Source organism: Beta vulgaris, chromosome 1 (genome assembly GCF_026745355.1).
Source record: "Beta vulgaris subsp. vulgaris cultivar EL10 chromosome 1, EL10.2, whole genome shotgun sequence".
Classification (NCBI taxonomy): Eukaryota; Viridiplantae; Streptophyta; class Magnoliopsida; order Caryophyllales; family Amaranthaceae; genus Beta; species Beta vulgaris.
This window is the reverse complement of record NC_079202.1, coordinates 1706250-1768003: the sequence shown is the minus strand read 5'-3', so window position 1 is coordinate 1768003 and position 61754 is coordinate 1706250. Positions and strand designations below refer to the sequence as shown.

Genomic DNA, 61754 nt, shown 5'->3' with positions numbered 1-61754 from the left:
AATACGTAGGAGGTTTCTTACAAGACTAACTTTTCTTAGTTTTATTAGAAGTAGTATAAATATTCCCTTTAGGTTAATAATAATTCAAGCTTTTCCCTTTTCATCTATCTCATGATATTATAAACTTAGATTATAGATATTCATGAATGTTTCCTTTGTTCTATATTAATTGTAACATAAGGATTGATATATTTTTTAAGTAACTCATGTGAAGTGGAGAGGCATAAAAATAGATAAAGAAATTGGTTCGATATGTTAGGAAATAAAATGAGATGAATAGTGTATTACCAGATAAGACAATATTGCAATTAATATAAAATTTTCAAATAAAGAAAAATGATCCAATTAATATAGAATGGAGAAGTGTATAAAAAAAAGTATAGCCATCTAAGATCTTATTAGTCTTTTCAAGTAAATATTTATCATATTTTTTGCATAAAAAAATCATACTATATTTTTTATAATATTTATTAATATGTAATTAGAGATTTTACTTGTTATTTTCCACGTGTTACCCCACCTCATACAATAATGTGGTGTCGTTTTGTCTCCAACATAACATTTTCTTAGAAAATGATCAAAAAAATTGCATAAGAGGTCTCAAACCCGTAACCGTTTTCTTTATAATGTCATGATCCTACTACTAAACTATGACTTGTGCTTGTGACAAAATATGAACCCCAAGCTATACATCCAAATTATCCGAGGCATCGCCTGGACACAACAACTAGTTGAGGCCTCTGGTGGGGGTTACAAAAGGGTGGGAGAGCGGTGGAGATTTTATCAACTAGGGTTAATTTGGGTTTATTTGGAGTTACTTAGGATTTAATTAGCATTTAAGGGAGTAATAATTAAAGATAAGTGGGTTAATTACGTTAACTAGGGATTATGACTAACGGTATTAGACTTACGTGTTAGTCATAAAGGATATTCTGATGTGTTTATAAAAACGTCGGAGGTATGGTGAATTTGGAAACTTGCAAGGGTATATGGTGCAAAAAAAATTGTCAAGGGTATATGGTGAAAAAAAGTATATATAATGATGGTGAGAAAATGAAAAATATTAAAATAGATACTTCGTCCGTTCTATTTTAGATGAAACATATGGTCTTGAGTCTTGACACGAGGATTTAGTAGAGGAGAGAGATAGAGAGAAAGAAAAAGAGGGACTCATATGATGAGAAGAGAGATAAACAGAAGTGAATACTAAATAAAGTAACGTTTCATTTATTTTTAAACAACCTAAAATGATAAGTGTTACGTTTATTTTAGAACTATTGCTTATTAATATTTTAATTTTTATCTTTCTCAATAAGGAAAACCTTAAGGAAAACAATATCTCCAACGGAGGAAGTATTTTTATCTAACATCTTGAACCAAAAGAATGCTACTAGTATGAAACCATTGGGTATTAGTATGACATATTGACATTCCCCTCATCTCCAACTCCAAGGAAGTCAAATTAGTACTATGATGAAATTAAGTAATGCGTATAACCTATAGAACTTTCTGTTGAAAAAGATGAAGAGTTTCACTCACTCACTCTTGAGTCTTGAATCTTGTGATAATTGACAATGTCCACATACATCTCTTCTTAAATCATATAGAGTTTACCAGAATACCAATTTTGTTTAAAGTTTAGTCTGCTTTAAATTAATCAACAACTTAGTTGTTCTCAATTTCTCATACTGTCATGGCCAAACAATGTATCTGTGTGAACTGTGGTTTCCGGCATGAAGCTGCAAGTGATAAAAAATCGTCATCTAAACCACCCCACAAAACCAAGGAAAATCCCTTCGCAGCTCGAGGGAGAGAGGAGTTTTCAGAGCTAATGGCGAAGGTTGAGGCGAAGAAGCAAAGGATCTTAAAGCGAAGTGGGACAGACAACGCGTTGATGGTTCGTTTTGTGCACTCGAATGATAATAAGCTAAAGCCGGTCATCATTAAGGCGAAGAGTGATATCGGACTGAAGAATAACACAAGCGCCGCAGCTGCAGCTGCAGCTTCAGTTGCAGCAGTTGCACCCACTTCAGTGCAGGTTTCAGCTGTGGATAAAACACAAGAGAAGCTGAAACTTGACTATTATCTAGTTGCTACTGTGATCTCAGCAATGCTTCTACTAATATTTTTGGAAATATTATGGAATTTGAGTGCAGCAGCCAGCAAGAGATAATAATTCAACACATGCGCCTTCAAATCTGGCAAGGCTAGCAAGAGACAACAACACTTAAAAATGTTAATCTCTACCATTATGTTGTTCTTTCTACCAAGGAAAACCTTGATATACTACTATAAGTCTATAAACTCTGGTTTGCTGTTTTTTTTTTTACATATAGTTTATATATAACTTTCTTATTTGTAGAGATTATATGCTGGAATTTCTTTGTGATTAAGCGTTAACTAGTCTTTGCAACCATTCGATCCCATGAGAATACGATTTGTTTAATAGATTTTCTAAATCATACTCCCTATATTCCTTTTTGTTTTTCCTGTTTAGAATCTTTTTTAGAGACAACAAAATCAAAGTAGAAAAAACACAATTTGAAACAGAAGGAAAATGTAACACCAATCAAACCTACTCCTCTTATCATTACTAGTGCAAATTCATTGTCCAATTTTAGCCATATACATTATACACCAACCAAGGCATAAGCGAGACCCTTCTTCTTCTTTCTTTGGTTAGGTATGAGAAGGCATGGAGATAGATGAAACATATAATACCTCCAATTATTAAACACTAATAGTGGAGATTAGAAATCAGCATGTGATAACCTAGTGATATTGACATCACATCCGATTCCAAAGGTCATGGGATTAATTTTTACCCCTTGTAATAGGAATCTCCAATTTCACCTCCTCCTTACAACTCACGAGGGACTTTAACTTAACTATCTAAAACATAGTCAACTTGGACAAGAAGAGACAGGAATGTTTTGGATGTCCATGATCAAAATGTAGAAATATGGATTGAGTTACAGAGATTCTTCCTTTTTCTTTCGTTAGGTTATCAATATTGAAACAATTGTAATTAGATACATAATTACCTCAATGAAATAAACGTTGATCAAACATACATGAGACTTGAATGTGGCGGGAGAAAAAAAGAAGGGAAAAAAAGGAGAAGAGGTAAGAATATTAGGTAAGAATATTAAACATGAGAATTGAATGAAAAATATGAGATGGTATGGAAGAAAAGTGGACGGAAAAGATCATGTTTTTCAACGGAGAGGAAAAAAGTTAAAAGCACAAAACTTTTCCATTGCATTTCCTAAAAAGAAAAAAGAGTATAGGATAAGACATGTATAGACAGGTTAATTATTTTCAAGTAAATTTTAACTTGGTTGTTACTCCCTCTGTATTTTTTTATCTTTCTCACTTAGAATCTTGACAATATTCACAATTAGAGAGAATCTTTTAGATTTTTCTCAATATATAAGAAAAAATATAGTCATATGGGATCTTGTTTGATTCGTCTCAATGAGTACTTTATTAATATTCAATCATTATAATTTTTATTAATATGTAATGAAAGATATTTAATGTGCAATAAATGCATTGGTAAACGTGCAAAGTCAAAGTAGGAAAGATAAAAAAATACAGAGGGAGTATCTTGTAACTATATTTGACAAAAAATCATTAATCAAATTATTATAAGTAGCTTATAGTAACATGTTTCTTTATATCTAAATCATTTGCTATGTTAAAATTAGAAAACTTTGACTTACGAAGAGCAAATGAAACTAACAAAAAGAAAGGAATTGTGAAGAATTCTTCAGATGTACTCCCCATTTCATAAATATATGCTTGAAAACACTGGAGTGATTAATAAAACCTTCAATGGAGGATCATAGCCTCAGATGACATTAGTATCATCACCAATTTGTACTCTCTGGGTTGCTGAAACTAGTTCCAGTGGGGGATCATACGTACCCTCATCAAATGACCCTAGTAACATAACCTTTGGATCCACGAAAAATACGACACCACAACATTTTAAAACAATCGAACATAACCCTGTGTACTGTCGTGAACTCGTGATGTTGGAGTAAACGTAGTTTCAGGCTTTCAGCCATTACATCATGCACATTGCAAGCACAGACATAGTTTCATAAGACAATCATGTTGATAGACTTGCCGCATCAAAAATAATGCTAGAACCTAATACAAAGTGACTATAAAATATGTCTAAAAACACAGCAAAAAGAAATTCGGAAATGAACTTTCAGAACTCATTAGCCAGTCCAATTATTTTTGTCAGAATCAGCATATCAAGAAACATCAGAAGTATGGTAAGGAGATGACACATTTTTACACTCTTGGCTAAAGTGAGATCTGAGATGTTTAAATAAAAGCAGAACAACCTCATCATCAAAGCAATCTTAAGAGGTGATGTGAACTGTAATTGAGGCTTAGGGTACCCGAAATAGTCCCAGCTACATCGGTCCAGTGTTCACCCTTTTAATCTTCAACCTAAACAATAGCTCCTTTCTCAAATGAATCCTTATTCCTGCATTAAAGGAAACCTTTAATTTCTCAAATAAGAGTATAAGCCATCAAAAGGTGTGGATCCACAAAGTGAGGTGAGAAAAAAGCCCCAACTAGACTCAAGCGACAACATAAATAAAATTGAGCTAAAATAGCCCATTTTGGATGGAAACCTACCAGGTTCACCTAGAAAGAGACAGATAAAACGGTATAGTATTTCAGAGCCCCAAATCATTTAAAATTTCACCTTGGATCTTTTTGAGCGTACATCCTCAGGACTGTAGCGAGACCTGTAGGATGGACGTCCTTCATTTCTGTATTGCCCCGCACCAACTGCTGCGTTTCGGCTCCTCCTCTCTTGCGTGTGACGCCGTGCACTTTGGAAAAATCTGTCCTTATCCCAGGTTACTTCATAGTCCGCCTTCATACGTGATCCTTCCTGCCCATAGCTCCAGGTTATTGCACATTAGAAACGAGGGAGTAACCAAGAAAGCAATTAGTAGATTTCACTATGAAATAGCATCTGCAGAATCCATAAAAAGTAGTCAATGAATTAGCAATTAATCATTTACACCCTTACACTTGATCTATAAATTAAAATTTTTGGCAGAAAGCCAAAAGGGCAAAAATACACTTGAAAACATACCAAAATAGCATTAGATTGCTCTTTACAGAACTTAAAATCAGCATATTGACTGCTCAAACTACTTCTTGCAACAAAATTATCTACATGATGTGCTAATTACACTTATCTCAAAACAAATGCTATGCAGGCAACTGAAAATATGTGTTGAAAATATGAGATATTGGAGATTTAGCAAAATATATCTATTGTGGTTTATTTTCAATATTGAAATTAGACTAGGTGAGTAATATCATCTTTAGGATATTGGTGATGTTATGCTACAGTATTGGCATTGGTATAGGAAACTATCTTTGAGTTCTACTGTTCATCCTTGGTGTGATATTCTGTAGCTTTTATATATTGTTTTGGTTTCTACCTCATGGTGTAATACAGGTAAAAAGAATACACAACTCTTCCTCTTCTCTAAATCACAACAATTATGAAATCGTAAAGGACAAACAGCTCAATGTTAAACAAAAACATTGTGGCGGCCATTTCAGAGGAAAGCCTATCACAGCAAAAGTTATGTCATATTAGTATTTGTGTGATTAAATAGCCCACCTTATATTATACTTCCTTCATTTCGAAATAGTTGCACCATTTGGCATCTGGTCACTATTCATCAATCAACTTTGACAAGCATTCTCTCACCATTATATAAGTAAATATATAGTCAAGTAGGATTTTGTTAAATTCGTCTCAATACGAGGCTTTCAAATATCAATTTTTTGTAATTTTTACTTATACATAATTAAAGATATTAACATTCAAAAAAGTGTCTCGGCAAATGTGAAAAAGTAAATGGTGCAACTATTTTGAAACAGACGAAGTATGTAGTGATAATGTTATTTGGCCTAGACTTCAAATCATCAAAATATACACTTTAAGAGGAAACCTTAGCAAAGGTAGTCTATGGGCTAGTGTAAGACCACTATGTGCCCTTGGGCGGGCATGGTGTGTCCTTGGTCGAGGGCACACCTAGATCTACCTTGGGTGAGTCAAGGTTGAGTGTGGACGACGATGCAACGTCGTGAAGGCATAGCGTGGGCTAAGTCAAGCCAGGGCACGTTGAGTGTGGTGCTGGAAATATCGTAAGAGGATGGCCTATGATGAGGGTTGACTGAGTTGCAAGGTCTAAGGCGTGGCTCATGTGCGCTAGGAGCATGAGGCCTTGCCTTAGAGTGTTGGGCGCATGGCATGGGGTTGCTAGAAGCTTGGTCATGTGTTGTGCACATTGTAATAGACTCCACTGATGGGCCAGCCCAATCTAGACCACCAGTGATATTCACCTATTCTAGTCGCCACGTCAACAGAGGAGCACCTGGGGCTGCTACTGAAAACCGTTACAAGGACAGCCAGATGTCATGAGCAGAGAGGTGTGCAATCATTGGCACAATCACCAAGGAAAGAGCAGAGAACCTTCCTAGAGAGAGAATAGTACTAGCAGTAGTATAAATAGAAGAAGAAGGATTTAAGAAGGATTATTCAGAAAAGTAATCTCTTAATTAATTAAGGAGTGTGGGGTTACTCGAAAACCTCTCAGGTGTAATTTTTCTTTCTCTTTTCAGCAATACAAGAAATCTCTCTCTTCTGCTCTTATCTCTATATTTCTCTTCTGGTTGAATATTCTGCTTGGTATTTCCTCTCCAAGGGGAAAGTAAGTCTGTGGTTGCAGGTTCCATTACAGTGTAATAGATTCGACTGATGGGCCAGCCCAATCTAGACCACCAGTGAGATTCACCTATTCTAGACGCCACGTCAACAGAGGAGCACCTGGGGCTGCTACTGAAAACCGTTACAAGGACAGCCAGATGTCATGAGCAGAGAGGTGTGCAATCATTGGCACAATCACCAAGGAAAGAGCAGAGAACCTTCCTAGAGAGAGAATAGTACTAGCAGTAGTATAAATAGAAGAAGAGGGATTTAAGAAGGATTATTCAGAAAAGTAATCTCTTAATTAATTAAGGAGTGTGGGGTTACTCGAAAACCTCTTAGGTGTAATTTTTCTTTCTCTTTTCAGCAATACAAGAAATCTCTCTCTTCTGCTCTTATCTCTATATTTCTCTTCTGGTTGAATATTCTGCTTGGTATTTCCTCTCCAAGGGGAAAGTAAGTCTGTGGTTGCAGGTTCCATTACAGACATGTGCGTCGGAAATAAAGGGCGCGTGCATGCCACGCCCCCGTGTCAAGGGTAATGCATGAGGAGCGAAGCGACGCGACGGTTATTACTTGCGGTTACTAGTGAGTGGGCGCAACGGTCGCGTACCTAGGCACGCTGCTTGGGCCTTTGTTATTGCATGCTGCTGCCACGTGGCTCGCAGTTACGAAGACAGTTTGCTCAGAGAGAGGGGCTTGTCTCTGTCATCATTGCCCATAAATATAGACCCTTGAGGGTTGTCCAAGGGGTGACACGAATTGTACAAACATCCTATGAAATAAAAGTGTTGTGTTTAATTATATGCTTTGTGTCATCATTGCCTATAAATATAGACCCTTGGGGGCTGTCCAAGGGGTGACACGAATTGTACAAACATCTTATGAAATAAAAGTGTTGTGTTTAATTATATGTCTCTGTCATCATTGCCTATAAATATACACCCTTGGGGGCTGTCCAAGGGGTGACACAAATTGTACAAACATCCTATGAAATAAAAGTGCTGTATTTAATTATATGCTTTGTGTGAATATTATCGTTACGATTTATTATAGGAATATACCGTTAGGCTGGTTAGATCGCGATCTAGTGCTACGACGGCAAAAACGAAAATTTACGCTGTGACAATTTGGTATCACAGCAAGGCTCATGATTATCAATGCCCCGCGAAAAATCGAAGTTCAAGAAAGTTTTAAAGCCTACTGCCCCATACTTGCGTGAAATTCGAAGAAATAGAAAGGAGAAAAGACGATTTTACGATAAAGTTGTCTACAATGTCATTAATTCACTTGAAGGTGCGTTGACATTTCTTAATCCTGATCATACAGGGTATTCTGTCAATTTCTCGGACGAACTTCCTCAAAATCAAGGACGGCACAACTCAGTCCCACCAAACTATCGTTTTTCGGACGTATTTATCAGTTGCAACAAGAAAAAGTCGGAGAACAGAATATTGGAGAACTGAAACTATGTCGGGACGAAATTCAGGCTCGTCTTGATCGTATAGAATCATCTTTGGGTATTGGGGGCACTGGTGAACTTCCAGTTAACACGGCAAGGGATTCAATTCAACTTCTGTCCGATCAGTTGTCAAAAATGAATGGAATGCTTCAGGGGTTGGTTGAGAAAGTTGCGAGACTCACTCCTACTTGTGGTGATGTACACCCTATCGTTGATGAATTAAAGAAGGAAATAGCGGGTCTGAAGGAGGAGATAACTGTTTTGAAGAAGGCTGTTGGGACTTCCGAAAATAAAGGGAGGAACTTTGATCGGACTAAAATTCCAAAAACCGAAGGCTTTTGATGGGAGTCGTGATTCTAAGGCTCTGGAAAATTTCATTTAGGATCTTGAACATTACTTCAAAGTTACGAAGCAAGGGGATGGTCGAAAACTGGACGTTGTCGTGTTGTACCTTAGCGACGATGCCAAGTTATGGTGGAGATCCCGCCAATCTGGCAGTACCGATGATGCCACGGCTGTGAAGTCTTGGGAAGAAATGAAGTCTGATTTACGCAAACAATTTTTGCCGAACAACGGTTCTTGGGTAGCCCGCGGAAAATTGAAGTAATTAAGGCAGACGGGAAACATTAGAGATTATGTGAAGGAATTTATGTCCCTTACTCCTGGATATTAAGGGGATGTCGGAAGAAGATAAACTCCACAATTTTGTATCGGGGTTGAATCCGTGGACTTTGACAGAGTTGCGTAGACAGAAAGTTACTAGTTTGGAGGAAGCGATTGTCTCCGCTGAAGCATCGTTGATTGGAAGTACAATGGGGAAAGCTCTACAAGAATAACAAACATAAGGATGACCGAGACCGGGGGAAAAAAGAGAAAGTTCGATAAGAAGAAGGTTAAACAGACTTATGAGAAATCGTTTGAGAAATCGAACCATGGAAACTTTGAAAAGAAGGATGAAGGGTCTTCGAGTAAGAAGACTCGTTTCAGTGACAGCTGCTTCATTTGTAAAGGGCCACACATAGCAAGAAACTGTCCGAAGCGCACTTTCTGCATTGTTGGGTGACGTTTCCGAAGATGAAGATCGTGAAAGGGAGCAAACTCCTCCTCGTGTGAGTACTATGAAACTATTGAATGCCATTTACTCCGAGAATTCCCCTATTGATGGTTTGATGTACTACAAAATTCGAGTTAATAGCCTAGAAATTATGGCTAAGGTGGATACTGGCGCGACACATAACTTCATCAAAATGAAGACGACAAAAGACATGGGTTTGCAGGCTAGACCCACGACGCATACCATGAAGGCCGTGAATTCGGCCACTTCTAACTCTGCTGGTCTTATCAAGAGTGTCCACATCTCTATGGGATCTTGGAATGGAAGAATTGACTTGTTGGTGGTAGCCATGGACGATTATGACTTGGTTCTTGGCAATAAGTTCTTGAGGAGGGCAAAGGCTTTTGTAGCGCCGAACCTTGGCGGCATCCTGATTAATGATGAAGCGAGCCCCTGTTTCGTCGCCGGTAAGTCCTCTTCCAACCCCTTAACTTCTGATAGGGTGTTGTCCGCTATGCAAGTTAAAAAGGGTATGAGAAAGGGTGAGCCTACGTTTTTGTAAGACCCTTATGTGCCCGTGAGAGGGCATGGTGTGTCCTTGGTCGAGGGCACACCTAAATCTACCTTTGTTGAGTCAAGGTGGAGTGTGGACGACGATGCAACGTCGTGAAGGCATAGCGTCGGTAAGTCCTCTTCCAGCCCCTTAACTTCTGATAGGGTGTTGTCCGCTATGCAAGTTAAAAAGGGTATGAGAAAGGGTGAGCCTACGTTTTTGTAAGACCCTTATGTGCCCGTGAGAGAGCATGGTGTGTCCTTGGTCGAGGGCACACCTAAATCTACCTTTGTTGAGTCAAGGTGGAGTGTGGACGACGATGCAACGTCGTGAAGGCATAGCGTGGGCTAAGTTAACCCAGGGCACGTTGAGTGTGGTCCTGGAAATATCCTAAGAGGATGGCCTATGATGGGGGCTGACTGAGTTGCAAGGTCTAAGGCGTGGCTCATGTGCGTTGGGAGCATGAGGCCTTGCCTTAGAGTGTTGGGCGCATGGCATGGGGTTAGGGGTGAAAGTTATTCGGATAAAATCCAAAATCCAATCCAATCCAATCCGAATTAGTAATTCGGATCGGATTTGAAATGTGTTCGGATTGGATTTGGATTAAGATTTTCGGATCGGATTGGATTGAGGGTAATTGGATCCAAAAATCCAATATAACCAAATACTAATATGTCTTGTATTATGTATCTTGATTGGGCTTAAGTGCTTAACTATTTTTTTTTCTAAAAAGAAGCATAGTCCATAGCTTAGTAGGCGTAGCACTTTCACCCTTCCCTTAGAATCCTAACAAAACTTAATTCCTCATTTCCTAAATCTACTAGGCTACCGTTGTGCTTGATTTATTTCATCGAAAAACTAGAGTTTAAAAAAAATCGGATTTTCGGATCGGATCCAATTTAGAGTATGAAAATTCGGATTGGATTGGATCGGATTCAAACTCTAATTGGTTTGGATTCGGATTAAAAAATTAAAATCCAAATTTTGTTCGGATCGGATTGAATTAGGCCCTAATCCAAACCATACACCGAACTTTCACCCCTACATGGGGTTGCGGAAAATTGGTCATGTGTTTTGCACATGTGCGTCGGAATAAAGGGCGCGTACATGCCACGTTCCCGTGTCAAGGGCAATGCATCAGGAGCGAAGCGACGCAACGGTTATTACTTGCGGTTACTACTGAGTGGGCGCAAGGGTCGCGTATCTAGGCGCGCTGCTTGGGGCTTTGTTATTGCATGTTGTTGCCACGTGGCTAGCAGTTACAAAGACAGTTTGCTCAGAGAAAGGGGTTTGTCTCTGTCATCATTGCCTGTAAATATAGACCATTGGGGGCTGTCCAAGGGGTGACACGAATTGTACAAACATCCTATGAAATAAAAGTGTTGTGTTTAATTATATGCTTTGTGTCATCATTGCCTATAAAAAATACACCCTTGGGGGTTGTCGAAGGGGTGACACGAATTGTACAAACATCCTATGAAATAAAAGTGTTGTGTTTAATTATATGTCTCTTCATCATTGCCTATAAATATACACCCTTGGGGGCTGTCCAAGGGGTGACGAATTGTACAAACATCCTATGAAATAAAAGTGGTGTATTTAATTATATGCTTTGTGTGAATATTATCCTTACGATTTATTATACGAATATTTAGATCGTGATCTAGTGCCATCACGGCAATAACGAAAATTTACGCTGTGACAATTTGGTATCAGAGCAAGGCTCATGATTATCCATGCCCTGCGAAAAATCGAAGTTCAAGAAAGTTTTAAAGCCTACTGCCCCATACTTGCATGAAATTCGAAGAAATAGAAAGGAGAAAAGACGATTTTACGATAAAGTTGTCTAAAGTGTATTAGGTGCGTTGAAATTTCTTAATCCTGATCACACGGGGTATTCTGTCCATTTCTTTGGACGAAATTCCTCAAAATCAAGGACGGCACAACTCAGTCCCGCCAAACTATCGTTTTTCGGACGTATTAATCAGTTACAACAAGAGAATAGTCAGAGAACAGAATCTCGGAGAACCGAAACTATGTCGGGATGAAATTCAAAGGCTCGTCTTGATCGTATAGAATCATCTTTGTGTATTGGGGGCACTGATGAACTTCCCGTTAACATGGCAAGGGATTCAATTCAACTTCTGTCCGATCAGTTGTTAGAAATGAATAGAATGCTTCAGGGGTTGGTTGAGAAAGTTGCGAGACTCACTCGTACTGGTGCTGATGTACTCCTTATCGTTGATTAATTAAAGGAGGAAATCACGAGTATGAAGGAGGAGATAACCGTTTTGAAGAAGGCTATCGGGAGTTCCGAAAATAAAGGGAGGAACTTTGATCGGACTAAAATTCCAAAGTTACGAAGGCTTTTGATGGGAGTCGTGATTCTAAGGCTCTGGAAAATTTCATTTGGGATCTTGAACATTACTTCAAAGTTACGAAGCAAGGGGATGGTCGAAAACTGGACGTTGCCACGTTGTACCTTAGCGGCGATGCCAAGTTATGGTGGAGATCCCGCCAATCTTGTGGTACCCATGGTGCCACGGCTGTGAAGTCTTGGGAAGAAATGAAGTCTGATTTACACAAACAATTTTTGCCCAGCAACGGTTCTTGGGTAGCCCGCGGAAAATTGAAGTAATTAAGGCACACGGGAAACATTAGAGATTATGTGAAGGAATTTATGTCCCTTACTCCTGGATATTAAGGGGATATCGGAAGACGATAAACTCCACAATTTCGTATCGGAGTTGAAACCGTGGACTCTGACAGAGTTGCGTGGACAGAAAGTTACTAGTTTGGAGAGCGATTGTCTCCGTTGAAGCCTCGTTGATTCGAAGTACAATGGGGAAAGTTCTGAAAAGAATAACAAACATAAGGATGACCGAGATTGGGGAAAAAAGAGAAAGTTCGATAAGAAGAAGGTTAAGCAAACTTATCAGAAATCATTTGAGAAATCGAACCATGGAAACTTTGAAAAGAAGGATGAAGGGTCTTCGAGTAAGAAGACTCGTTTCAATGACAGCTACTTCAATTGTAAAGGGCCACACATAGCAAGAAACTGTCCGAAGCGTCACAACTTTCTGCATTGTTGGGTAACGTTTCCGAAGATGAAGATCGTGAAAGGGAGCAAACTCCTGCTCGTGTGAGTACTATGAAACTATTGAATGCCATGAACTATGAGAATTCCCCATGGTTTGATGTACTACAAAGTTCTGAGTTAATGGTCTAGAAATTATAGCTAAGGTGGATACTGGCGCGACACATAACTTCATCAAAATGGAGACGACAAAAGACATGGGTTTGCGGGCTAGACCCACAACGCATACCATGAAGGCCGTGAATTCGGCCGCTTCTAACTGTGCTGGTCTTATCAAGAATGTCCACATCTCTATGGGATCTTGGAATGGAAGAATTGACTTGTTGGCGGTAGCCATGGAAGATTATGACTTGGTTCTTGGCAATAAGTTCTTGAGGAGGGCAAAGGCTTTTGTAGCGCCGAACCTTGGCGGCATCCTGATTAATGATGAAGCGAGTCCCTGTTTCGTCGCCGGTAAGTCCTCTTCCAGCCCCTTAACTTCTGATAGGGTGTTGTGCGCTATGCACGTTAAAAAGGGTATGAGAAAGGGTGAGCCTACCTTTTTGTAAGACCCTTATGTGCCCGTGAGAGAACATGGTGTGTCCTTGGTCGAGGGCACACCTAAATCTACCTTGGTTGAGTCAAGGTGGAGTGTGGACGACGATGCAACGTCGTGAAGGCATAGCGTGGGCTAAAGTCAAGCCAGGGCACGTTGAGTGTGGTCCTGGAAATATCCTAAGAGGATGGCCTATGATGAGGGTTGACTGAGTTGCAAGGTCTAAGGCATGGCTCATGTGCGCTGGGAGCATGAGGCCTTGCCTAAAAGTGTTGGGCGTATGGCATGGGGTTGCTCGAAGATTGGTCATGTGTTGTGCACACGTGCGTCGGAAATAAAGGGCGCGTGCATGCCACGTGCCCATGTCAAGGGTAATGCATTAGGAGCGAAGCGATGCGACGGTTATTACTTGCGGTTACTACTGACTGGGCGCAAGGGCCGCGTATTTAGGTGCGCTACTTGAGGCTTTGTGACTGCATGGTGCTACCACGTGGCTGGCAGTTACGAGGGCAATTTGCTCAGAATAAGGGGCTTGTCTCTGTCATCATTGCCTATAAATATACACCCTTAGGGGATGTCCAGGGGTGACACGAATTGTACAAACATCCTATGAAATAAAAGTGTTGTGTTTAATTATATGCTTTGTGTGAATATTATCGTTACGATTTATTATACGAATATACTGTTAGGCTGGTTAGATCGTGATCTAGCTCCATCACGGCTAAAACGAAAATTTACGCCGTGACAGCTAGTATGGTGCTGCACTCCATCATATTAGTAAGTCCCATAATCCATTAGCCATTTGGAGTCACCCCCTTGGGACCTACCTGAATTATGGTATTTAAATCTGTCCATGTCGTCGTCAGTTTTGTGCTTTGATCTAAAACCATAGTTTATGAATTTGACCCATTAAAAACTCATTGAAGACTCCCTATTGTCTTTATCATGAAAATTAGTTTATCACCACTACTTACTCTCCACTCTTTAGACCTTATCAACCACCTTATAGTGGATCAAAGGGAGGAACCCATGGGGCGTATTATTTAGCCAATTACACATCAGAAAAAAGTTACCAGGAACTAGGAAGGTTTCTCTGAATAGGTAAATTCCAACTCACATCAATAAGGCTAGGAAAGGTTAGGATCATTGTAGGTAAGAATGGAACTCATGCAATATTTCTTATTCAAAAATCAAAAGTCATGAAGATACATCATTTTCAATTGCAAAATCTTCTCCTCTGGAAAGTACCTAGATAGCATGAGAAATGCCCCACACTAGAAGAAAAATGATAATTTGCATCTCCCTATTTGCGTCGGACAAAAGAAAGACTGACGCAAATGTTCATATTATTTGCGTCGAATGTTAACAAAGATCTGACGCAAAAAAGTCATTTGCGTCAGACCGTCTAGAGAACGCGACACAAATGATCCAACAATGTGCGTCGGACTTGCCCAAGTGTGCGATGCATATGGGGATTTAAATAAGCCCAAGATTTTCGATCCGACAATGTGCGTCGCATGCGCCCGTGTGTGCGACGCATATGGGTATTAAAATATGTTTTGGGCCATGATTTGCGTCGCATGGGCCAAGAGACACGACGCAAATCATGGGTTTCCCATAATTTAAGATGCGCTTAGGGTTTTTTTACTCCCAACCTTTTCTTCACCCGTTTCCTCATTTCCCTCATGACCTCCACATCTCTCTCATCTCCCTCATTTCCCTCATAACCTCCAAATCTATCTTTTCCTCATCTCTCGTTTTTTCACCTTTCATCTCTCCTTTTCTCACCTTCATCTCTCCTTTTCTCACCTTCATCTCTCTTTCTCATCTCTCGTTGGCGGTGTCATGTGGCGAATAATGGCGGCGGTTTTCTGGTCTCTTTCGCATATCTCGTTGGCGGTATCCTATGGCGATAAATGCGACGGTTTTCGGCGAAGGGAGAAGAGAGAAAGAAGGTAAATCATGGCCCATAGATTCGACAGAGGAGCAGCGAAGAAGAAATCAGGGCTCAAAATGTACAAAACTCGCTGGTTTGGTATGTTAAACTTAATCTGATTGGTTTTGTTTTTGCTACTTTTTGATGGAATTTTGTAGAATGTTTGAAACTCTTTAAGTTTTGGAATTTTCTGATTCAATTTCTTATCAATTTTAGGGTTTAATTTTGAGTTGAATTTTCAATTGATTTATCTCAAGTTATCAAAAGGATTGAAGATTGAATATCTGAGTCTTTTATCTTGTTTTATTTTTAATTTTGTTATTTATTTTATTTTATTTTTTTATTTATGTTTTTTTTTTCTGTAATTTATTCAAAGAACTCTTTAAGTGTTTGCGGTATTATAAAGATCTTGGATGAACGAAATTTATTTTTCTGTAGAGGCGATAAAGGCAATAAACTCTTATTCTATTTGGATATGGAAATTAGGATGTAGGTCTTGAATGGCAAACAAACTATGTTCTTGAAGATTCGGCTTCTGGAATGAACGAAGTTTATTATTTTTTTAATAAAAAAAAAGTCATCTGCGTCGGATGGTGTTTAAAGTACGACGCATATTGACTTTTTTATTAATATGAAATGGTTAATGTGCGTCGCACACAGCGTATCATGCGACGCATATGGTGTTGTTAGGCTCGGGGCTAAAAGGGCCATTTGCGTCGGACCACGCAATACATACGACGCAAAAAATTCTAAATCTGCGTCGTGTCTTAATCCGACGCAGATTACCTTTATCGAATTTGCGTCGAGACTTGTGCTGTCGGACCTATGTCCGAGGCAAATGGTGGTCCTAGGTCCGACACAAATCGTTCTTTCTGTACTAGTGCCAGCACCGCAAGGGAAGGTTCTAAGGAGGGTGCTTATGGGTTTGACTACAACGGCAAATGGTCCACTGAGGCATTGTTCAATCATCATTGTACTTCATATAAGGAGCAGTTCAAAAACCATCTACATTTAAGTGTAGCTCTAGATAATAAGACAAGGGGCAAAGGGTGAAGAAAAGCCTAAACTTTTACCTTTTGCAATGAACGACCACATAAGACCTTCAATGCATTGTAGAATTCCCTATGTTCCTCAAATTGCACAACGATTTTGCATCGCAGACCTGATACTAGATCTCCATCATCTGTATCCGTATCCTTACCTGGATCATCGTCCTCAGCAACATTAAGATTCCTATTATCGGTGAGTTTGGAGATCAACAAAAATTATATGCAATCATGTATCTCACTATCCAGAGACCGAACAGAATAGAGAAGAGCCATTATGGTCATTGAAGACAAAGATCAATGAAAATCAGCAATGTAAACCAAGCTAATAAGACTCAACGTAAATAGCACTGGACGCGCAATGCTTCAACAGCTTGGACCTTATAATTTTAAGGTGTTAGGCAGACAGAAATTGTGCAACACGTGACGAAAGTGATAGACCATATGACTCCCAAAGACCTCTACCAATATCATTTTGCAGACAAGAACACATGACATGATAATGACGGGTGAGTTGACAGCTAAGAACTGTTGGCGGAACAGAGAGTAGATTGTTATTTTTCACATCGAGTCAAGACAGCAGGCAACTAGGGGGAACCCTGAGAAGCATCATGCTTGCAATATCATGCAGTCTTTTGAAAAAACTATGCATTGCCTAACTCTTCAAGTGTAGCTGTTTACAACATTACACCAACATCAATGCAGAAAGATTGATAATACTAGCCACTTAGTAAATGTTCTCCACGGTTTGTGATAGTTGTCAATCCAAGTATGATTACCAGCATGTTTCACCCTAGAAGGCGTAGAAGCTAAAGAACTGCGAGTGACAGCAAAACTAGTTGACTAATTGTAGCAACTAACATATAATGAGATCTCTAAATCAATACATGACTGATAAGAAGACAAAGAACAGTAAAAGATGTAACTTCACACCTTATTTTCCCAAAGATCGAAAAGATGGTATGTGTAACGAGCATTGATGGTTTAGATGAGACACGTGGCTCCGCAAACCATCTTGATGGCAAACCTCTTAAAATAATCGTATCCGGCTCTTTCTTTGCATCCCTTGAATAACTCCCTGTCATCCAAAGCTTACAATTATCAATGATCCATACTTCTAATCAACAAGTTTGCATATATGAAGACAGAGCACCTTTCACTGCACCAAAAGAATGCAAAATGCAGTTGCATTAACCAAGACAAAAGCTTTATCGGTGGCTCCACGACAATCATAATGAAATATTTTGCCTTTCATAGAATGCTTTTTTTTCCCTCCATAGAATCAGAAGCTGCAGCCTCACCCTAACTAGCTGTGACAACTAGCAAACCTCTATTGACTATTCCAGAAACCAGCAAATGAAAGTTTTCCCAGAACAGGGAAAGGCTCATTTATATAATCTCCAATAAGTTTCGATAAGTCAAATTTGATTGAATAGACCAAACCTTAAATAAACAAAAAAGGCTTTCTAATTATCTACTTATTCATAAACTTTAGGACATACTGTATATGAGAATCCAATGGTGCCTCTACTTTTATTGTTTCAGTTGTCACAGAAACGATTTCTTACAATGGTTCATGTTAGCCGACCCCAAATCATTTTGCCACTAAAGGCTTTGTTGTTGTGGTACATGAAATCCAATTATCAGCATAAAAAAAGACTAAAAACAATGACACTAGTTACAAACATGGACATATATGAAAATCATCTCTAATTATCTACTCCTTATTCACATATTTCAAGACACATGAAAATCCAATATTTCCTTGTTTACACTCTTATTCCTTTACTTCTATTGTTTCTTTTGTCTCGAAAACAATTTCTTACGACGATTCATGTTAGCAGACCCCAAATCATCTTGTGACTAAAGGCATTGTTGTTGTGGTACATAACAAATTAACAATAACATTATCAGTGTCGAAAAAGACTAAAAACAATGACACTAGTAGGTGCTTGTTTGGTTGCGACGGGAATTATTTTCTTATAGAAATTTAAAATTTATAGGAATTGCAAATTCCCATGAATTTTCATTGTCACTATTTTCTCCACCTCGTTCGTGTCAACCAAACAACTACCCAAATCAAAAAATTACGAGAATTTCTATTGCCAACATAATAATTTCCTTGTATACCAAACAACCACTAGTTACATACAAACCTGGACCAAAAGCGTAGAACTCCTGCCACTCCTTTTTCATCATCAAAAAATCATCAGAAACAGGCAAACTAACACAAACCCTAAACTGAACCCCTTCCAAATTAACTTCCATACCATCCATTTTCTCCAACAGAACATTCCTCCATTCTAAAAACTTCTTCTCGAACGAAACATCACCCTCAAAGCTCCTAAATTTATTGGCACTTGAGACAACAAACCCTAAATCACGAACAAAGAGTTTAGCAACAGCAACAGGGTCTTCACGTTTACGCTTCTTGAGGTCTCGAAAGCGGGTGATGAGGAGGTCATCTTCAGGGACAATAATGGGGAGAGAGAAAGAGGATTTGAGAAAGTTTATGATGGAACGTTTGAACTTCCACTCGTCTAAGGGAGAAATGGAGGATGGGTTTGTGCGGTGGATTGTGAGGAGGAGGTTGATTCGAGGAGAGAGAGTGAGGTCGTTGGTAAGCTCGAATGATTCTGTTGGGGAGATGGTGTCGACTGCTTTCGAACTACTGCTGATGCTGCTCATGTCTGTCTGTCTGTGTGTGTGCGCCTCTTTCTGTATCCTACTCTGGAGTTCCTAGTGTTTTGAGAGTTGATCGACCAACGGAACCCAGAAGAAGAACTGCGCCCCACTATAGTTGGTTGGAGTTGGAACTTGGAATGATTGAATGCTTAGGCTATGTTTCTTTTGAAAACAGTTTCAGTTCAGTTGAGTTCAGTTCAACTACTTTCTTCTTGTAGTTTTAACTTAGTCTAACTTATTTTATTTCAGTTTCGTTCAGTTCAGCATAAAAGAAAAGGGTCACTAACATTTTTATGTAGTACGATCTCAAATAATTGTACTACCTCCCACCAACCTTGTCGAATGTCATCCAATAGGAACTTGAAGACTTGTTTTTGGTGCACTTACATTGTTTAATGAGGTGGGCCAACACCTAGGGATCTTCATGTGAAGGATCTTGACCGGATCCTCTTGGGTTCAGGCTCGTTTTTCATGCAATGGATCTAGATCTGATTGGGATTCGTTGGGTAATGAAATCAAAGATCCAGATCCAATGAATCCCACATATCTGGATCCAAAACGGATCCCAACCTATTTTCTTCAAATGGTCCTACTTTTCACAATAATTAAAGATTTTAAAAACGAAACAACGTTATTTAGCATTTTATTTGTCGATTTTGAAACAAACAAATGTTCAACCTTAATATAACAAATCCAAACATAAATAAATTTAAGAGTTTAACATTAACTTTTACTCTATAATTATATATTTTAAAATAACTTCATAAAAAAAGGGAAAACGGGTCCGGTCTGGGTAATTATTTAGGAACCGTTCCAGGTTCGTTTTTAAAAAAACTAGGATCAAGATCTCACCTGTATCCATCAGGTCCAAATTTTGAGGATCCAGATTCGCTGAAAATGGATGCGGATAGGGTTTGTTACCCACTTACATCCCCACCCGCACCTATTTGTGGAGAGATATTTTTCGAGATTTGCTTTATTGCTTCATATAAATAATTTCTTTGAGCGCTTTTTATTTTATTCACAGTTTTGTTAACCCTAATTAAACACGTCCTACGTTTCTTTTCCAAACTTTGAGCATGTAACACCCCCAATTTCCATACACGTCTATGACCACGTCGCATCGACTTTGGAAGTGTTACCGTCGCGATGAAACGCAATGCTTATTAAAAAGGAATGTTAATTCAAATCATTGTCTCAAAAACTGAAATGCAGCGGAAATAAAAATGTAACTACAACTCGGGAATCATCAACGACCCCTTTTATTTAAACCACAAACTAATTAAGTAATTCATAATAGTCTTATAATGCTTAATGAAAACGCTTTAAAGTTCCAAGACTAAGGACTATCCCCCGTATGCTCAGTATCATGCAACAACACCAATACACCTAGTCTGCTCCCCATTGTAGCATCAATAGTTCATCACTGATCAACAAACACACAATAACACACAATCAGCTATGCTGAGTACATAGTAAACCATTGAATGCATACAAACATAAACAAAGCAATAATGATCATTCCTAGATATGATACTACAATAGCATTACATCCTTTACTTTTTATTTAGTTGGCAGCGAACGGGCACCGTTATCTTACTAGAATCATACGGATTATTTGATCCTTAATAGACAACTTGGTCTAGTAGATGAAATGCAAATACGGTTTCATTCCGTCTCATACCCATCACCTTAGTATGCATATCCCAAGATCGTACGGAACCTTCCGCCTACGTACTTGAGTTATCAAAATTTATAAGGACATTATTGTCGTCACAATAGGCCTGCGTAGGAGTGTAGAACAAGTCCCACACTCCCCCCCCCATTGTTCATCACTTGTAGGAGTCCAACTACAAGTTTATTGTCATAGTACATTTTTAGTACTGTCCATTCATACCACAACATAGAATCATTTAACATGCTTTCTTAGATACAATACTCAATTCTTTTCTCTTGTAACATTCTTGTTACACCATGGATCAAATAATACAAATCCAATACTCATGCTCATGATACGATAGAATTACAAATTACAATGCTACATATCGATTTTCAATCATAAACATGTTACCAAACAATCTCAGCAATCACAATTGTTCCCTATCATGATTCTAGGTTCCGATAGACTAATTTACAACCTAACATGATACTAATAATTGCAACTGAATTGGTATGCATACGTACCTTGTAACGAAGAATTTTCACTGCCTAACACTAGTAGAATAAATGCTATTTGCTGCGGTGATATTGTTGCGGTTTTACCCATACGCAGCAATATATCATGTAAAAAAAAAGAAAAATATATAAAATAAATATATTGCTGCGGTTTCGGCCGAAAACCGCAGCAATATGGTTTTAAGCGAAATTTTTCTTCACAAATTTGACTATTTGACCAAATATATTGTTGCGGTTTCTGACAAAAACCGCAGCAATATATTATAATAATATAAAAAAAAAATTAAAATATTATTAGAAGCTATTGTTGCGGTCCCTAGAAAAAACCGCAACAATATGCTTTTAGAATAAATATTAAGATAGTGAGGTGCTTGTACGTTATTATGTTATTTACCCAACTAGGGTTTCCCCTCCCCTCTCTCTCCTCTTCTTTCTCTCATTTTCAGTCACGCTTCCTCTCTCTCTCTCCTTCTCTCTCCTCCCTCTCATCCGTTTGTTTTCTTCTCTCTCCTCCCTCTCATCCGTTTCTTTCCTTCTCTCTCCTCCATTTTAGGTGTCGTCTTCAATCCCTCATTCTCGTTCAGATCGAAAACTCGACCCTTCGAAGTCCGCGCTGGGTTGTCGTTCCTCGCGAAGCCTTCGTCGTTCCTCTCGACGCCTCTTCGTTCCTCTCGACACAATACCTACAGCAGTAATTTTTCAGTTTCTGTCGAAGATTCACTTGAGAAATGTAATTTTTCAATTTCATTTTTCAGTTTCTTATTTTTTGTTTTAGGGTTTTTTTATTTTTCAGTTTTTTTATTTTTTTTTTAATATATTTTTTGCTATCATATTCTTTGTAATGGGTTATTAAGCTGTAACTGTTTTTTATTTTTGCTGTACTTTTTAATTTTTTGTATTATTTATGTAGATAGTTTTTTATTTTTATATATCAATCAGATTCATATGTCATTTTATCTTAATTTGTCTGCGAATTTGGTGGATAGTGGATGAGTTACTTGCTTGGTTTTACTCTTTTCAAATTTGATAGCAAAATAAAAAATAAATTTTTTTTGTCTGTACCAGGGCCTATTATTGTGGTTTTGGACAAAACCGCAGCAATAGCCAAGCTATTGCTGCGGTTTCTAGCCTAAATCGCAGCAATACATTGCACGTTTTCTATTATTATTAAGTTGTAAGTTAATTAATTTGTAATTTGAGTAAATTATTAATTAATTAAGTTTGTATAATTAGTTTAAGTTATTAATCTGATTTAAGTTGTAAATATGATTTAAGGTTTTGTAAATAAGTAAGTTGTGAAGTTAAGAAAGTAGATTATGGATTATTAGATGGAAAGTTATAATGACCTTGCTATTCAAACCTGATTTTAGGAGTATTGGACATAAGGACTTGAAGGAGTTGGTAAAGGTTTATACTATTGAGTTGGCTAAAATCAGTTCGGCTCACTAATATTGACTCTTAAAAGACGCTAAGCTCAATAGAGTTAGGAAAGAAAAAAGAAGTTAATAAACAATGAGATTAGTTATTGTTTATACTTTGAAATACTAAGTCGATATAGTTAGTCACGTATTATTTGGTAATATTATCAAGGACGTAGCACTGAAGTACTTCCTTACTCGTTTAGGTCCTAATTTCATAAGCATAACTTTGTTTACACTAGTAGAATAAATGCTATTTGTTGCGGTTAAAAAGTGTCATATTGCTGCGGTTTTGGGCGCGCAACAATTAAGGGGACAGCAATAGGTAATTTTTCAATTTCATTTTTCAGTTTCTTATTTTTTGTTTTAGGGTTTTTTTATTTTTCAGTTTTTTTATTTTTTTTTTAATATATTTTTTGCTATCATATTCTTTGTAATGGGTTATTAAGCTGTAACTGTTTTTTATTTTTGCTGTACTTTTTAATTTTTTGTATTATTTATGTAGATAGTTTTTTATTTTTATATATCAATCAGATTCATGTCATTTTATCTTAATTTGTCTGCGAATTTGGTGGATAGTGGATGAGTTACTTGCTTGGTTTTACTCTTTTCAAATTTGATAGCAAAATAAAAAATAAAATTTTTTTGTCTGTACCAGGGCCTATTATTGTGGTTTTGGACAAAACCGCAGCAATAGCCAAGCTATTGCTGCGGTTTCTAGCCTAAATCGCAGCAATACATTGCACGTTTTTAATAAAAAATAAATATATTGTTGCGGTTTAAAACCGCAGCAATATTATTATTACCTATTGCTGTCCCCTTAATTGTTGCGCGCCCAAAACCGCAGCAATATGACACTTTTTAACCGCAACAAATAGCATTTATTCTACTAGTGTAAACAAAGTTATGCTTATGAAATTAGGACCTAAACGAGTAAGGAAGTACTTCAGTGCTACGTCCTTGATAATATTACCAAATAATACGTGATTAACTATATCGACTTAGTATTTCAAAGTATAAACAATAACTAATCTCATTGTTTATTAACTTCTTTTTTCTTTCCTAACTCTATTGAGCTTAGCGTCTTTTAAGAGTCAATATTAGTGAGCCGAACTGATTTTAGCCAACTCAATAGTATAACACCTTTACCAACTCCTTCAAGTCCTTATGTCCAATACTCCTAAAATCAGGTTTGAATAGCAAGGTCATTATAACTTTCCATCTAATAATCCATAATCTACTTTCTTAACTTCACAACTTACTTATTTTTACAAACCTTAAATCATATTTACAACTTAAATCAGATTAATAACTTAAACTAATTATACAAACTTAATTAATTAATAATTTACTCAAATTACAAATTAATTAACTTACAACTTAATAATAATAGAAAAACAGGTTATACAATATTAAAACTAATATAATATCATATTATACATATTAGGTTTTTATACCACTTAATCTCGCCGACAATCGAACTCTGACGACCGACTTCCACCAATGATGCACAACTCTCGAGCCTCGCCCCTTGCTTTGCACCACCACACTTTGCACGGCTCGCACAACTCGTCGCACTGCACGCTACTTTGCACCGCCACGCACAACTCGTCGCACAACACTCGAACTCTCTCACTCGCACCTTCGAATCGTCGCACAATTCGTTCGCTCGCACAGCCCTCGAACTCCCTCGCTCGCACCTTCGAATCGTCGCACAATTTCGAATATCGACGCACCACCAACCTCGCGCACCTCGCTTGCGCTCGCCCAATAGTTGAACACGGACCCTCGTACTCCCTCGCTCGCGAACGCTCGAAAAGCCTCGCTTAACCCCTCGCTTGTTTGCACAGCAGCGACTGCGAACCGCCCGCACAAGCAGTGATTGCGAACCGCACACACACACAAGGGAACGATGAGGAAGAAGGACAGAGAGAGAGCGCTGAGAGAGAAGAATGAGAGAGAGAGAGCGCTGAGAGAGAAGAATGAGAGAGAGAGAATTAGGGTTTGTATTTTTTTTCTGATTTTTTTATTCTCTCCTATTTATAGTGTGGCAACCCTAGGTCTAGTAGGACTCGGTTTAATTTATTTATTCCGAAATTAAAATAAACCGAACGATAATAGGATTACATTAAAGTTGTAAGTGTACTTAAAATGTATTATTATTATTTTCTTTGTAAATTATACTAAAATACCTTTCAATTATATTCTTTATATTTTCTTATTTATAAAGAAATATCTTCAAAAATACGGAGTATTACAGAACAAGTTTTGGACAACTCGAACCTTTGAGTTTGGGATGTATAATTCGAAGGTGTTGTATTAACCTTGGGGGTGTCCATCGTTATAAGCCAGCATCGGTAGGGTAGTCAAATTTGTTTATTTTTGAGGCAGTGACCTTACATTAAGAGTAAATTTTAGTTTTTAGTTTCTTTTCTTATTATGAATTCTTTAGACTTACATTAGGAATAAATTTTTACCGCAAAAAAATTTACTTTTGTTGTTCTATGTGAGCAATCCTTTTAAATCCCAAAAAATATTTTCCTTCTACTAATGCAAGTCTAAACAACACAAAATAAAAAGTTAACCGAAAATTTAATGTTCGGAGAAATAGAACATAAAACATATAAAAAATTTCAAGGATACTGTGTGAAAGAAAAACCATTTAGGGCACGTTTAATATCTATGGGGTAACGAGAATGAAATCAAGAAATGGTCGTTCCACCTCTATTCCTCCTATTACCATTGCACCACCATAATCTCCTTCTCTTTTACTTAAATGTCGCCATGCCCTCCCCGATATCTAGAAGTGTGGAAAAAAATTTGTTCCAAACTATCCAATTCGTTTATCCATCGATCCGTCTGAAATTTTGGGTAATTCAGACCGGGTATCCGAAAAAAGTTCGAATGTTCGGATCATATACGAATCGTATTTTCAGATTTCAGATAATCCGAAAATTCGAAATTTGCATTTCTTTTATTCTACCGAAATAAGTTTAAGTTAAATAACTTATCGCATCAGGTTCGGATTTTCAAGTCGGATAAAATAGGAAGAAAGATTAATTAAGTTTCAACTTGCTTTAGAACTTTTAACAAAAAAAAAGATCGAATTTTCCGATCAAATATCATGATTTTCGGATTAGAATCAGGTCTTTTTTCCGAATCTGAAATTTTGGATATCGACTTTTCGAATCAAACCAGTACCCAAAAATGCACGCTCCTTCCGATATCAACACTGTCGCCGACTCCCCTCCTCAGTGCAATTGTCGCCGCCCTCCCCTCCTCGATAATGCCTTCCTTTTCTTTCCATATCTTCTCATATTCTCGCCACCTACATAAAAGGTCAAATTTGATCTTTAGAGGTTACATTCGATCATTAAAGTTTCTGATCAATAATTATATGTCGAACTTGACCATCTAAAGCTATGACTAATGACAAGAAGAGGTTTCCCATTCTTACTCTTGATTAAAACAATTCAAATTTTTAGGGTTGTACGCTTTTTTCGAGTGGGTGATAGTGGAGTTCATGGGTGATTTGTGGTGCTTGTGTGTGGGTTTCGTTGATGTGTGGGGTTGTTGCTGTTAGCTTCAGTATTGGTTGCGGATTTGTGGCAGCTTGGTAACTTTAGGTGGTGCTTACAGTGGCTTGGTGGTCGTGGGTAGGCCTTGGTGGGGGTGAGATGGTGGAATCAGGTGGTGTTGGTGGGAGTTAAGTGGTGGAGTCAAGTCATAGTATGATGAATCGTAATGGTCAATGTGTAAAGGAGTTTGGGGAGAAGGTGAAAACCTCGAGGAAGGGTGGAGAATCAATATAGAAGAGTTTGAAGGTAATTAAGAGGTGAAGGAAATAATTAGAATGGTTTATCAAACAGCACATAAAAGAATCAGATTGTTATTTTCCTTTTCCTTTCCCTTTCTTTAAACCTCCAAAACAAACAATAATAAAAAATTAGTTCAAAGAAGGCATAATTATAAGAATATTGTTCAAGAAAACTCATAAAATAATACTAACTTTGTTTCGATAGTTTCAATCTTATGCATTTACATTATATAGTGAACACTACCAAAATCGAAATTGATGTGGTGAAATATAACATCACTTCCTACCTCGTACATCTAAGGTCTAGGGATCAATCTTATTGGACTTAGAGCATATACAATGGTTGAAATCTTGGGAGTTCATGAGGAGAGAGAGGGAAAAAGTAATAATAAAAAATAGGTGAGAGAGTATAAAGAGGAGAGAGAAGAAGATAAACTGGGCATTGGGATGGACCGTCCATCTCAAAAACTTGTCAGCCAAAGTTATGTAAAGGTGGATTTGTGGCAAGAGTACATTGGGTTAGATAATTTAGTTTTGATTTTTTGGGATATGATAAATAGTAGGAGAGAGAGTTTAATAATCTTTTAAATCAATCTAACCATTGAGAGTAAAAAAATAAGGGTTTTTGGGCAAGTTGGGCATAAATGAGGTAGAGGAAAGATAAAGTAATAAAATAATTGGTGACCCCTAAAATTGGTCTAACCATTGATTTTGCTCTTATAAACCCCTTCGGGCCTGTTCTCCCCAGCTTATTTTCAGTTCAGTTCAACTCAGTTCAGTTCAATTCAGTTCAGTTCAGTTCAACTCTATTCTTTTATAGCTATTTTGTTAAAAATTATTATTATGTTGGTCTAATTTATTTTACTAATTACTTTTATTATTATTTATTTATATATATTATTATTAAGTATTATTATTATTATTATTATTATTATTATTTCTATATATTATTTTGTTTATTATAACTTTACTCATTATTATTCCTATAATTATTAGGAGGAACATGGTTTAGGTCAAAAGCACAAATAACCCACGTTTTTTAGCCCATAAACCAATCAAATCGCGTCAAAACGGTTTATGATGCAATTTTGTGTGGTCTGACCCAATCATTATTTTTATTATTAAATATTATTATATTATTAAATCTAATTATTAAAATAGTAATATTAACTTACTTCTAAGATATTATTATTATTATTATATAATCATCATTCAGTATTAATATATTAATACAAATAATATAAAATAATCATTATTAATTATCATTAGTTATTATTATTATTATTAATTTATGATTATTAATATTATTTATTTATAACTATCATTTAAAAATATCCAAATTATTATTATTATTATTATTCATAATTAATTATTCATTATTATTACTTATCATTATAATTATTATTTAATATTCATATTATTATTGTTTAAAAATTATTTAAATATTTATTACATTCAATTTAATTCAATTTAGTTCAATTCAATTTAGTCTATTTCAGTGCCAAAGAGAACAAGACCTTCGTCTTAACTCTTACCTTTAGAACCCCAATACCGCAATAAGTACCCAACGAGACCACCGTACCAAATCCTGAACAATTCAACGACTCACGAAATCTCAGAACTTTCCGAACATTCCCAAGTCCCAACTAGTAGCAAATCGAGCGAAATAGAATACAACACATTAACACAAGTACACAACCACCAAAGAAAAGACAAAAAGGCGGAGTCAACCCAGTAACAAGCACAACATACAGCAACAGCAGTTGTAGAGGATGGGAGGCATATGCTCGTGCTTCGACGGTGAAGAGAGGCAGCAGAGAAAAGAGCAGGAGCGCCTGTCCTCCGTTGAAGCTCGCGCCAAAGCTGCCGAAGCTGCCGAAAAAAGGTTTCTTTTAATCCCTCCTTCCCTTTCTTCCACTCTTGTCAATTTTCTCTTTTGTGCTATTTTTCTTTCTTCATGTTGTAGAATTACTCAGGAATAATTCAATGTTTTTTTTTTTCTACAAGTACCTTGATCAGACTTCAAACAATTTATTGTTATTGTTGTAACAATTCTGAATAATTTCTCAAGTCAACAATATATTTGAAAGAATCAATTTTTTTTAGACTTGGTGACTTAGAACTCACATCACATGATGTGGGATTTGGTGAGATTCATTCTAGGTTGCACAGAGTACGTTTTCGGATTCGAACGGCGAGATTTCAAAATTAAAGGAATGGGTACGAGTACGTGACCTAGTAGAAGTACCAGTGCTACATAGTTATCTGAATGAATTATATTATAAGGTCATCTGTTACTATCCTGTTTCTCTCAAATTTGTGGAATGTGATAGGAAAGATGTATTATGCTTTTGTTAATGATACTTAATACTTTAGATGTTCTCAAGGACCTTCTTGGGTACTTACTCATCTAATATTGCAACAATTAAGGTTCATATAAGAGAATGGTTAAAATAGGGGTTTTGTGTAATATATCTATCTGACTATCAGTAGTTATTGTAACTTTAGGGACCGGTAATCCAGATTTTGCAACTGGTTTGAGTGAGGTGCTTTTTACTGCATTTGGGATGTATGTTTATGATTGTAAGGAAATTACTAGCTTTTGACTATTGTAATAATTAGAATGATGGAGGGTTATAAAGGGTTTATATTGTGAGTATCAATTTACATTGCTCATTTTTACGGCTTGCATCACAGCAGTGGGGCTTTTCAGTTGGACTGTGGCTGTGTGTCTTTCCATATCTATATAGGTTTAGAGATTTTTTAGGGTTTGATTTTTTGTAGAGTTTATTTTAATTGAATAATCCTATGAAATTTGACTAGTTTCATGCTATAAAACAAAATATACTTGTTGTAATTTGTGTTCATCTTGTTGACTATGATTGAAAAGCAACCCTTAGTTCTTGTGAGAGCTTGGATCTATCCCTTTTATTTTATCGTCACTTTTATTTGTGTCTACTCAAACTGTATCATTACAACGCCAGAACTTTAATACCAATAGGACGTGGTCAGTTTTATGAGTCAAGATTTCATCTCATGGAGTCGGCTATATGCTTCCACAAACTTAATTTCTTCATATCACTGTAACACCCTCTATCCAAGTCATTGATCCTCATAAGAGCTTCTACCCTAGAATTATTGTTCTTAATCTTTATCTAAGTAGACAATGCTCACAAAAAATTGGACACGACTTGCTTAGCTCAAAGCGTCAAAGTCAGAAAAGACAAATATGAGAAGCTTATCTAGCTTGAAGACAGTGAGCTCTAGCTCTACTCATACACCAAAAGCTTGATCTGAAAACCTGATCTTGGTCCTGTGTTATTTTGTTTTATATTTGGCTTGGAGCTCATTATTAATTATCACGTTTTATAGATGAAAATACTATGAATTATGTATAATATTAATTGAGAACAAATTAAGGAAGAGAACAATTAGTAACATCTAGTACCCCATATAGGCATATAATTCGGAAACATAAAAGGTAAAAGATGACGTATGAACCGAATAGTCCTAAGGAGCCAAGCTTGAGTCGGATTGGGCACAATTCTGCTCAGCTCAAGTGACAGCTGGCTCTGTCAAACATTTGACCTAGTGTAGCCTTAGGACTTATGGACTTAGCTCATGCATATGTGTGTCTGATATAGGTTTTAAGTTATTTCCTTTGAGATATACATGTCATTAATTTTGCATCTACTTATTTTTGGCTCCTGTAACTAGTTGTCCAAATGATCTGACAGTTTCAAATCTGTTTCTTGTATAAAGTGTTTCATGAAATTTCTGGAATAAATGCAGGCAACAGGACTTTGAACAGTCTGCTTTAGGTCGAGCTGCCCGTGCACAGGCTGCAAAAGAGAAGCAGTCTGGGAATGCTAATAAGGGTGAACCAGTTCTTAAGGTAATTTTGGTTAGGGCATAACTTAAAAGTCTCCTGGTCACTAGAAATAATGTTGCATGAAATTTACTCGCATGAAAAAGAACCCTGTATATATTGATTCACTTCTTAAATTCTTGTTGCTTGATTTTCTAGTTGTGATCAACTTAATTGTCTTATATGAGTTTCATTTTTGATTGATATGTGGATGCAGTGGCAGATGGGATAAGTTTTAACCAGTTTACTGTTCAACAATCATGTAAGCGAAACATCTCACCTGTTGGTTCAATTATTTGTTTATACTATCATTTGGATACTTGAAAGTGGGGGTGATAATGAGTGCGACCTGTTCGTGAACAGTTCGAGCTCGGCTCAATCAAAGCTCGTGACCTAAACGAGCCAAGCTGAGTTATGACAAGCTCGGCTCGTGAAGCTTGTGACATGCTCAATTGCTTTTTTTATATATGAAAATAATGTATTATGTATGTATGTATTATATCTATTCTAGATATTACACAATAATAAGTTAATATTTTATTGTCAAAGAATAAACAAAAAGAACAAAAATATTCAAAAAAGAAATTTAAGAAGACGATTAAACTAAAGATAATAATAGGTCAAGCTTGTTCGTGAACAATTCAATAACGGCTCGGCCAACGTTTAGTCACAACTTAGCTCGGTCACAGCTCGGTTTGTCAATTTTCGAGCTCGGCCGAGTTTGAATAAACATAAATGAGCACGAGTCGAGCTAACAAGAGTTCGGGCTCGACTCGACCAATAAGCACCGCTACTTGAAAGTATTAGGTTTGAAAATTGTTAGTACTAGCATCACAATATATCATCACATTTAGAGGCATTTTGTACCATCAAAAAGTTATGAGGAAGGATGATGTTATAAGTTGACTTAGATTGTTGTTACTACTTAGTACAATGAGAGAGAATGATTTGGAGATTCTGAAATGTGAAATCAGTATGCGAAACAGTATTCTTCAGTGCGCTTCAGAATTCGAGAATGTTACTGACGTATTTGTCAAAGTGATGTTGCATGTACCATTGTTTGGGTGACTTTTAACTTGTGTAGAATACATCCAGTGTGTATCTTGGGTTGCTCAACCCTGAACCCTGAACCCTGATTTGTGACCTGCATTCTGTGGGCATGAGTTAATTCAATAAGATCACTTGGAGAACGTTGTACAATAAATGGCAGTTTGTATCTTGGGTCAGCTGGATTCAATGTGTTGTAAACTTATTTAGGATTCTGTATAATTAGCTCTAGGTCTGCTAGTAGTACTATGCGTCATATGGTGGATTGTGGATATTATTGGTCACAACATGAACAAAAATAGTCTATTGATATGATGTATTTATTTATGTATCTGTCGACTAGAAATAGGATCTCAGAGTGGCTAGTTTTGGCCATGATGATCTCTTAGTGCCTTTATTTCTTCTTCTTGTTATTAGAGTTAGTTCACAAAGACTTACCTTGGTGAGAATTTATAAGGAGGTAACTGAGCATGAAGGAATTTGCACACTTGGAGAACGTTGTACAATAAATGGCAGTTTGAAGTTGCACGAAGCACGAAAAAAAAGCAATCAATGTAGATATGGAAGAGCAACATAATGTATGGATATTTATAGTATACTTCCTCCTTTTTTTTGGTTGAAACGTTTTGATATATGACACTTATTCATATACTACCCTTGACCTAAAATTTATGACGATATAGTATAAGTAATCTAAGTATTCAAAATAGATAAAGTTAGTATATCTCAATGTACAAACAATTATTACTAACAGCTAATATAAAGAAATTAATGGTCATTGGTGTGCGTTGGCAAACATGCAAATTAAAACATTGCAACTAAAAAAACAGAGTAAGTATTAGATACTGAGATTTAACAATCATCTTTGATATGGGAAGAAGTGGGCTATCCTACTCTTTTTGGGCCAATGCTCATGCTTGTGCTCTTGGTGCATCCCCTAACATTCCCTTTTTTGATGTATTGTGAGAGTGTAGCGGTGTTTTGGATGGAAATTATTAGGGATTGGTTGTGGCCCGTGAATGGACGGTATTATAGTTACAAAGATCATGAGATGATCCCTTACTTAGGGGTGTTTTTGGAATTCTAGAAAAAATATCATCCATAATTTGCATTTTCATTTCTAATTTCCTTTCAAGCATGTCTTGTATTTTGTTGGTTGCTCATGTACATTGCTGTTGCTTGTGTTTGATCTATGCACCTTTTTCCTCTCTACATTTCTGTTTGTAGAACCATCTTTCATTTTCTGAAATGTATATTCTGAGAACCTGCTTTCAAGTATATCTCATTTCTTGTCACATCTTGCTAGCTTCTTCCTACTCAATAAAGCTTTAGTTGATGGCTACTACACCTCACTCAAAAGATATAGCTTCTGTGATCCACCTTCAACATATATAGTGCTTGAAGAGCCTTTAAGATGGAATTGAGATAGAAATTCATCTGATTGCTAAACCTTGTAAAATTTTCCACATAAACGTATGATGTGAACTCTTGACATAAAACATCACATGGTAGGATGAAATTCATTTGATGTTAGATGACAAGGCATATACGACGTAAGCTTTTAACATTATATGATTCTTTTTACTTCTTTGATTTCACTTCCTTCAGGGGTTACATATAGCTTCCCATCACTTCAGCATGCAACATAGTAGGTTCACTGTACTGATATGTGGTTTAGTGATGTTTAATAATACATTAAGGCATGACCTGGTACTTGTCAAGCACTATAAGCCTACACATAGCATATTGAAGAAAGGAAAGGAAAACATTACCTGTTGGAGATGTTCCAAAGCAGGTGAAGACATCTATCTAAATAGACAGTTTCCTTGGATAAGCTAGCTACTAGTGCACAATTACAGGTTGAATAAGGCATTGCAGCATCATACATGCATGATGTATATCCTGCATGCTAGTGGAGATACCAGTTGTCATTTCTTACACTGTAAACTAGCAACTAATGTATGGACGAATTTTTTTTTCTGTCAGAATAAAGTTGGTTAGTCTAAGCTAAAGCATTAGAAGCATTTGCTATTAGGATTTCAGGAACCAATATGGTGTAGCTTTTTTTGTTGCAGTTAGCTTTCATTGCTATGCTCTGGGTTCTTTAGATGGAAAGTATTGACAGTAATTTCAATGGATGGAGTGTGTGTGACGTTTGTTTGTCGAAGATGGTAGTGTTTTTAGCTCCCTTTAGGGACCATGGTCATGAGATCTAGTGGCATGTCCTTTTTCTTTGTGGGGAGGGGAGGTCAGCTTGGTTACAAATACTTACTCTTTTTTCCCTTTGTTTTAACTTTTAAGAGAAGGAAACATAATTAGTGACAAAGTGGTATGATATGATGGTGATCTTGCAAGCTTCATGGTTCTGGGATGGGAAGTGGTATGATATGATGATGCCGAGTGCAGGAAAAACCAAAAGGCGGTAAGTCTGTAATGAACTGGGTATGTTGGCAGGACAATAAAGAACGAAAATGATATTTGATTGATGGACACGGAAAATTGCAGAAAATATGAAGATAGTTGCCAGGTCTTGGAGTGACTTGGTCACACTCCCAAAGTAACCACTAAAATGAACTCTCTGATAAATTCTGTATGATCCTTTCTCTCCCTAATCTCCTCTATTTATAGTCTACTTGCCTTACTCCCCAACCTAACAATTAACGTAATAACTAGTGTTCATTACCAATAGTGTCCCTGCCCCCCTAGGCTAGTAGATTACAAAGTCGCGTTGAGAAGTCGATACTAGCTGTTACTTTGTTTAATCAGAATAAGAGTCCAGCAACAACTTTCTGAACCTTACTTAAGACTATTTGTATGTAGGCATGACCTGGAAGAAAATAGAACCTTCTTTTTTCTTTTTTTGAAATTCTTTCAACTTGACCTCTCGTGGTTTTAGAGAGAGGAGGCAACTGAAAAATAGAATTCTTAATTACTCAAAAATCTAACTGATCACCACGTCTGTATAACTTTCTATTTGTTTAAGCTTTCTGCTAGTGCTTTAGTAAAAGATACTACATACTTCATAGGGTGTTTTTCTTGTGACAGAATGTTGGAAGATGATGTTAGTTTCACTTGTATGCTTGTTCATGCTCATTTTTATGGCGGTTTCAGAGCAGGCGTAAGGGGTTTGATTATTTGAACTTCGCCTCTGCTCGAACTGCAACTATATGAGTTTGCCTATTCTAGAATCATCACTGGTCGGGCTCAATTTATTTTTACTAATTTCAGTGTTTAATTTTCGTGCACTTCATGGTATCTACTATCTGGAGATAGTTGTGTACTTGTTTGTGTTCATAATTTTGATCACTTTACTGTCATCTTTTCTTGTCCACAGAATTTGATCTTATTTGCGGAGTGACAGCACTAATTATGGAAGCTGGCAGCTAATTATTCTGATTTCCAGCAAATGTGTGATTCTAATGGGAAATGCTTGATGAATTTGCCGTACATATAGATACCCTTTTCTCTTGTTTTTTCTTGATGTAAATATGTGATTATGCTTTTGCATTATTGACCTTGAGAACTTTTATACTGATAAATTGTAATTGTTAACAACGATTTGCTTCAAAGCTTTTGACTATAAAGGGCTTAAAAATGAGACTCCTGTTTTCTCCCTGTGTACTGGCTCATATATCACCATTTGATCCTCTGCCATGGCTCTTTTGTGAGAGTGAGACCACAATTCTGTTTTAAAAATCATACTCGGAAATATCATAACTAAAAGGATGAGTGTCGAAGTTCAAAATATTATGTAGGAATGACAATGGGTCGAATTAGATCGGATGTTATTTAAATTTAATATTCGATCTTTGTCTTATGATTTGGATTATATATCTCTGATTTAGATGGCATTATGTTGCTTCATATTGGGTTAGACTTGAGTCGGGTTTAAACCAATGTCATCAGTTAAAATCTCAAAAATTTGATCTTAAGGAAACAACTTTACTATATAGACTATTAACGATGAAACAATAATTACTCTATGGTGGCTTATGGTGGAAATTATCTAAGATTTGGATTGGATTTTCATTTTCTCGGATTCAAAACGAATTTTTTTTTCTGGTGAAGTTGGGGTTGTATTAAACACGAACAAAATGGTCATCCTCACTTATATATACCAAAATCTGGATAAATTCGAAATACAAACTTTAATACTCCTTTCGTTTCTTTTTTATTTACTCACTTTACTTTGGGAGAAAACCAAGGACTAAGTACAAAAGTATGAGAGCGAAATTGAAAAGATGGAGAAAAAAACTGAAAAGTGAGAGAGAGAAACTAAAAAGTGGATTAAATATTAAAAAGTGAATGACATGAGTGGAAAAAATAAGAGAAAGTAGATGTGGACATGTTACCAAAATTTTAAAAAAACAATAGTATGTAGATTAAAAAGAAACAGACTAAAAAAAGTGCGTAGATTAAAAAGAAACAGAGGGAGTATTACAGAATAAAAAATAAGAGGGAGAAAATGAATGATCATCAATTGGTCAAATATCCAATACTAGGAAAAAAATGAGAGATTGTGGGTGAATGAGCTACTTCCACATACAACAAAAAAATTGTAAAATTCTAAACTGCAGCTTACAACTTACAAGAAGATAGCACATGGTTACAAGAAGATAGCACATGGTTGCAAATACTGCACTACTGACCAACCACTTAGCCAGAAATCTCATCTATGTACAAAAACACCAGGTGAAATACAAATTATTACCACAACATATTAGATACAATACATGGACTTAATTTTAGCACAAAAATAAGCTGAACAGATTTAGCTTTTCTGCCATAAATAATACTGTCAGAACCCCTCTGAGCTCCATTAGTTGTCAGGACCAGAAAAAGCTTTATAAGAACGATTGGATAGGTACTGTGGATTTCAGTTCACACGCAGCTTGGAAACAGTCAGCAGCCTGTGTTATTAAACCTTCTTTCTTCAAAATCAAGCCAAGGTGCAACCATGCATCATGATTTGTTGGGTCCAATTGTAGGGCATTCATTAAGAAGCTTTTGGCTATAGGGAGAGAAGTCGGAGCAAGTTCCATGAACACTTCGGCTGCTGAAACTAAACCAGGAACATAATTTGGATCGATTGATAGTGAGACAGAGAAAGCCAGAAGTGCTTCCTTGTATTGTTGTCGAGCCTTGAACAGTTTACCTATATGACAGCAAAGTTATCAGTGAGTGAGTGAACTATTATGGCTAGATGGAGAACAGTTCCCCAGCAAACAAGTGATACGAGGTAATTTGGTAAATTTACTTGATACGAATCCCACACCAATTCTGTCTTGTTCACTGGAGAATTGTTTTCATCTAGTGTTTTTCAATAATTTGCAACTCTCTTCCTTTCTTTTTTCATGACTTACCTGCTACATGCCAACTTTGAGGGCTGTAAAAGTTGATTGACTTTGCTCTTTCCACACAAATTTCAGCATCTCCCCATGATTCAAGCCTTGTGTATAAGGTGGACAGATCTTGCCAAGCTTCCATCTCTAATAATTTCATTTCCGTTGCCTGTCAGAGGATTAAGAAAACCTTTAGATTCACAAGAACGAAAATTATCTGTCAGTAACATGAGTTACAGGATATGCTAACAAATCTTCTTATATTCATAAAAAAACATGACCCCTTGAATAGAATATCCCACATGCTTCAAAGACACTCCAATAAAATAACCAACATGCTAGTACCAGGCTATGAAGATGGTTTAGATGGTACATGAGACAGGTTATTAACTGGAATTTTAAATGATAATAATAACACTATTAATAAGGAAAATATTGACGAAATATCTGAATTTTGGGCCATAAGATCGATTGAACTAAGAAAAAGTACAGAAAAAATTCAACTATGAACCACAGTATCGAAAATTGACTTGGTAACATAGAAGTTGGAACTTCAAGCATCTAAAGCACTCCAAAGAATGAAAAACTAACATTACTAAGTGAATCTTCTCATCCGACATCATTAAGAAGTTATGTCTTTTATATCTTTAAGTGATTGGATACCTCAATGTCAACCTTTGACATCACTATATCTATTCTCATTTCCAATGTTCTCAATTTAATCAAATTTTGTACATCTTAGGTCTATTTTTGTTTGATGATCCATAATTCAGTATGTTTTTGTGAGTTCCTCCTATAGTTGATAAGAATAAGAAACGTGCTGATGCTAGCTTGAACTAACCTGCAAGAAGCTTAAGCAAACATCAGATGATCAGAAAATGCACATACCTCCAGACCTAGACTCTTAGCATTGCGCTTCTTTGCTGCTTGAATTTGTGCCAGCAGAAGCACATAGTTCTCTATAGCTTGCTTGGGGTTCTCTTGAGCAATCTGTATAACAGCCTTTAATCTTAACAATTGTAACCGATCGATGCCGGTGGTTTCATCCAAAGCAATATCAACTATGTCTTCAGCATCTTCAAATTGCTGCTGTGCAGAAGCTACTAGAGCCAATAGCTTCCACCCTTTCCCTGAACTTCCAGCCAACATATTGGAGTACAACTTGGTGTAGCTAAAACTAGCATCAAGGTTCCTTTGTGCGGCATTTTCCAGACCCAGGTTGAATATCAACTCTGGATCATCCTTCGCAATCGGAAGCGCGTCGTTTAGGGACTTTAGTGATCCCTTCCGATACATCTCCCTCTCTAAGTTCGATATAGATACTCTGGCAGCATTTGAATAACACCTCCCTAGGAACTTATGAGCCTGAGCCATAAAATGCTTATTTCCATCACCGGCCAACTCAGTAACTTTGCGGCAATAATTGATTCCTTCTTGAGCAAGGTTCAAATCTTCCGTACATAACTTTGCTCCCAACAAAAGAGAAGGGATGTGGGGTATTTGCTTTGACTCAGAAGGTCCTGTAATCTTCCTTACTAGATCTAAAGCCGCCTTGTTCTGCCCAGCAGCACTATAACAAAGTGCAAGAATGTACCATCTCTCAGCTCTGTTGTAGACTCCTGGAAGGACTTGCTCCACGTGATTCGCGAGAAACTCGAAACTGTTACACATTGATAATGCAAAAGAGAGATGATCCATAATTTCCGGGTCCCACTCAATTTCGTTACATGATGCTTTTCTAATTAGGATAAACAACAAAAGGATTGCTTCCTCCAGATTATTCCTAGGGGTAGATGGACCCCATATTTGTAGCTGAGGGGGAAGGCCCACTTCAACACCACCATAAATCAACATAGCAGCTAGCTTCTTCTGGGCACTAGCTAATGTCTCAGGATCCAAGTTCCAGGGTTTCACAAGAGCTTGGCGGTATGCTACAATGGCTTCATCAAGACACCCTGCTTCTTTCCATAGTTTAGGAAGCAATTCCAGTGCCTTGTGAAGCATCTCTTGCATCCTGCTATCTTTACTGAATTTTGCTGGCATTCCATTAGGTAATGCCGATTCAACTATGTCTACAATCATTTTACACTCCCTAGCAGCCTCTGGTAGATTATGATAACAGCATAGCACAATTAGTTTAGATGGTATATAACAGGTTTTTAATCATATAGTACTGTACCAGAGCAAGAAATAAAATATGCCCTTTTAAGTAATTCCTTCAATTTGATATCCTCTGCCATCTGGTAATGATTGGATGAGTTTGATCTTGAGGTTACAACTTACAAACACACACATGTGCAAGTATTCTTAGCTTTACTGAACTAATGCATACATTCAACTCATTCAAGACTGTTAACTAAACTTTAACTAATTACCAAGAATGTCGATTGGGGTACATTCAAGAGTGCATTATTTTGATTGAAACTGTTCACCCTCAACCCCCCCTGCTTCGTCCCATGCAATATTTGATAGCTATCCAACACATTTCTATTAGCACAATGCACACCATACAAAATCATAAATGCTTCTAATAATACTATGAGAAAGTACCTGAAATCCTCCCAAGTTCCTCCAAAACCTTAGACTTGAGTAGAATGGCTTCAAGGAGAAGACTGACCGAGTGCCAAGACATCACACCGGCAAGGGAATTATCACCCTTGGATTTTGGTTTTCTTGGCCGAGTGCGCTCTGAAATAGCATTGATCATTCTTGGGGTTAATGCTTTAATATCAATCCCTTCAAAAAGTTGTAGAGCAGCATCAAAATTCGCTTTCTGATATTCTATCCTGCCCAGTAAAGCTCTAGCTTCCTGATAGCAAATGATCACTCAATTTCAGTTCATTTTCTAAACTAAAAGAAGAAGTTGAAAACCAAAAACAAAAGAGCATAAACAATAGAATATAGCATTGTTATTAAAAAGACATAGAACAATTAGACATGATCAAACACAAGTACCCAATAAATTAAAGTTCAATGAGACCTAATCAAAACATAAGTATACTTAATAAAATGAAGTTGAAAATGCACCACCTCATAGTTTAATGAGAGAGCTTCCTTCAACGTGGATTCAACTTCATCTACATGAGCATCTTCATATTTTGATCCCAAATCTCCAGTAGTCCTTGAAGAAAAACTCTTCAAATCGCCGGTCCTCGACGACAGGCCGCTTACCGAGTAATCTCTCGTGGCCAATGACTCCGGTGACCGAGGAGCAGCCTCTTCAAATCTAAATTGCTCTCCTGAGCAAGCACACAACATTGTTCCTCTTCCCAACAAGCAACAACTTCTTTTTTCTTTCTTTTTAACAGACTTTTGAATTCAAAATAACACAACAATTGAATTTAAGCTTTCATTTTGAAGTTCTGCAATGTGTGCATTACCAAAGATAGTCAGAATCATGCAACAAATGGAAGAAAATTAATCAAATGGAAAAACACATCAGATCTTATCTACTAATCAACAGAACTTTCACATTACATGTCTCTAAATTTTAACCTTAAAAAGTTGATATATATAAAAAAACAGATCAACATTGCATTAATAAACTCTGCTGAAAAAAATAAAAGACACCCAAGTAATGAATCATTCAAATTTTAATAGAACATCATTATTATTACCCAGCAAAATCCCAATAATAAAAGAGCTTGGAGACAAAATGTTAGTAGAAGAATGAGATTTTAACAAATGCAATAAATGTGAAATAGAAGAAGCCAAAAAAAATGGTCAGAAAAAAACAATGCCTCGAAATTACCAACAAATTTTAAAACTGAAGCAACTCAGTTTTCTCTCTCGTCTTCTTCTACTGCCATGAAAGCAACATCTCAAAGAGAGAATCTTTACAGTTTCTCAGTGTTCTGGGGTTCCTGTGAGCTAAATTTTGGATATTTGAACAGTACTTTTTCTTGCCTATTTTTTGAAAAAAAACACAGAGCGAAAATGAAAACACCAAAATTGCATATAAATTTGTCAAAAAAGAAAGAAAGTTTTGAGCTTTGTTATAGAGTATATAGAGATCTAAGTTGAGTGCGCACTTTTTTGTCTTTAAGCGCCTTTTTTGTGTTCACCTGTGAACTGTTTGTGTTGATGAGTGCTGACCTTAGTAGAGTATGGGCTGGCAATGAAAATGGGTTCTATCTATCCTGTGAAGACTGTCAAGTGTGCACATTTAAGATTGGATTCTTTCTCTCTCTTCACTCTGATAATGCTTTCTGCTATTGCTGGTTGGGGATGCAGTTTAGGTTTTGATTTTCTTAGTTTATGGTTGGGCATTTGGCCAACATTAATTTGATTTTTAAATGTTGGGATTTTGACAATGTCTTATGGGCAGCTGGGGACTTCACTTACCCCCACAATTCCACAAACACAACACAAATATTGTCTTTTTAGTGTTTTTTATTTGTTAGTTCAATTTTTTTGTTTACTAGACTTTATCTCTATCAAATTTAAGCTGTTTCAAAGTCAATGAAGTTAAGATTGACTAATGATATATAGTCTAGGGGTGTTCATTTCGTATATCCGATTGGATTCGAAAGTTTGGATTTGGAAAAATGTGAACTGAATTTGATCCGAAAAAATCGAATATCTGAAATTTCGGACTGGGTATTGGAAAACTTAAGAATTGGATTTTTCAAAAATAAAAGTTCATAAAATAAGTTTTCGATCGGATCGGATCATCTAATATTAGGAATATCCGACCTTGAAAGCAGATATTTTCAGATATTTCAAATCGGATATTCGAAAAATCCCCATGTTTCGGATGGTCTGAAAATTTTCAGATATTCGATCTGAGATATCCGACAAATGAAAAATCGGATCGGATTTTCGAAAAATCAGACCGGATCAAGCGGATTACAAATCGGATATTTATAAACAACCCTAATATACACTCCAAAATGAAGAATTTTTCAAACAAACTGTCTTACATTATAAAATTACTTATTTGTAAACTAAATGTCTTACATTAAAAATATTGATAAAAATTTAATTTTAAAGCAAAAATATTTAATAAGCTGTCTTGGGTCATATTCTGATGGTTCACCACTTTTTTGGCACTAAATGTGTCTCTTTGGGCCTTTTACCCCTTCTTTTCCCTCAATTTTCACCCATTTTTTCATCCTCCTTCGAAATTTGATTGTTTGGAAAAGTAGAAAAAGTCAAAGTCGAAATATATGATTAACGGTCAAAATCCAGCCAAAAAGGTAGCTTTTAACAAGTTTTCTGTTTCAAAAGATAGTTTTTTGGGGCTTTTTTAATAAGTTAGTTTTTAACCAAACTTGTTTTTATAAGATAGTTTTGTGCTTTTATCTAATAAATTTTGTTGCTCTTTGTTGAATTTTTCTTTATTAAGCTCGCTTGATGATAATAATGGTTTAGAAACAAAGAAATACCACCTATTTAATTTGGGTGTCTTTCCTAACAATGGTTTTTTTCCCTACTACATACGGCCGTACGGGTCATATATTTGTTTGAAGCTTGATTCATAAAAAGGCCCATAATTTATAAAAAAGTGTTAGAAAATTAAAATTAAATTGTTTTCTAGAGAGTAGCTGCATAAAATCTTTCCAACACGTTTTTTTATATGAATTCCTATAAGTAATTTAACAACCCGCTATAACAAGTTCAGGGTAATACTTGTGAGATACGAAGAAGAATGATAGAATCATATTCATTGTCAAAAATTTATTTTACAAAGGTTTATATTTGTTTTTTTTGTTAAGGGAAAAACAAGAGAATATATGTGAGTATTTATCTAACGCAAGTTGGTTATACATACATACATACATACATACATACATACATACATACATACATACATACATACATACATACATACATACATACATACATACATACATACATACATACATACATACATACATACATACATACATACATACATACATGTGAGTATTTATCTAACGCAAGTTGGTTATACATACATACATACATACATACATACATACATACATACATACATACATACATACATGTGAGTATTTATCTAACGCAAGTTGGTTATACATACATACATACATACATACATACATACATACATACATACATACATACATGTGAGTATTTATCTAACGCAAGTTGGTTACACACACACACACACACACACACACACACACACACACACACACACACACACACACACACACACACACACACACACACACACACACACACACACACACACACACACACACACACACACACACACACACACACACACACACACACACACACACACACACACACACACCATAAATGAGCAAAAATGTTGTAAATTGAACAAAATCTTCGTAAAATGAGAAAAAAAATGAGCGGTTCTTACGATTATCACCATAAGAGTGGTTTATATATTATATATTTATATATAAAGATTGTCCTCGTGAATCAAACTCCAAATCGAATTCTGATGAACCGAATGCAACAAAGAGTTTTTTACTTCTGAAATTAAATAAAATTCATCACAAGGCTCAAAGAAACTTCAAGAATTTTGTATTGCCATCAACTTTTGTTCTCAATATCAATTCAAAGTAAGTTTCAAAATTACGTCTCATTCTCTTTCTTTACTTCAAATTTATTCTTGTTTATATATTTATTCATGTTTTAATAGTATTGCTTTATAGTAGTTGTAATTACCAGAGTATATTATCAGATATCAAGATAGTATATGCATGTAACTACAACTACTGTAAAACAATAATTTTAAAACGCGAATAAATACATGAAATAAATATATCAACAAAAATAAATGTGAACAGAAAGAAAATGAGACTTAATTTTCAAAAATTACTTCGAATTGATATTGAGAACAAAAGTTGATGGCAATACAATTTTTGGAGATGTTCTCTTACTAACTAGAATTTTTCACTCTGCCTTTAAATGGGAAACCATATTAGAATATTTTAGGAATAAAGCAACGCTCCACGACAATCAAGTAAACAATTGATAAAAAAGACATAAGCATTTGCATAATGGCAACCATGGCTGGGTGGAGCACCAGGGAGGGTGGAGCCACGGTCGAAGGAAAAATTGAATGTTGAACGTTTCATTGCAAGTGAAAGGGAAATGAGAACCGTTCTCAGAACTGATAAGTTTAATGACTTTCACATGCAAGGGGAGGAAGCAACGATACAAGAGATGCATGAAAGGCTAACTCAGACTGAGCGAAACATCTCTAACGAGCCAAGAAAAGAATATGATGATGTTCTTATGGTTAGTAAAAGGCAATCACTCAATAGGATTAGGACTGCTATTAAGAAGGACAAAAGCAAACAAGTTGCCAAGTCCGAAACTTCTGAAAAGCAAAAGACTAAACCAAAACCAAAAGTTGCTGATGAGCACTATTGTTACACCTGTAACAAGGTTGGTCACTGGAAAAGTAGTTGTCCCAAGTATCTGAAGGATCAAAACAAAGGAGTATCTAGTTCAGATATGTATGTTTATAGAAGTTAACTTAGCAACTTATGCTTCTTGGGTATTCGATACCGTTTGTGGCTCGCACATTAGTTGTAATATGCAAGGCCTCAAAAGAAGTAGAACATTGGGAAAAGGAGAAGTAGATATTCGCGTTGGCAATGGAGCACGTGTTGCTACATTGGCAGTGGGAGTGTATAGTCTACTTTTACCTTCAGGATTTATTTTAGAACTTAAAAATTGTTACTATATTCCTGCTATCACAAAGAACATCATTTCGATTCCTGTTTTGGATTCCGGAGGTTATTCATCTATATATATATATAAAGCTAGAAAAATTTGCCTATGTGTCAAGCTGTTACTCATTTCGCCACATGTCATCATTATACTTATTCTCATTGTTTTAGTGCCACGTGTAAAATGGATCAATTACAATCTTATAAATTTGGTAAGTTTCACTCAGCAAATGGAAGTACTTTACAATCATATTAGTTCGTGTATAATTCCGGCACAGTTGCTAACTAATAATAAACAATGTTAATATTGATATAACTTACCATTTTACATTACCATTTATGTAACTTACCCGTAGTCGTAGATTTTGATTATAATGTAGACAATTTATTTTGGAGTTGCGGGATTGATAATTTTCACAACTTTTTATATTGCTTAATTATTACTCCAGTAGAGTACATTATTATTAGATATTATAGTAGTATACAATAATTATCTTTACGTGTCATTTGTCTATATTAATAATGTAGGGGTAGCAATAAGTTCGAGTTGGATTAATTTCAAGTTCACCTGATTTCTATTTCAGGTCACTTACCCCTAATCCCAACTTGACTTGATTCTGATTTCAGGTCGAAAATTAGAATTTGAACCCGACCTTTTCGATTTCAGGTTGACCCGAAACCAACCCAAAATGACCTGATTTTAAATTTAATCATTGCAATAATTCAACATATTGAGTGAGTCTTGAATTCAAATGCCAACTTAATCAAATTTAGAATATTTAAGAAACGAGATTGGTCTAATACAAGTTAGATAAACATAGGTTGGCCTGCCTTGAATTTGACCCCACTTCAAAGTCAGATTATTCGGATTGTTTTGAGGTTCAAAAATTCAACCTGAACCTAATCCATTATTTTTTCTGGTCGGGTTGGGATGACCCATCTTTTTTTTTCAGGTTGAAAATTTTATCCCAAATCCGAAATTTTCAGGTTAGATTCGAGACGGGTTATCATATTGGATCAGCTTTGATTTTGACAGCTCCAATGAAAAGATTATATCATGAAATATAAATTTACAATTTATAATCTTTCAATTTTAGATGTAGTCATTTCAATAATTTTGGAATTAAAAAAAACTATTTGAGAACTAAAAAAAATCCATGTGCATTATGCACGAGTCCAGATAATCTTAATATAAATTATTTCTCAAATAGTCAAGATGTAAATTATTTCGCAAGTCAATAGTAACAAATTTTAAAAGCCATCTAATCTTTTATTTCTCATTTATTATTTCAATATTTAGTTGTGTATGATCACTTCATGATTCTAATGTAAATATCACAAAATATTCAATTTCTAAATTGAAATATGTTGGGTTTTCATATTTTTTCTTAGATATATGTTATTAATATTAATTATCAGCACATATTTTGCTGACTCGCAAATGAAAACCATGCTATCTAGGGAGAATAGATATTTTTTTTAATATGTAACAATATTGATATAAACAATTAGATTCATTGTAAGAAAATTTATGTGAGCTTAAAGCGAGTTTGAACAAGTTTGACTACTAAATGTTACTCAAAGTTAATTAAAGTAACCTAAGTAATGTATGTGCTATTAACTTAGTACCATTTAATCATTTATATGGATAATAATAATAATACTGATTATTATAGATAATTTATATTTCAGTATAGTGCATCGCACGGGTTGTAAGCCAATTTTAGACTATTCTTAATACAATATTATATCATTTTAGATAACAAGCCCATTTAGTTATTTTGTTTAAGGTTAAACCCATTTTAATTTATACGATTCTCATTACAAGATCATAATATCGTGTAGGATATTTCTATATTCATTTCTTAGGTATATATTAGAAGAAAAATTTATACATTACAATATATATTTCATTTATATATTACAATATACATGAAATTTTTTGTATAATAATAATTATGATTAAATGGGTTAAACGGGTAATTCGTTTATCAAATAGGACGGGTCAGGGTTGAGTAGTATTTCAACCTATTTATTAAATGTTTAGTAAACCTGAACGCAAATCCAACAAAACTTGAACTGATTGCCAGCCCAACTTGGTTGCCTACTCTACTTTTATGTTTATACTATTTCATTACATATTTATATAAATATATATACCATGATTTCAAGGGACGTATTATATAATTTTTAAATATATATTGTCATATCAAGAGTTATTAGCAAAAAGGGTTTGATGAACATTAATAACTGATATTTCTATATTCATTTCTTAGGTATATATTAGAAGAAAAATTTATACATTACAATATATATAAATTTATATATTACAATATACATGAAATTTATTGTCTATTTGATAAGATGAGTTACATGTTATTTTTTTAATAAACTAAATTGAAAAATGTATTTTCTCTTTAATTTTTTTGTTAATTTACATTTACTATACAGTGTAAATTATAATGTCACTACTTTATGTAGGGTTTGCAAAAGCTAACTCAATACGAAATACGACCCGAACCTAACCCAAAATAAGCAGGTTAGGGTTGGAACTTTGACCGATTTTCTAACCCATTGATTAAACAGGTAGGTTGAGGTTGACATTTTCGACTCGAAATTGACATGCTTTGACTTTATTAACTTACATATATGTAGAAAATTCTCGAAAAATATATTGATAAATCTAAAATTTTGGTCACAATTATTATAAGAAATATTAAACATGCATACTTTCAACAGTGAACTCTCTCATATATACTTTTAAGAAAATAATTAATTTTTTGTATAATACTAATTATGATTAAATGGGTTCAACGGGTAATTCGCTTATCAAATAGGTTGGGTCAGGGTTGAGTATTTCAACCTGTTTATTAAATGTGTAGTAAACTCGAAAGCAAATCCAACCAAACTTGAACTGATTGACAGCCCAACTTGCTGGTTGCCTGCTCTACTTTTATGTTTATACTATCTCATTACATATTTATATAAATATAGATACACCATGATTTCAAGGGACGTATTATATAATATTTTAAATATATATTGTCATATCAAAAGTTATTAGAAAAAAGGGTTTGAAAAACATTAATAACTGATAAAGAACGTGAAAACTCAAATGTTACCACAAATGTATAGTACAAAGACGTTCATTTGTGATGTTCATTCACTTCGTTGAGATAAAAGGGTTTTTCGTGTTTCCTCTTTAATAAATGCTACATGTAAACTTGCAGTGTTTTACCATGTATAACATAATATATACACAATCTTATTTGATATAAAAAATTAAATCAAAAAAATAAACTTCCCGTGCATTTTTGCACGGGTGGAAAACTAGTTTACAATAAAGAACAATAATTGTTTTGCATATTTGAATGATATGTTCTATGTCTCTGCTAAGTTATCAAATGATTTATATGTGCTAGACTTAGAAACCCACATCTATAACATAGACAACAAGAAACATAAAGCAAATGATTCAAACCCTACATACCTATGACATTGTCGATTAGGTCACATAAGCTCAAAGCGTATTGAGAAGCTTCATAAAGATGGAATTCTCAAATCATTTGATTTCGAATCATTTGCTACTTGTGAGTTTTGCTTGATGGGGAAAATGACAAAATCACCTTTCACAAGTTCTAATGAAAGGACAAATGACCTTTTATCCCATATACATACGGATGTGTGTGGACCTATGAGTAATATGGCTAAGGGAGGGTACAATTACTTTTACTGATGATGTAAGCATATTTAGATTTGTTTACCTCATGCGACATAAGTCGGAATCCTTTCGAAAATTTAAGGAATTCCAGATGAAGTACAAAACCAAATTGGGAAGAAAATTAAGGCCCTGCGATTCGATCGTGGTGGTGAATATTTATCTCAAGAATATGGTGATCATTTGAAGGATTGTGGAATACTTGATATGGTTCGATCCATAAGGAGTCTTGCTGATTTTCCTATCTCATTCTGGGGATTAGCGCTTGAAACAACAACATTCACACTTAACAGGCATTGTCTAAAGCAGTTGAAAAGACACCATATGATGAGTGGACTGGAAACGTTCCGAAATTGTCTTTTCAAAGGATGTAGGGTTGTGAAGCTTATGTAAAATGCTTGCCTTCTGATAAGCTTTCACCCAAATCCGATAATTGTCTCTTTGTGGGTTACCCAAAAGAGAATAAGGGATACTACTTCTATAACCAAAGCGAAAACAAAGTGTTTGTTGTTCGTAATGGTGTCGTTCTGGGAAAGGAGTTTATTTCCATAAAAACAAGTGGGAGAAATGTATATCTCGAAGAAGTTCGAGATGAGCAACAAACGGCATGATACTCCATGCGAAGTTTGAGGTAGAAACTTCTTCTGTTGTTCCCAAATGTAGGTCTAGTAGGACCATCATTCTGTCAAAGTGATATATTGATTTCCTTTTGACTGAAAGTTCTTAAATAATGATTTTAGAATCAGAAGAACCTACTAGCTACAAAGATGCTTTGGATAGTCAAGACTCCGAAAGATGGCTTGAGGCCATGAAGTCTGAAATGGATTCCATATCTTAAAATCAAGTATGGGACTTGGTTGATTTGCTTGATGGGATAAAATTCATTGGATGCAAATGGATTTTCAAGTTGAAAACAAACAAGGATGGAAACATTAGTGTTTTCAAAGCAAAGTTGGTTGCGAAAGGTTTCAAGCAAATTCATGGTATTGACTATGATGAAACCTTCTCACGAGTAGCCATGCTGAAGTCCATTAGGATAATCCTTACGATTGATGCCTTTCATGAATATGAAATATGGCAGATGGATGTCAAAACCGCTTTCTTGAATGGGTTCTTGAAAGAAGATGTGTACATGACACAACCTCAAGGTTTTGAATATCTAGAAAATCCAGGGAGGGTATGCAAGCTTAAGAAGTCCATTTATGGACCAAAGCAAGCATCAAGGAGTTGGAACCTCAGATTTGATGAGACAGTCAAGAAGTTAACTGGGAGTATTATTACTTTTCTGGTATTGTATGTGGATGACATACTACTCATAGGAAATGATAAAACAATACTTGAATTAGTCAAGGAATGGCTTAAAAATTATTTCTCTATGAAAGATCTAGGAGAGGCAGAGTTCATATTAGGGATAAAGATCTCTAGAGATAGATCTAAAAGGTTTATTGAACTTAGGCAAGAGACTTATATTGATAAGGTTCTTGCAAGCTTCATACTGAAAAACTACAAGAGTGGATAAGCAAGGTTCATACTGAAGATAATATAGCAAATCCTCTGACTAAATCGCTTGCTCAACCTAAGCATGAGTGTCATACTAGGTCTATGGGGCTTAAGCATATGGGAGAATGCCTTTAGATTGTTTACTTCATGTTTACAATTGTAAAGACATTGATTATGCTTTGGATGTTTATCAATAAAAATTCGTTTCTTATTTAATTATTTGGTTTAGTATTAAATAAAATGTCCAAATAATTTGTGTTTTCAAATAGGATTATCGAAAACGTTTTGATAATGGAACCCTATAAAATGAGCAGAAATCACAATTTATTTAAAGTCCCTAGTCTAAATCACTAAATTGGACATAAGTGATTTATTTAAAAGAGTAGTATATAATTAATTGATAGTGCAATTCCATGAGCTATGGAGACATGGAGATGTCTAATTATTTATATTGATGTATATTTGATACATTGAGACTTGACATAATTAGATTCTAAAAGTAGAATGAAAGTACTATGTTTAGTGGATTCCTTAGACATGAGTATGTCTTAATAACCACAATATAATTAGTTTAACTTTGACATTGTTAAACGTCGTGTCGTAAAAGGAGGTTATAAAGGCAGTGATCAGGTGGGCTAAGAATTGAGTGGGAGTTATGGTCATACAAGAGTGGATAAGTCCTCCTATTTAATACGAATGGTGTCCGGGCTTGATGAGCGAGAACTGAAAAATTGCATGGCCATGTGGAATAGGATTAAAAAGTTAATCCTTATTTGAGCAGTTCGAACTCAGTGATCAAGGAACATAAATTTGAGAATAACATTGTGTTATCAAATTTGACATTAAGAAATTTAACATTGCGCTCTTGTCTTCGTACATCCCGGCAATTACTAAATATAAATAGGAATGTTATTATGAAGATAATAAAGTTAATTATTTTAGTAATCGTAATTTCTTGCTAGAGAATAAATATGATTAATAGGAGAATATTGATGGGCCTATAACTAAAATAGATTAATCCTATGAGGTCACACAGTGTAGTACAAGTTGGACAAAGTAATCCTAATCCAATTAGGATTAGGATTAGGCCAGTCCAAAGGGAAATATGAGGAGAATTAGTTCTCCTAATTAGCCTATGACTCTTCTATTATATATAGGATATAATATCAGGGTTTAAGTAATCAGTCAGTTTCTTTTCACTAGAGAGAGAAAGAGAAACCCTAGATCCATTCCCTCTGAATCGGCGCCTATACCATCAAAAGCAAGAGACTTTATACTCTTCTGTTCTAGCAAACGTTGGTGTTCAACTGGTGCTCGTTGACTGATTAGAGGAGCAACACTTGGGGTTCTTGGATCTTCAAAGCTTGCATACAACAGGGAAATCACGCTACAAAGGTTTAATTCTCGATCCTTATTGAATAATTCATGTGTTTGATTATGTCTGCGATCCTATGATAGATGTTAGGAAATTGTTTCCTAAAATTCCGCTATGTGCATCTATAAATTCCTACAAAGAGGCTTCCAAAGAAGGAGGACAAAGTTCAAACCTTGGCAAACCATGGCCGACGGTCCCAAATTTCATCTTGTCTAAGTTGTCATATATATGTAGTATACTTGATCTTCTAGCATACATACGTATAACTTGTCAAAACCTACGTACTAATTCCTATTCAACAAACCATATATATATTTGCTATAAATGTTCCAACAAGAGGAAAACAACTGGTAGTAATGTAACATAAGCTGTTACGTCCACTAGTATTAAAGAGTTTAAACTTCTTAAGTTGTGGATCAAGACAAGTATCCTTTACTCTTCAAACTTTCAACAGAATTTTTGATAATCTGGTCCAATGAAGTAAACTGCAAGCCCAAGTCCATTAGCTTCTTCCCTGCATTTTCTTTCCTAAGCAATCCTGGCTGCGTGTCTTTTGGGAACCTACTATTTAACATGAACAAGGATATTAACATTCTTTTTTTTAAATATAGATTAAACAAAATGTACTAGTTATATATGTTCTATACAATTAATCATAAGTGTATATTGTAAAATATAAAGAGCTCGAATATCAATCAAAGGAGGTAAAATATAAAGGTGTATAGTTGGAATTGAAGCGGTGATGATCTAAAAGAATCACCTATACTTTATATACTAACCACTCTTTATTCATTTGAAAGGATATTTCGGTCGAGTTTTTTGGTAGTAAGCTCGACCTGATATATTATTTTATATTTTTTCTTTTCTTTTTACGTGATATATTGTTGCGTATGGGTAAAACCGCAGCAATACCAACCCAACAATAAACAATTATTCTACTAGTGCTTTATCTTTGTTGCCGGGGCAAACATAAAGAAACGGATGAAGTGATAAAACAAGGTACGTAAACCAATCTTCCATGTACCATACTTCAGAATTTGTATACATCAAAAGCAATTAAAAAATGCTTACCTAGCAACATTATATTCAGGGTAAAGCTCAGCAACCCTAGCAGCTAAGTCACTGAAATGAGATATATCTTTGCAGCACAGATGCCTTCCCATTGCAGATTTGTTCTCAAACAGCAAAATATGTGACATAGCTACATCTTTTACATGGACACACCCCATATGGAAGTTTGCATATGTTTCGGTGCATCCTGCAATATCGATTATCAACTTTTGTTTTATTATCTTATACGTGATGATTTTTGGGAGTTTTCTATATATAGTGAAAATTATCCTTTATAAAAGGGTTAGTAATTAGTAAATTATGGGAATTTTCTTAATATTGATTAGAATCTGAGCTCTATCATGGATAGATAGGCCACTTATGGGAGATGACATGTTTGATTGACAATAATAAATGACGTTAATAGTAATGATATATTTTCATGCATTTTTCCGTAAGAGAAGTTTCATGCTTATATAATTTATTAACTTGTTTACTCTAAATGCGCGTTTTTCTTCATTGAATTTCTAAAATGAACAATAATATGAAATTCACCTTTAAAAGATATGCCACTTTTACAGTATCCTTTTACATGTAATATAAGATTTGTCTAGATTTATATTTTCAAAATGTCAACTTCTTATAATTTTTAGTAATTGATATTATATCTATACTATATATTAAAAGGCGTACCTATCAAAGGAACGGTGACATGTGGCACTATTCACTATATATGCGCCACATAGCTTCGCCACGTCATCTTATGTGCCATGTAGATCGTTACATAACGTTACAAAATAAATATTGCTTTTACTAGATTTGAACATGCGACCTCTTGCAAAGAGAAGATTGTCCTTACCATCTCAACCAACTTTTTTTAGTGCTTCATAAATCCACATAATGTTATTTATTCATTGCAAACATAAAGTAAATTAAATGTTAGATTCTTTTTAAAATTAATTTTTACAAAAATGTTAAAAATACATATCAATTGTGAAGAATAAAAAAAGTAACACCGGAGCAACGCCCGGGTCAAATCACTAGTTATTAATAATATAATGATCAAAGTTCTGCATTAACAAATGTGAATATCATAGTCGAAAACTAAGAAAACTTGAGGGAAAATTTTGTTACTTTTAACTATTTTTTTCTAATATTCTGTGTATATCAACATAGTATATATTCTTAGTGAATAGTGAGTATATTTAAGCATAATACTTTGAATGTTCTTAGTGTTTGTTTGGTTCAAGCCATGAAATGAAAAAAAAAAAATTTGAATCAAATGGAGAGGAATGGTAACAAATAAACATATTTGTAGAAACTCGTGTGCATGAATTCCAGCTCACCACATGTCGCACTCCTTACTCTAAAATGCTGACATGGTGCCATGTCATGGATGACATGACTTTTTTATAATATCCTTTTGTTACTCATAAATTAAAGAAAAATAATTTTAAAAGGTCTCGAACAATTGACCTTTGACTTTATAAGTCGTAGTTCAATCACCAAGTTATGACTATTGCTTGTGACAAATTGTTAACCCCAAACAATAGATTATTTAATCTTATTCAATTATTTAGGACATCATCAAGGCCTAACAAATAATTATTATCTCTGTTAGGTGTTTTGTTCAAGCCATTAAATGAAAAGAAAATGATAACCAATATTACCAAAAGATAGATTTTGTTACTCAAGGGGAAGAGAATATAACAAACCATAAGAGTCCATCACTACCAAATAATGGTAATAGATTGAGGAGGTACAAGAAGAATGAGATTAGGCAATGAATTCCGTTCTTGAAGTGCGAAAATATTAAACTAAACATGTTCTTAATATGCTACGGTATGATTATTAGGAGCTGTAAGGCAGTAATTGAGTAGCTAAGGAAATTGAGCTAATATCAGAATATTAATTACCTTGAAGGATACCAAGAATTGCAGCCATGCTTGAACCGAGTACAGGTGGAAGAACTGGGCCTAGCACGGTAGCTGGATTCACAACCACCACTTCCACACCTTTCTCGGCGGCTATGTCCCAAGCGGCTTTCTCAGCCCGCAATTTTGAGAGTGGATACCATAACTATAAAACAATACCAACATTTACCTGGTGCGTCAAATGTTAGGATAAAAGCCTAACAAGTAGCATGCTACCTTTGAGAAATGATAAACATCTATCTGATAGATGTTTGCAAACATCTATCAGGGAATAAAAAATAATAAAAGGCTGAAAAGGTAGTGCCAGGTTATAATAAAAGGCTGAAAAGGTGGTGATGTGGGTCCCAGAAAATAGAAAAAGAATAAAACACTATTTATATTTCATGAACACTATTTGTTAGTTGCATAAACACTATTTGTACGTAGTTACACGAACACTAGTTGTAGTAGCATGAACACTATTTTTCAGCTCGCAATTTTCGAGATCACTTTTTTGTTTGACTAACATTTTACAGTTTTCGAGATCACTTTTTTGTTTGACTAACAACTTGTTCCCATATACATTGACAAATTTATCCCTAATAGATGTTTGCAAACATCTATCAGTTAGATGTTTATTATTTTTCTGCTACCTTTATGACATATTCCCAATCATTCCCTTCTCAACCCTTTGATAACATGTTACATTACCTTAATCTTATATGCATAAGTGTTTCTTTTCCATCGTTGAATCGTTTATATTCAGATAATGTCACATGTGATTCATAATAAGGGCAAAGTATATATGTTACCTCATTTTCCCTACAATAATCCTCGTCAGTCCAACAAGCTTCAGATTTGGGTACATCAGCTGGCCAATTTGGGCTAGGCATGATTGCAGCGGTTGAGGAAGTCACCACCACACGTTTAGCCCCAACCCCCTTTGCTGCCGTTGTTACATTCTTGGTACCATTTATTGCTGGTTCCAGCAGCTCTTTCTACGTTTATGTAAAATCATCACACAAAAATTTAGGTTAATAGATTAGGGAGAACAGGACCATTCATGAAATTTTATAGGCCCGGGGAGAAACAAAAGATTAGAGCCCCTTATATATGGTGGCGGAACTAGAATACTGCCACTAAGTATTTTTTCGCTAACACTTACCAATGAGTCTACAGTGAGTGTCGATCACCACTAATCACCTCTAATATAATATCTAAATTTTATTCTTCTCATTATAATTTATTTTCATTGACAAATAATGAGAATTACCCTAAATTATCAACAGAAAAAAAAACAAAGATTCGGATGTCCTATGATCTACATATTTGCAGAGTAATGAAAAAGAAAACTTTCACAATTTGCAGACTAGTTGCGAATAATTAGAAAATTAAACGTAAGGAATTAGAGCAGTTAAGGGGTTTATTTGTCCTTATTTTTTATTTATTCAATGAATTAAAAAGTGTAGGACAAATAAAAATAAGAAGTGCAAAAATTATTATTGGACAAAGGGATTAGAAAAGGAAAATTAAATAGAAACATTGGTAAAAGAAGGTACGCAAAACCCATGATATCCCAGATTACCACTAGCAATGCCCAAAGGCTTTTGGAATAAATTTAATTAAATTAAAATTAGGCAATAGTATGCCTAATATTAAAAAGAGAATTAGTCCAATAGTGACTAGGTTAATTTCTTTCAATGACTAGTTTAATCTATTTAGTGACTAGGTCTAATTTTATATTAAAATTAGACCGTCTCTTTTAATAATTTTTAAAATTACAAAGCTTCACAATCAAAGGCGGCCCATAATTGAGTCTGTAATAGAACAATGATCAAAATCTATTTAGCTTTATTTATGTCATGAAATGATATCTATACTAACATATTAAAAGACATTACTAAAGAAGGAACTATGTCACGTGACATTATCCCTTATAGTGTTTACTTTATGTAAACACGCATATAATAAAAAAAAGTGTGTGTTTAGGGCACTTGTTCACTACAGTCTACAAATATACCGTATTTTCAGCAGTTCTTTCCAAATTGCCGTCTTATTAAAAGAAGGAAAATGATATACATCTTATAAAATTTGATCTCATGACCTCAAACTTATACACTAATTCTTAACCACCAAATCAAGTAATATTTAGTATTATATTTATAAAGTAAAATATTATAATAGTCGGTGCATAAAATTATATTTTGGTCACAAAAGTTAAGGATGTTATAATAAGAAAGACAAAAGGTAATGTAATGTATGAAAGGAAAGCGGCTGATCACTACCTGAGGGTCTTGAACTTTCCCAATGATGTTGGGCGATGCTACGTGAAATACACCAGCAGTGCCCTTAACAGCTGCAACAATAGAGTCGTAATCTAGTAAATCCATTTGAAATAGTTTCAGATTATTTTCATCTGCTCCTTCCAATGCTAACAGATGTGCTGTTTCCTTTTTATCATCTGTTGAGAGTTTGAGACTCCGAAGTATTAGATGTAAAAAACTTATATGGACTTGGTCTACACTAAATTAGTGTGGACTTAATATTAATTCACTATGTTAAAAAAATAGATATAAAAGATGAGTAAATATAGATTGTAAAATTTGACTATGTGGAAAAAAAAGTTACTATGTCACAAACTGCAAATTTCATTATGATAAACTAATGTGAGAAAGAGTGGCTATATTAAAAAAAATGATCACTATGGTAGATTGTAACTGTATAGTGTAACTTAAGATTTTAAAAGGTTACTATATAAAAAAATGGTCACTATATTAAATAAGTGGCTTTGGTTCACAATAATATTATTGTAGACCATGTCCACACAAAATTAACTCGGGTATTTAGGACAACTTTCCTTTATAAATTAGCCAGACAAATGTTTCTTTAGCTAAATGGTTTGTTTAACGTGTGTTTAGGGCACTTGTTCACTACAGTCTACAAATATACAATATTTTTAGCAGTTCTGTCCAAATTCCCGTCTTATTAAAAGAAAAACGTAATACAAAATAATATTGGAAGGGAATAATGATGAATTTATATTAGCAAATTATGTAAATTACTTTTTCTTAATTATTGTAATGATGCATATAGTTTAAAGTAGAAGTATGACTTGAAAAATGACCATGGACAACAATAGAATGATGATTGATGAGGTGTATCCTAATTTTAGGGCTTATGAGCAAAAATTTCACTTAGCTAAGAGCTTTTGGGAACTAAGAGGAGAAATATGAGAGATCGAGATAGTTGAAAATGTATGAGGGAGTTTTGACTTTTGAGTAGTTTCTTAAATCAAGAGACTATGGGCGTGCGGTAATAATTTTGAGTTAGTATTTGGACTAACAAGTTAAAACTTTAATATCGGTGAAAAGTTGTATTTGGTGAAATAGTGTTTGGAGTAACTTTTGGTATTTGAACTAGTGTTTTGGAAAAATATCAGCTTTTGGGGTAGGGGTAGCTTTTGGAGTATTTTTTGAAAATTGAATATATATATTTTTTTTGAACTAACAACTAGTTTTACAGAACACTAATTATCATAAAATATATTCTCACAATCAAACTCAAACAGTTAATATCTGACAGTTGACAGCTAGTACAACAGCTAACAACTACTTTTACAACTATCAGTTACAACAACATCTACTTTTGTTGAACATGCGGTATATTTTGAATTATAATAACTTTGATCCGATTACCTACTTACATATACCAATACCATGTTTAGAAGAATCTTGTTGACCTTTTGTGAATATTAATAAAAAGTGAAAATATTGTAAAGACAATGATGCCTAAAGATTAATTATTGTTTCCTTTCTTTCTTTTTTCTTTAAAAAATTTTTTGGTATGCGCGTGTGATACCGGTGGTGAAGTAGAGAAGTAGGTAACCCTCGTGGGGGATTGTACTTCCTCTACTTGTTAATCAAGTACGAATTACTCGTTTTTATCCTTTTAAGGAAGATCCTTTGTTACTAGCTTATTCATAAACGTTCAGGCGCCTTTCGAGGGCTCCCTCACTTGTTGGAAAGCGGCAACAACACAGGATAAAAAATCAAACTCTTTTAAATATCGCAAACTTATTTTTTTTCCTAATTGTTTCTGTCTAGAAATTAAGGATGCTAATTCCTTTGCTTAGGGAATACCGGGTCAGATCTGAATGTCCTGAGTCCAAAGTCCGTACGCCGGAATCCTGCAAAAGTAATGGTTAGACTGCCCCAGGGGTTGTTCCGGGATCGCCTCTCCGACGCTCAAGTCAGTGGTCAAGCTAGAGAGATAAAGTCTAGAGAGAGATGCTCTGGTTTGTTAGGTAAGAATTCAATACCTTCTCATTGATGAGGGGGTTGAGTATTTATAGTGCTTGGGATATCCCAACTGTAGGCCAGCTGGAGGGCACTGACAGCTGGGAGGCACTATCACAGGTGGGCCCTCTGGAGGCTTAAGGCTTTGTTGGGTTTGAATTGTCCTTGGTTGGCTTAGCCCAGGAAATAAGCCCAAACAATTAGCCCCACGTCAGGAATGGGAAACATCGAGGCCTTGCTGAAGTGTCTCCCGTTCGTGGCGGAACCTAGACAGCCCTGAGCCCAGACTGACCTGGTCTGTTGGAGGAGAAGGGAGGCATGTGCCGACCCAGTCTCCTTGAGGAGAGGGGAGGCATGTGCCGACCCGGTCTCTTCAAGGAGAGGGGTGGCATGTGCCGACCCAGTCTCCTTGAGGAGAGGGGAGGCATGTGTCGACCCGGTCTCTTCAAGGAGAGGGGTGGCATGTGCCGACCCAGTCCCTTCGAGGAGAGGGGAGGCGTATGCGCCGACCCGGTCTCATAGAGGAGAGGGGAGGCGTACGTGCCGACCCGGTCACATAGAGGAGAGGGGAGGCGTACGTGCCGACCCGGTCTCATAGAGGAGAGGGGAAGCTTACGTGCCGACCCGGTCTCATAGGAGAGAGGGAACATATGTGCCGACCCGGTCTCTGGGAGGAGAGGGGAGGCATGCGCCGACCCGGTCCCGTAGAGGAAAGGAAGGGTATTGCTCGTACATGGCTCGGATTAGGGGCCAATGAGCCCCATGCTTGTCCGAGCCGGTGCCTTGCTCTCGCTAAGTCAATCTGGGGCTTAGGAGATTTACTAAATCAATCGAGGAGTGCTTCCTTGGTCCGAGTTGGTTGGACGCGGCTCGGATGCGGGGCCAATGAGCCCCATGCTTGTCCGAGCCGGTGCCTTCTCTCGCTAAGTAAATCTGGGACTTAGGAGATTTACTCAACCAAAGAGGAGAGCCTCCTTGGGCCGAGTTGGTTGGACGCGGCTCGGATGAGGGGCCAATGAGCCCCATGCTTGTCCGAGCCGGTGCCTGCTCTCGCTAAGTCAATCTGGGACTTAGGAGATTTACTCAACCAAAGAGGAGAGCCTCCTTGGGCCGAGTTGGTTGGACGCGGCTCGGATGACGGGCCAATGAGCCCCATGCTTGTCCGAGCCGGTGCCTGCTCTCGCAAAGTCAATCTGGGACTTAGGAGATTTACTCAACCAAAGAGGAGAGCCTCCTTGGGCCGAGTTGGTTGGACGCGGCTCGGATGAGGGGCCAATGAGCCCCATGCTTGTCCGAGCCGGTGCCTGCTCTCGCTAAGTCAATCTGGGACTTAGGAAAGTTACTCAACCAAAGAGGAGAGCCTCCTTGGGCCGAGTTGGTTGGACGCGGCTCGGATGAGGGGCCAATGAGCCCCATGCTTGTCCGAGCCGGTGCCTGCTCTCGCTAAGTCAATCTGGGACTTAGGAGATTTACTCAACCAAAGAGGAGACCTCCTTGGGCCGAGTTGGTTGGACGCGGCTCGGATGGGGGCCAATGAGCCCCATGCTTGTCCGAGCCGGTGCCTGCTGTCGCTAAGTCAATCTGGGACTTAGGAGATTTACTCAACCAAAGAGGAGAGCCTCCTTGGGCCGAGTTGGTTGGACGCGGCTCGGATGAGGGGCCAATGAGCCCCATGCTTGTCCGAGCCGGTACCTGCTCTCGCTAAGTCAATCTGGGACTTAGGAGATTTACTCAACCAAAGAGGAGAGCCTCCTTGGGCCGAGTTGGTTGGACGCGGCTCGGATGAGGGGCCAATGAGCCCCATGCTTGTCTGAGCCGGTGCCTGCTCTCGCTAAGTCAATCTGGGACTTAGGAGATTTACTCAACCAAAGAGGAGAGCCTCCTTGGGCCGAGTTGGTTGGACGCGGCTCGGATGAGGGGCCAATGAGCCCCATGCTTGTCCGAGCCGGTGCCTAAGATGCTGGACCACTGGCTGAAGTGACCGAGCTGGTAACCTTGAGCTGATGAACTAGTAATCTTGAGCTGGTGAACTTAATAGTTTCTTGAAACCCAAAATGCCACGTGGCAACGGTGGATTATTGGGGTGCTTGAAAACATGGTGGCGATTCAACTTCTGGCCATTTATGACCTTTGTGACGATTGACATTCTTTGGAGCTGTACCCTTTGAATAGTTTGGGCCCTCTGAGAGGCCCATTAAGGTGGCGAAAACGCAGGTCCCGGTCCATATTTCGACGCGGGACACGGAAACCGAGGACTTTTGCCTATAAGTAGGGAGAGAGGGGAGAGATTTTGTCACTTTTACAATTCTCTCTCTCTCTCTAAATTTGAGTTTTCTGCTCTTTTCTCTCCTACTTTTAGAGCTCTTTCTCTCTCTAAGTCCGGGTTCCATCTTCTTCGTCCGACCAGGTACGCTTTTGTTTTTTTTTTTCGCTAAGTTTTTCTTCTCTTTCTTTTAATAAAATCGGCCGACCCCCTTCTGTTGATAAATAATGGGGAGTTCGTCCGAGTCAGTGACACCTCCTCCTTCACCTCTTTATAATTTAGCCGAGGAGGTGAGGGGTATGGGCATGGTATTGGTGTCAACTTTAATAAGTTGTCCGGATCCCTCGGCTGTGCCTGAGGCGCTTTCCTCCCGAGTACTCCTTCGCAAGCCGAGGAGGAGGAGGCCGAGGGTGCCATCCCCCTACCCTGGGAGGTGTCCCTGGCCTATCCCTCTTCGAGAAGTTACTTAGACAGATATTTGTCTGATGGTGTAGTTAGGGTAACTATGCCGGGAGAAGAAGGCGAGGCTTCGACGTTAGGGCGGCTCGCGTATCCTGAAATCGACCCCAAAGGCGGTCCGGGAGCAAAATTTCCTCTCCCATCTTTAATAAAAGCCCTGCTGGAGGATGCCCGAGGCCAAGCGGCCAAATTCCAAATAAAGGACCCATATTTGTTGGTCCGACTCGATGCCAGCCATACCATTCTGAGCCCACCGCCTGGATTCACTGCCTTCTATTATAAAGCCATGGAGATGGGCTTGAGGTTTTCGCTGACCCAGTTTGAGAAGGACATATTGAACGCCTATAATCTATGCTTGGGTCAGTTATCTCCAAACTCTTGGGGCGGAATTTTGGCGGTCCAGGTAATATGTGATATTATCGGCGTTAAGCCGACCCTCACCCTCTGGCGCCATTTGTACAAGTTGTTCGAGATGCCTGCCGGGGATCATGGACCTGGTTGGTGGTGCTTCCAGGCTCGGCGAGGCTACCGAACCGTCCTCGACCTACCCACTTCTCAAAAGGGTTTTCGCCGAGGCTTTGCCTTTGTCTATTATGGGGGAGAATGGGGTATCCCAATCGTACCTCCATCTGCCGACCCAATCACTGCCTTAACTTCAAAGTGCCCGAGCTATCGGAGGAGAAGCAGTGGCCGCCATCTACATGCAGTTGGAGGCCAAAATA

At 36.4% G+C, this 61754-nt stretch overlaps 6 protein-coding genes and 1 long non-coding RNA gene across 9 annotated transcripts; 3 read left to right on the top strand and 4 right to left on the bottom strand.

Moving 5' to 3' along the window:
- The first annotated feature begins 1693 nt into the window (after positions 1–1693).
- On the top strand, positions 1694–2173 carry LOC104902850 (uncharacterized). Its single transcript, XM_010690771.2, has one exon. It carries the CDS (start codon positions 1694–1696, stop codon positions 2171–2173), a length of 480 nt encoding a protein of 159 aa, XP_010689073.2.
- Positions 2174–4101: 1928 nt separating this feature from the next.
- Positions 4102–19262, bottom strand: LOC104902002 (uncharacterized). Of its 2 annotated transcripts, XM_010689646.4 has the most exons (5): positions 18603–19260; positions 17380–17524; positions 16474–16633; positions 4733–4924; positions 4102–4507 (listed from the first exon to the last, which is right to left on the bottom strand). In XM_010689646.4, the coding sequence occupies exons 1-5, from the start codon at positions 19132–19134 to the stop codon at positions 4502–4504; spliced, it is 1035 nt and encodes a 344-aa protein (XP_010687948.2). In that variant the 5' UTR covers positions 19135–19260; the 3' UTR covers positions 4102–4501. The 2 variants fall into 2 exon arrangements, with proteins under 2 accessions (XP_010687948.2, XP_048503724.1); XM_048647767.2 differs by lacking the exon at positions 4102–4507 and having other exon boundaries at positions 4871–5008; positions 18603–19262.
- A 4683-nt stretch (positions 19263–23945) lies between these two features.
- Positions 23946–26748, bottom strand: LOC125499321 (uncharacterized). Its single transcript, XR_007276066.2, has 2 exons — positions 26182–26748; positions 23946–26052 (listed from the first exon to the last, which is right to left on the bottom strand). It is a non-coding gene; the product is annotated as an uncharacterized LOC125499321 (long non-coding RNA).
- A 1372-nt stretch (positions 26749–28120) lies between these two features.
- LOC104902019 (hypothetical protein) lies at positions 28121–35071 on the top strand. Its single transcript, XM_010689666.4, has 4 exons — positions 28121–28426; positions 30334–30436; positions 30627–30671; positions 34791–35071. Exons 1-3 carry the CDS (start codon positions 28314–28316, stop codon positions 30639–30641), a joined length of 231 nt encoding a protein of 76 aa, XP_010687968.1. The 5' UTR covers positions 28121–28313; the 3' UTR covers positions 30642–30671; positions 34791–35071.
- Positions 35072–35908: 837 nt separating this feature from the next.
- On the bottom strand, positions 35909–40872 carry LOC104902028 (protein NPGR1). 2 transcript variants are annotated; one of them, XM_010689695.4, is made up of 6 exons: positions 40550–40872; positions 39829–40160; positions 39349–39607; positions 37687–38900; positions 36820–36967; positions 35909–36611 (listed from the first exon to the last, which is right to left on the bottom strand). In XM_010689695.4, exons 2-6 carry the CDS (start codon positions 40054–40056, stop codon positions 36301–36303), a joined length of 2160 nt encoding a protein of 719 aa, XP_010687997.2. In that variant the 5' UTR covers positions 40057–40160; positions 40550–40872; the 3' UTR covers positions 35909–36300. The 2 variants fall into 2 exon arrangements, with proteins under 2 accessions (XP_010687997.2, XP_048503741.1); XM_048647784.1 differs by lacking the exon at positions 40550–40872 and having other exon boundaries at positions 39349–39486; positions 39829–39967.
- Positions 40873–43875: 3003 nt separating this feature from the next.
- Positions 43876–44262, top strand: LOC130592051 (uncharacterized). Its single transcript, XM_057396141.1, has one exon. It carries the CDS (start codon positions 43876–43878, stop codon positions 44260–44262), a length of 387 nt encoding a protein of 128 aa, XP_057252124.1.
- Positions 44263–51208: 6946 nt separating this feature from the next.
- On the bottom strand, positions 51209–56543 carry LOC104902063 (cinnamoyl-CoA reductase 1; the record flags this gene model as incomplete). Its single annotated transcript, XM_057396136.1, has 5 exons — positions 51209–51613; positions 52124–52310; positions 54019–54181; positions 54828–55013; positions 56301–56543. Coding segments are annotated over 5 exons (924 nt in total), but the record flags the coding sequence as incomplete, so codon positions are not given.
- Between the last annotated feature and the right edge of the window lie 5211 nt (positions 56544–61754).

Bases quoted from the DNA above. Each gene is read 5' to 3' on its own strand.
- LOC104902028 (XM_010689695.4), bottom strand. From the start codon at position 40,056: ATGTTGTGTGCTTGCTCAGGAGAGCAATTTAGATTTGAAGAGGCTGCT. The intron at 39,608-39,828 runs GTGGTGCATTTT...ATTTGCTATCAG, and splicing joins CTCTCTCATTAAACTATGAG to GAAGCTAGAGCTTTACTGGG. The intron at 38,901-39,348 runs GTACTTTCTCAT...ATAATCTACCAG, and splicing joins GGAACTTGGGAGGATTTCAG to AGGCTGCTAGGGAGTGTAAA.
- LOC104902019 (XM_010689666.4), top strand. From the start codon at position 28,314: ATGGGAGGCATATGCTCGTGCTTCGACGGTGAAGAGAGGCAGCAGAGA. The intron at 28,427-30,333 runs GTTTCTTTTAAT...GAATAAATGCAG, and splicing joins GCCGAAGCTGCCGAAAAAAG to GCAACAGGACTTTGAACAGT.
- LOC130592051 (XM_057396141.1), top strand. From the start codon at position 43,876: ATGAGAACCGTTCTCAGAACTGATAAGTTTAATGACTTTCACATGCAA.
- LOC104902850 (XM_010690771.2), top strand. From the start codon at position 1,694: ATGGCCAAACAATGTATCTGTGTGAACTGTGGTTTCCGGCATGAAGCT.
- LOC104902002 (XM_010689646.4), bottom strand. From the start codon at position 19,134: ATGAGCAGCATCAGCAGTAGTTCGAAAGCAGTCGACACCATCTCCCCA. The intron at 17,525-18,602 runs GTTTGTATGTAA...TTTGGATGACAG, and splicing joins GTTCTACGCTTTTGGTCCAG to GGAGTTATTCAAGGGATGCA. The intron at 16,634-17,379 runs GTGTGAAGTTAC...CACCGATAATAG, and splicing joins TCGATCTTTGGGAAAATAAG to GAATCTTAATGTTGCTGAGG.